Here is a 72,089-nt window from a genome sequence, read left to right on the forward strand (position 1 = left end):
AATCTGCTGGAGAAGGTGAGAATGCAATCACTTGTTCATGTAGAGGGGTTTGACAAAGAAATAGATTACCTTACATCTTCATGTGAGAGAGAAATGAAGGAGGAAGCAATGGCAGAAGATGATATGAGAATTAGAGAAGAGGGAACTCTAAAAATAGCCTCAATTTTTTCAGTGAAATATAAGGTAAGATTATCTCCTGAAAAAGTGGGCTAGGGAGTGCTATGCAAGGTTTGAGAAGTGATGAAAAAGTTTGTAAAAGTTATTGTAGTAAGTGGGATAGTGGGTTAACTAGAAAGGAATAAAAGATTGCCTTACAGGAATGAGGACCCAGTTCAGGTTATATAACATGAATTGATAGTGGTCTCAGTTGACAGGGTTTCATGATTTTTCTCAGCTTTGTTCAGCAGTCCAGGAATAGAAGCAAAGCCACCCAATTGTGGAAGTGATTCAAGGCAGAGACTGTCAGGGAAAGAATGGTAATATGATAGAAACAAAACAGCAGCTTGAAGACAAGCAGATTTTCATATTTTAAACTTATTTTTATTATACTATTGTCCCTTCATTTAAAATTTGAAGTAGCAAAACAAGGAAGATGCCCCCTCTTCCTTCCTCTGAAGTACTTCATAATGAGTATTTAATGCTATGACCTCTGCTAGCCCTCATTGAAATCTATTTATCTTCCAAAATAAAGGATTCCATGTTAATCCTCTCTGTGAAGAGGAAAATGGCCTGATGGGGTTCAACTACTATCATGTGACCAATAATTGGCAAGCTTCAAGGCCTATCCAATTGCATCAGGGAAATCTAGTTCTATCTAATTAAGACTGAATGAGGGGAAGGGGGAGGGAATTCTTGAGTTGTGTAAAAACAGGAAGAAATAATTCCAGGAATATGAAGTAGACATGAAATAAACATAATCTCAAAGTGCAAAACAGAGGCAGTTTTACAAAAATAAATCTCCTGAGTTCACCTATGCCAGCTGGGTTCTCTGGAGCCATATACACTTGCTATCTGTGAAGCTTATTAGGCTATATCCTTTCTCTGGGTTCAGCTTTGTCATTTGTAAATGGTGGCCAGTACACTAGATGACTGCTGACCTTTCTGGTCTCAAAATCTTTTGACTTTATGAATCCTTCCAATTTAGTGTTCTATGATTCTATGAGTTTAAATACAAAGGTGGAGAACATGTGGGGAAAAGGGATGCTTTAATTAGAATTCAATAAAGCCTTTGTAGGGCAATGTTTTGGAGTGACTTGGCCTGTAATTTCCTTCAGAGACATTTCATTGGAAATGACTCCTGACTGTAATAGGTTTAGAAGGAAACATCTTGAGGAAAGAGAAAACAAAGGCACAAGTTCTCCTAGTTTGGAGTTTTTGTTGAGAAACCATCTTTGTAACCATTTGGCATTTGGATGAAGGGTATAATACAAAGCCTAGTTCCACCTTTTGGGGTGGGTTGAGATGGGGGCGTGGGTGTGCGGAGTTAAGCTTTCAACAAAATGACATCCAGGCATTTTTACTCCCATTCCACATAATTTATGGATGTACTGGATGGCTGGTAGAAGAGCTACTCTTCCTTCTGCTACTATGAAAGCTAATTGTGGGGGGAGGGGAGAGGGAGGAGGGAACGGGGTATGGCTCCAGGAACTAGACAATGTCCTACCTTTATGCTCCCAGCTATAATTAGGATTGCAGGTGTTCCCTTCCTTGGCTCAGGCAGGAAAAGAATAAAAAGGGAAGCAGTAAGGGAGTCATTTGCTGGGGCTGAGATATGGAAAGGATTCTCAACAGAAAAATGTTCTTGCTTCGACAAAGACTAAAAACCCAAACTCCATAATTATATGCTTTTACATCATGGATTAAGCCATGTTGACATGTAGAAGAGAAATATTGCTGGACAATTTTGTTTTGTGGCTTGTGTCTCCCAGTTAATTCCCAAGTAAATTTGAGTTTCTTTGTTACCTTTCTTTAGGGGATCAATAAGATCTTGGAAAAGTGAGCAAGGCTGTGTCATAAATATGTATACTTCACCCACATGTCCCAAATCAGAAGAGCCATCATTACAGTAGATAAACCACCCCAAGAGAAAGACTCTTTATAGAGAATCTTTCTTAATGCTAAGGAACGAATAGTAGCAAAATAATAATAGCAACAATAATAAAAAGTTTGTCTCTAGAACAGAGCACATATTTCAAATCCTAGGTTATAAATCAAACAACAAACATCACAAGTGATACATTAGAATAATTTTTACTACAGGTCCTGAATTAGAGAAGATTAACTGTAATTATTTAATATTTATTATGCAGCTGCAACAAACTTGTTCTGCCTATATCATAGGATTTAGAGCTGGAGGGGCCCCTGGAGGTTATCAGTCACAGAAGCCAAAGCTTGAATTTTATAGAAAGGTAACTGAACCCTAGAGAGCCTGTTCAGCATCACGCCAGTAGACTAAGTAAGTAAAACTAACAAAGTTACCAACAGAACTAGGACTAGAAGCTGGATCTCCTGATTGATAATTAAAAATCTCTTCTACCTCTCACAGGAAAACATTTTCTAGCTAAATTTGGACTTAGGAGATGGGGAATGAAGGGCAGGAATTGTTGTGCCACAGTTCCCTTTTATTGTCCTGACTCAGTTTCCCTAATTGTCTAAACTCAGTTTCCCTGAATTGTTCTGCCTCAGTTCCTAATTGTTCTGTTCAATCCTGTAACACTTCCCCTCCCCTAATCATGATGATCCAGATAAAGAGAAAGACTTTCTATCTTAGACATCATCACAATGTTGGGTGCCTTTCCCCACTCTGTCAGAACCAGATTGATAGTCCTGTTCCTGCTCTCAGCATTCTGACTCCGCCCCTGCCTCGGTCTACCTCAGTATCTGAGCCACATGTATATATGTCATTGAGAACTCACATTGCTTGCTGGATTCTTGGAGACGACAGTCTCATTCAGCCCTGGGACCAAACCATGGATCCATTTGGTCCCAGTAAATCTCTCCCTTTCAAATAAAATATTAAAAACTCTCTAATCTCTATCTTGCTTCAGTTTCTCCGGCATTACAGAATTAGCATGGTGTGTTGGGAAGTGAAGTTTTTTGGTCAAAGGGACTGTGTTCAGATCCTGGGCTTGCCTGTTTACTGGTTGTATGACCTCTGGGTCTCAGCTTCAAGGGAGGTAAAGGAGATGATTGCTAAGTCCCTCTCAACTCTAAAGCCAATTCAATTGAACTAGTAATTATTAAGTGCTACTATGTGCAAGACACTTTGTTAAAATGCTTCTGAATATTAAAAATTTGAAAAAACAGTTCCTGCTTTTTTTTTTGGGGGGGGGGACAACTTTAAAAATTTAAATTAATTATTTTTACTGTTATTTATGACAATTCCTAAATACAATGTAAATTGAGGAGGAAGAGAATACTAAGGACAAAAAAGAACAGAAATAATTTTCCTTCTGAGGGAGTATAAAAACAGAGCTTAGAAGGAACCAGGTATTCTAAAATGCAGAGGTGAGGAGAGAACACATTTCTACTAAGGGGATAGTGGTGACCTATGTAAATTCCTGCAAACAGGAGGTGATTTCTAAACTTGGGTGGAAAGCAAGTAGGACATTTTGACTTCAACATGAAGTGCATGAAATGGAATAATATAAATAAGTCTGAAAAGGAAGGCCAAATTAGGAAGGGTTTTACATGTCAAAGCTAGGGGATTGTTGTTTATTCTAGAATCAATAGGGATTTTTTTTGAGCATGAGAGTGAGATCAGTATCTTTAGGAACACTGTCTAAGCAACTCTGGAATATGGATTGGAGATGTGAGAGAATGAGAAACCAATAAAAAAGAAACTTTAGTTGAGAAGAAGTGATGAGAGGTTGTACTAGGGTGGGGGTTATGTGGGAAGAGAGAAGAGGATAGAGATGAGAGATAATGTGTTTGGCAACTGATTGGCTATGTGGGTTGAAGAAGAATGAGGAACTGATTAATGTGATGGATTAATATAATCATAATGATATAATCCTATATTAATTGCAATAATTTACTACCTTTCTTTGTAATATTGTGAAAGCAAATCACTATTTTTTAAGCTCTAGCTGTTTGGTAAGACAGAAGTCCTTTAAAATCAAGAAAAGTAACATAAGAATTTTTAATTCACTGAAGTTTTGCATTTCTCATTTCTCACAGAAATAATTCTTTTTTCACTAATAAAAAGGAGGAGGAGGAAAAAGATGATGATGGTCACGGTGATAAGCACATTTTTTTATAGCACTTTAAGGTTTACAAAGCCCTTTCCTCACAACAACTCTATGACAGAGGTAGGAAAAATATTACCTCAATTTTACAAATGAGGAAACTTGAGACTGACATTTTTCATAAGCAGAAGCCTAGCATAATAGAAAGAACATGTAATTTGGATTCAGAGGACTTGCCTCTCCTGCATCATAATCTCAGGATTTCTACTTACTATGTGACTTTGAGAAAAACTTCCTCTTTTTGCAAAATGAGAGTGTGAAGTTATCTAATCTAACCTTTAAATTCTCTTCCAGCTCTTCTTTCCTTCCTTCCTTCTTTCCTTCCTTTTTTCTTTCCTCTCTCCCTTTCTCCCTCCCTCCCTCCCTTCCTTTCTCCCTTCCTTCTTTCCTCTCACAGCTAGTAAGTATTCCAGTTGCCCCCAAATTTGTAGTTTCTAAAAGCAATGAAGACCAATATTTTCTATCTCATTCTGGACTTAATTATTGTCCATTTGTGCTGTCTTGTCTGTCTGTCTGCCTGTCTGTTTCTGATTCTCTGTGTCTGTCTTTCTGTCTCTCTCTCACTGTTGCCAATTAGCTAATGTTGCATGATACACTAGCAACAATGTTGATAGAGATTGTAATGTAATGCTTTTCTAAAAGCTCCTATTAACGTGTGTTCTCTCACAATTTCTAACCCCTTTCTACCTCAGGACACCCTATAAATTTCCTATACTGCAATGGAACAATTTTCACTGTATTTTCTGTCACTCTATAAATTTCTCAAGCATGTTTGATAAATACTCTCCTTATTTGTTATGAAACTTATCCTGCAGAGCAGGCAGAGATCCTTTTACAAACTGCTGAGGGTTTATCACTTTCTTGAGAGATGTGAAGCTCCCATTACAATAATCTGCTAGGCAGGGGTCACTACAGAAGATGTTAATAAATTCTTAGTCTCTTTAGAAACATCTCCTCTTTTGATGTCTGGACTAGAACTGGGGAAAGAGATGCAATAATCAGTCAATGGAGGAAACTTCATAAGTAACTTAAAAAAACAAAGAAGATCCATCTCTAACTACTGGGATTAAAACAGAGATTAGGGGTCAAGACAAGACTCCCCCAAAATGCAGCTTTATGTGCATACTACACTTTACACGAATGCTACAAGTTATTGTTGCTTATTCTTCATTTGATATTTCAAGAAATAGCTAGTTTTGCAAGCAAAATAAGTCTTTAAATCTGCGATTTTAAAACATGGTTCTGTATAATGTTGTTAACCTTGCAAAGAAATCTGAATGTTCTTTTTTGAATAATAGTAATGTTCACTGGAATTTTCTAACGTTTGAATAGTCACTGTAGGCTATGGTTCTTTTTTTTTTAAATAAATTAAATTTAATTTTTTATTATAGTTTTTTATTGACAAAACATATGCATGGGTAATTTTTCTTTCTTTTTTTTTTAATGATCTACTATGTAATTTATTTTTTTTTGTTTGTTTTTTTAAATTAAATTAAATTAAATTTTATAATAACTTTTTATTGACAGAATCCATGCCAGGGTAATATTTTTACAACATTATCCCTTGCACTTGTTTCTGTTCTGATTTTTCCCCTCCCTCCCTCCACCTCCTCCCCTAGATGTCAAACAGTGCATGGGTAATTTTTCAGCATTGACCCTTGCAAAAACTTCTGTTCCAACTTCCCCCTCCTTCCCTCCACCTCCTCCTCATACATACAGTAGTTCCATACATGTTAAATATATTAAAGTATATATTAAATATATGATTACATATTTATAAGTTGTCTTGCTACACAAGAAAAATTGGATTTAGAAAGAAGGTAAAAATAACCTGGGAAGAAAAACAAAAATGCAAGTGGACAATAACAGAAAGAGTGTAAATGCTATGATGTGGTCCACACTCATTTCCAAATGTTCTTTTGCTGGGTGTAGCTGGTTCAAATTGGAACTGATTTGGATCCTCTCGTTGTTGAAGAGAACTACTTCTGTCAGAATTGATCCTCATATAATATTGTTGTTGATAATGATCTCCTGGTTCTGCTCATTTCATTTAGCATCAGTTCATGTAAGTCTCTCCAAACTTCTCTGTATTCATCCCGCTGGACATTTCTTATAGAACAATATTATTCCATAACATTCATATACCACAATTTCCCAACTATTGTCCAATTGATGAGTATCCATTTAATCTCCATTTTCTAGCCACTACAAAAAGGGCTGCCACAAACATTTTTGCACATACAGGTCCCTTTCCCTTCTTTAATATCTCTTTTAATAATAAGAAGAAGAATAAGAATTTTTTTTATAAACCCAGTAATAACACTGTTGGATCAAAGAGTATGCACAGTTTGACACCTTTTTGAGTATAATTCCAAATTGCTCTCCAGAATGGTTGGATCTGTTCAAAACTCCATGCATCAGTGTCCTAGTTTCCCCACATCCCCTCCAACATTCATCATTATCATTTCCTGTCATCTTAGCCAATCTGAGAGGTGCCTAGTGGTAGCTCAAAGTTGTCTTAATTTGAAATTTCTCTGATCAATAGTGGTTTGGAACCCCTTTTCATATGGGTAGAAATAATTTCAATTTCATCATCTGAAAATTGTCTGTTCATATTCTTTCACCATTATCAATTGGAGAATGGCTTGATTTCTTATAAATTTGAGTCAATTCTCTATGTATTTTGGAAATGAGGCCTTTATCAGAACTTTTAATCTTAATGATGTTTTCCCAGTTTATTGCTTCCCTTCTTATCTTGTCTGCATTAGTTTTTTTGTACAAAAGCTTTTTAACTTGATATAATAAAAATTTTCTATTCTGTGATCAATAATGATCTTTAGTTCTTCTTTGGTCACAAATTCCTTCCTCTTTCATAGGTCTGAGAGGTAAACTATCCTATGTTCTTCTAATTTATTTATAATCTCATTCTTTATGCCTAGATCATGAACACATTTTGATCTTATCTTGGTGTATGGTGTTAAGTGTGAGTCAATGCCTAGTTTCTGTCATACTAATTTCCAATTTTCCCAGAAGTTTTTGTCAAATAGTGCATTTTTATCCCAAAAGTTGGGATAAACTTTTATAATATAGTTTTAGATCTAGTACAGCTAAGCCGCCTTCATTTGATTTTTTTTTTCATTAGTTCCCTTGAAATTCTTGACCTTTTGCTCTTCCAGATAAATTTTGTTGTTATTTTTTTCTAGATCATTAAAATAGTTTGTTGGGAATCTGATTGGTATAGCACTAAATAAATAGATTAGTTTAGGTATTAATGTTACCTTTATTATATTTGCTCAACCTTTCCAAGAGCACTTAATATTTTTCCAATTGGTTAGATCTGTCTTTATTTGTGTGGGAAGTGTTTTGTAATTTTGCTCATATAGTTCCTGATTTTTCCTTGGCAGATAGATTCCCAAATATTTATCGACAGTTATTTTAAATGGAATTTCTTTTTGTATCTCTTGCTGTTGGATTTTGTTAGTATTGTATAAAAATGCTGATGATTTGTGTAGATTTATTTTGTATCCTGCAACTTTGCTAAAGTTGTGGATTATTTCTAATAATTTTTTAGTAGAATATTTAGTAGAGTAGGCAATGAGGAAACCAAATTATCACTGTTTGCAGATGATATGATGGTATAATTAGAGAACCCCAGAGATCTGCAAAGAGTGATATTTTGGTTTCCTCATCACCTACTCTAAGTCCTTTAATCTCTTTTTTCATCTCTTATTGCCAAAGCTAGCATTTCTAACATAATATTGAATAGTAGTGATGATAGTGAGCAATCTTGTTTCATACCTGATTTTATTGGGAATGGTTCCAGTGTATCACCATTACATAAAATGCTTATGGTTTTAAATAGCTGCTACTGACTATTTTAAGGAAAAGCAGGAATTTTCTTTATAACTTCACTGAAAGATAATATATTTAGCTTCCGTTTAAGGATTTCTAGTGACTGGAAGATTACTCTGTCACAAGAATGCCATAGTTCTTCTTCTTCTTCTTCTTCTTCTTCTTCTTCTTCTTCTTCTTCTTCTTCTTCTTCTTCTTCTTCTTCTTCTTCTTCTTCTTTCTTCTTCTTCTTCATACCTCTTTCTTTTATTCACTCAATTTCTTGAGGTCATGATTCTTTTTTTTTTTTTAATAATAGCTTTTTATTTTCAAAATACATGCAAAGATAGTTTTCAATATTCACCCTTGCAAAATCTTGTGTTCCAAATTTTTCTCCCTCCCTTCCTCAACTACCTCCCCAGATAGCAAATAATCTATGTTAACATATGTGCAATTTTTCTATATGCTTTTCCACATTTATCATGGTGCACAAGAAAAATCAGATCAAAAAGGAAAAAAATGAGATAGGAAAAAAAAGCAAACAACAAAAGAGGTGAAAATACTATCCTTTGATCCACATTCAGTTCCAACAATCCTTTTTCTGAATGCAGATACTGTCTCCATCATAAGTCCATTGGAATTGACCTGAATTACTTCATTGTTGAAAAGAGCCATATATATCAAAGTTGATCATTACATAATCTTATTGCTGCTGTGTATAATATTCTCTTGGTTCTAATCATGTCACTTAACATCAGTTCATGTAAGTCTCTCCAAGCCTTTCTGAAATCTTTCTGCTTATTATTTCTTATAGAACAATACTATTCCTTAATACTCATATACTATAATGTATTCAGCCACTCTGCAACTGACAGACATCCACTCAGTTTTCAGTTCCTTGCCAAAAAGGGCTACTATAAACATTTTTGCACATGTGAATTCTCTTTCCTTTGTTATGATCTCTTTAGGATACAAGCCCAGTAGAAACACTGCTGGATCAAAGGGTATGCACAGTTTGATAGCCCTTTGGGCATAGTTCCCAATTGCTCTCCAGAATGATTGGATCAGTTCACAACTTCACCAATAATATATTAATGTCCCAATTTTCCCACATCTCCTACAACATTTAGCCTTATTGGATGAATTTTAATCTGATCATCCACCAAGGAAAAATCAGTTGGATAAAGATATTTGTAAATATCTTTCATAAAAAAAGGCCATCCCATAATTCTTTATTCACATCTTTCTGATGCCTTTATCATTAATATTGGGTTTTGTAGTTGTATGTGTATGTTTTCTCCTTATTAGTAGGTCTTGAAGTCAGGGACCCTGTCTTTAAATTTTCTATCTCTTTTAGTCCCAGAACACTGTTCTGCATAAAGTAGGTGCTTAACAAATATCCACTAAATTGAATTAAATTATGTCTTTCATTATCTAATTATAATTTGGACAAAATAATTTATTACAATGTAGTTTTGGTTCCTTTTAACAATGTAGTGATTCAAAGCAATTTTGATAGATGTGGAATGGAAAATGCTATTCACATCTAGAGAGAGAACTATGAATGTGGATAGAAGCATGTTATTTTCACCTTTTTTTTATTTTGTATCTTGTGGGATTTTTCCTTTTGGTCTGATTTTTCTTACATAACATAACATATTTGGAAACATGTTTTAAAAAACTGCACATATTTAACCTATATCAGGTTGCTTGCTGTCCTGGGGAGATAAGGGAGAGAGGGAGAAAAATTTGGAAGACAAAGTCTTACAAAAATGAATGTTGAAAACTATCTTTATATATATATTTGGAAGAATTTAATACTATTTAAAAAATAAAATGTAGTTTTGGAAGCTGGGTAGTGCAGTGGATGGAGGGCCAAGCCTGGAACCAAAAAGTGCTGAGTTCAAATGTATTCTCAGACATTTACTAGCTCTGTGATGCTGGGCATGCCACTTAACCCTGTTTGCCTCCATTTTCTCATTTGTAAAATGAACTGGAGAAAGAAATGGTAAACTACTCCAGTATCGTTGTTAAGAAAACCTCAAATAAGATTGCAAAGAGTCAGACACGATGAGCAACAACAGCAAAATTTTGTCAAAGGTTCTTTAAAGGGGACAAAATCAAAAGGGAACCTGAGAGAGGGAGTGTGTATCGTGAGAGGGTACAACTTGGGAACAGAGCTCCTTTTAATTCATTTATGGTGCTGATTTTCATTATCCATGGAAAATACTTATCAGTCATTCCTCACACTGATGAAATCATACATTTGATCCAGAAAAAAAGAAAAAGACTTCACTAAGCAGAGCTTAATAAGTTCATATAAAAGTGTAATTGGATATATGTGTTCCCTGTTAGTCTGTAAGCTCCTTGAGGGTAGGGGTGAATTTATTTTTGTCTGCATCTCTAGTTGTGGTGCCTGATCTTTAGTAAGCACTAATTAAATGTTTATTGGTTTGATTCCCAGATTTTGGGGTTTATAGGATTTAGAGTTGGAAGGAAATTAGAGATAATTTAGAGTAGCTGGTTCCTTTTAGAGATAAGAAAATTAAGGCCCAGGAAAGGGATTTGCATTTTGCTTAAGGTTACAGTTGCACCTTTCACATTGTCTCACATTGTATTATCATGACTTCCTCATTAGAAAACTAAACTGAAAAATTATTTGATAACTCCAAGAGAAAATACTGAGAAATGGAATGCATATTTCCCAGTTGAAGCTAATTCAGAAAGAACCAGTCTCCATCATCTCAACTATCTTGACAGGATGCAGTAGCCTTCCTATAAGACAGTATCATGGCTTTATGGCAATGCTTTATATATCCTTTTATTAGCTTGCAAGTTATGTGATTTGGAGACAAATTGGCCCAGTGTGTAGCTGCAGAATGCAGTGCCTATTACTGTAGATCTCAAGCTCACCCTGCATGATGGGTGGTCCCCTTTCTCACAGACGTATACACTAACACAACACACTGGCTACCCCCAGTCTCCCTTGAAGTCTGCGTTGTATAGAGAACATGTTGTTGCCATTTGACACTTAAACAGTCCAGATACCCAGTCCGTAGTTAGTGCCATAATAAACTTTGGAGCATATGTTTTTAGGGCACTATATTCACATTCATCAATCCAGAATGACATGAAAATAGCCACTGATGGGGGGAAATGCATACTTTCAAAGAACAGAACCACACTGCAAGGTGTATACTACATCAGTGAACCCGATGCCCCCATTTATGTGTGTGTATGTGTGTGTATGCGCGCGTGTGTGTGCATCCATGCATGGATAGCTCTCCTTGGCATTGGAGGAATAGCTCAAAATCAAGTGACTTGGAAAATTAACTATGACCTATTTCCAGAGGGCTGAAAGCATGGTTACAGCTTCTGGGCCCAGCACTTTTATATCTGAGTGGGCAGAGAAATTATGTTAGAAAAGATGATTTGTTCTGCCTGTGAAACATGAATATAACAGAGAGATTAGTTACACCAGAAGATACTCTTCCGTGTTCACTAGGGGATCCTACAGGGAACAAGTTTCTATTTGGACCCTAAATGTGGATTTGCAAGCCTAGAGAATAGCTCCTCTACAGAGATACACCTTTGAAATGCAATTTTCTGAGTGTCTAGATGTAAGAAAATAGCCAGAAACATAGATCATGTAAGTTTCAGAACTAAATGACCTTTTTTCTCCCATCAAAGTATGATTTGCCAGTACCCTTAGAAATTAAAACAATTGCAAGAAATAATTAAGAATTTGTTAATTCAAGGCCTTGTATTTGGTACTGGGCATATAGAGACATTCTAGACATAGCCCTTCCTATAAGGAATTTAAAATCTAATGAAGGATTGTTAATAATTTGGCACAATCAAAGGAATTTTGAGGTTATACCTCATACCCAGTAAATTGATAGATTACAAAAAGGGAAAATGACAAATGTTGGAAGGGTTGCAAGTAAATAGGCACATTAATGCACTATTCATGGAGCCTTGAATTGGTCCAGCAATTGGATAGCAATTTGTAATTATGTCTCCAAAATCATTAAAATGTCCATCTTTTTTACTCAAAATTTTCACTACTAGGCCTATATACAAAAGAGATTTAAGAAAGAGGAGAGAGATCTATAAGAACAAGAATATTTACAGCTGTTCTTTTTGTGGTGACAAAGAACTGGAAATTTAAAAAATGACCATTAATTGAGAAATGGCTAAACAAATTTTGGTATGGATATAATCGAATATTATTTTACCATAAGAAATGACAAAAGGAATGCTTTCAGAAAAACCCAGGAAGACTTGAATAACTGAGGCAGAAAAAAGGAAGCAGAACCAGAACAACTTCTGTAAGAATGACAGCTTTGAAAGTCTTAAGAAATGTGTTCTATGTAATGACCAAATGATTCCAGAAGGACAGATAATGAAGCATGCTCCCCATCCCCTCGCAAAGAGATGATAGATGCAAGGTGTAAAATAAGACATATATAAAGTCAATTTAGATTTTTTTTTTTACTTAATTATATGTAGTAAGTTGCTCTCTGGGCTATCATCCAAAATGATACATCTACAAGAAGAAAGAATAAGAAAAAAGGTCATTGAAACATTTTTAAAAATGTACAGAAGAGAACACAGAGAGGACAGTTTTGAAAGTTACATGTTAAATTTATTTTATACTTAAAAAGAAAAACAAGCTATATACTATAGAGATTTGCAATTTCATGTACAATCATCTTTTTCTGTTCTCTTTATTGTGTACTGATTTTGTTTTAAATAAAACAAAAATAAAAAAGAAATCTAATGAGAGTTAAGATAAATAGAATCAGAGGATCTTGGTTCAAATTCTGGGTTCAGATACTACTTGTATGACCTTGAACAAGACCTTGTATTTCTTCTAGGCCTGAGTTTCCATAACTGCAAAATGAGTTACAGGCAAAAAACAGGATCTTGCTAATCTTCGTATTTATTCCTGGGAGGTTAACAGAGGTTACACATTGCAGTTTAATGTTAATTAATTGCTTAATAAATGTTTATTGAATAGGATTAATTTATTTAATACAAATTATTTTTTTGCTAAGTGTAAAGTTGCATGCTAAGATTCTCTAGGGTATACAATGACAAATGTGTCATGATCTCTGTAGTCAAGAAGCTTATGGTCCAGAAAGGGAGATGAAATTAAATCACAAAAAGATTTGATATTGAAACAAATGGTGGAGATATTGTAAAGTAAGTATCCAAAGAGTGCCAAAAGATTTTTCAAAGTTGTTAGGAAGAGATTCCTGTAGTTGAGTAGTTAAAGAAATGTTATGGGGAGGTACTTAAGATAAACATAATTATGTTTCACTTATAGTGTGCAAGAACAGAATTTTACCCACATTATTTTATTTAGACTTCACATACTTCATGTACTACAGATTTTATTACCCCTATTTTATACATGAGAAAACTGAAACTAAAGAGGTTAAATTATTTGCCCAAATTCAGAGCTAATAAGTGTCAGAGAGAGAATCTGAACTCAGGTCTTTTGGGGTCCAAACTATTTGCTAGATCACTGCTGCTTTACTATCAAGAACTTTCTGCAAACCTCCTGTGTACTTTTAGTTGGGGTGACTGAGATAGAATCATATTTAAAAGTTTCTATGAGTCAGTTGAATGAAAAAGGAGTTTTTAATCCCTTATTATTTGTAGTAATTACTACAATTAGTAAAGTACTAAAAATAAATACAAATTTAAAAAGACAGTCTTTATCCTCAAATACCTTACATTCTAATGAGGGAGACAACATCAATTGGAGAATGGTTACTAGGGAAGGAAATTTTGGTCCTGAAAGTTCCAGGGATTGTGAATGGATGGTGTAGATTCCATTCCAACCAGGAACTATGGCAGAATTGATTTGATTATGCTTCTAGAGCTGAAGGAGTTTGGAAGAAGGGAACTTGTGCCACTTCAAAGCCATTACCAAATCTGTGGAAGAAATGGCTAGGAAGTAGAGAGTTGAAAAGATGGTCATGGTTGAGTCCTTTAAATATCTTGTATAGAACTGTTGGACAAATATTAACATTTTATAACTGGAACCATTTCCCCCCCATCCTTATCTTAACTAAATTGCCATCAGATTCATTATAGGTGGGGAGAATATACAATGTCTCATTGATATTAATAAGTTTCCCTTACCAAAATAAGTTAGTTTGATCTCAAAATAAGAAGGAAAGAAAATGATAATGATAACTGGTGAAAAATCAAGAAGTCTTGGGTAGAACAGGGTTCTTCCTGGTATAATCCAAAAAGACCCAAAGAAAGAACCCAAATCAAAGGTTAACCTGTGTGAAGTGCAAACACCTTCAGGCTGGCTCTGCAGAAACCCAAAGTGGGCACCCCTGGGGGGGGCTGGGTTTGACTGAAGCTTCAACCAGAACCATAGAGACTTTCACCTCCAGGAGTGAACTTCTACTGATTAGGAATGCTAGGCCCAGCTGGCCCTATATCAGAAATTACTAGCATACTCCTGAATGCAGAGGCAGTGGAACAGGGATGCTGCTGGCTGCAGGGCATTTGCAGGAGGATGGAGCTCTTGATTTGGGGTTCCAGGTCAGAGGAGAGAGCTGAAGTGAAGCTAGAGGCACTGTCCCCCTCTCTTCCCATTAGAGGTGCTTATACTTCTCATTAAAAACAACAACAACAACAACAACAACAACAACAAACCAGCAAAGAAGAAAAAACTCAAGTATAGAAACTTATTATGAGAATAGAGAAGACCAGGGGTCATCTTCAGAGGAGGACACTGAAGTAAAAAGAGCTTCTTCTACCCCAAAAAGTAATGGCAAATGGCTCCCTGTTCAGAGAGAATTTATAGAAGAACTCAAAATAGAACTTTAAAAATCAAATGCGAGATCATGTAAAAACTAAAAGAAAAAATAAAAATCATCCAAGAAAAACAAGATTATGAAAAAAAAAGTTATCCAACTAGAAAAGACGGTACAGAATCTTAAAGATGAAAATTAAAATTGGGCAAGGGGAAGTCAGTGAAGTTATAAGTGACTAAGAAATAAAGAAACAATATAAAGAATCAAAAAATTGAATAGAATGTGAAACATTTTATAAGAAAAACAACAGATCTGAAGAACAAGTGAAGAAGAGAAAATATAAAACTAATTGGACTATCTGAAAGCTATAACCAAAAAAAAAAAAAAAAAAAAAGAATCTTGACATAATAATGCAAGGAATAATCCAAGAAAATTGTCTTGGAGTGATAGATCATAAGGGAAAAATAGAAGTAGGGGAAAATCCATTGATCACCACCTTAAAGAGATCCTTTGTGGAAAACACATGGGAATATTATTGTCAAATTAGAAACACCTAAATGAAAAAGAAAAATTTGCAAGAAACAAGAAAAAAGCAATTCAAATATGCTGAAGCTTCAATGAGAAATGTACAGTACTTATCAGCAGCCACAATAAAAGACTGCAGGTCCTGGAATCATATATATTGGCAATCAAAAAAACTAGGCCTGTAGCCAAAATGATCATATCCAGCAAAATTATCCATAATATTCAATGAAAAAAATGGATATTTAATGAACTTACAGATTTTCAGGACTTTCTATCAACCAAATCAGAACTCAGTAGAAAATTTGACATATAAGAGCCAATATCCAAGATTAATTTTAAGAAACTTAATGTGGACATGATAATGTGTTTATGTTTTCTACATGGAAGTATATACTATATGTTTAAGACAGACATCAGGAATTGAGTAGCTCAGAGAAAGATTTATATAAATGAGGTATAGAGGAAGAATAAACAGAGATATTAGAGGTGGGGAGGAGGGCTCAGGAGTTCTGAAAATCTACTCACATCAGGAATGGGTTAAATAGTCAATATTACCTATATGCCACGAAAAGTATAGTACCTTCCAAAATCTATAAAGAAATATAAATATAAAGAAAGGGAGTGACAGAGAGAAATGCAAAGGTAAAGGGGGAATGATAAGGGAAGGGTTGGGTGATTGGGTGGGAGTGGTTAAGTAATAGCAAGGCAAGTTAAGCGAATTAAATATAAAACTTAGCAGACATAGGGAAGAAGAGATGTGTATAAACACAAAGATGTAGATCAGGAGTCAAATTTATTAGAGAAAATACAGCTAGTAATCATTGATCTTAGACACAGCAAAGTTTAAAGATTCAATCAAGAGAAATTTACATTATATGTCAGCTATTTAATATTGTTTTAGATTCATGTTTACATAAGAGTAAATGCATGTGTGTGTATATATATCTATGTGAATATATGTAGATATGTATACATGTTGCTCTATATATGTGTGTATACATACATACATGTATGTATATATGTGTGTGTGTGCACGTGGCTGTGTATGAGTGTGTGTATATGTGTATGTATCTATTAAATATATCTGTGCTTAATTATAGCCTGCTTGGGGGAAGTGAGAAGGGGATGAAAGGGGGAAAAAAGTAAAGAAAATACACAATAGAGAACAAAAGAACAACTTACAAGAAAATAATTTACTATAATATATCTTTTCTAGAACTGATAATTCATTCTTATATTTTGAATCCTCCCTGACAATCTGCTATGGCACGTGACAGTGTTTTACGTTGTTGTTGGGTTTTTGTTTGTTTGTTTTATTTTTCTTTTCTGTCTTTCTAGTTTCTACTAAATTATAAAAAAAAAAAAAAAGAAAAAAATTTTTAAAGGAATTGTTACCACCTCTCTATATAACACTTTTAGATTTCCTTTCCCTTTCCCCCCAAATATTTGATCCTCATTATGATCCTGGGATATAAATAATAAGATATTATCTCTGTTTTACAGACAAGGAAACTGAGACAGGCAAAGATTAAGGGATTTGCCCAGCATCACAAAGATAGTGTCTAAGACCAAATTTGTACTTATCTTCCTGATTTTAATGCCAACTCTCTATTCACTGAACCACCTAGCTGTGTCATGAGAATGAGCTATGTTACCTTATTGGTTATTCAAGACTAAGGTTGTTTACTACAATTCACTGTGGTTCAATGGTTTTTTGATGTTAAGATCAACCCCAAACTTTATCCTTGTCAGCAGAGCCAAGTGTCCCTTTGATTACACGAGTCTGTCAATTGGTTTTCCATGACATTGTCAGAGCCATGAATTGTCTTGGCGAGGTCACTGATGATGTTGCCCCTTGAAGCTCAGAAGAAGTTATCCCCAGATCAGGAAATTGATGTATCTGCCTGGGTTCCAGACATTATCTACAAAGCCTCTGCTCTTACCAGATATTGATTTTGAGAAATGTTGATGCTTTAATTCTTACTCCTAAGATTTAAACTTACTCTTAAAGAGTTAAAGCCTATCCAATTAGACTTAAGTACATCTTTTCTATCTTTTATATCAAAAAGAGAACTCTTTCCAGTTGTAAAACTCTCTTCAAATGGCCAGAAACCCAGGCAGCTAAGTGTTCTAAACTCCCATTATTCAATACATCTTTCTTATTTATTCAAAATCATTTGTGAATCTATTTTCTGTTTTTCTATAATAGCTCTTCTTAGGTCTTTCACAATCTTTGCCTCTCTCAATAGCACATTTGATTGTAAGGTTTTTGATGGCAGGGTCAGTTTTCTCTTTTCTCTGCCCACTCAGCTACTCAGTCTGATGGACTGATCAAAGATTTGAGGGAGAACCCTAGCATAGATGTTTACAATCCAAGGCTCAGCCTAGGATAGCTAGTGAGGCAGTACAATTCTCTAGCTGGATCCTCAGTGGAACAGGGATGTGATTTTGTGCTGTGGCAAAACACCAAGTACATGGATCTCAGGATTTTAAGACATATCATTTGAGATCTTAGAGAAGGTGTTGGAACTGCTGCTACCTGAAAGAGAGCAAAGGAAAAGGACAACAATGACTGACAAGGTCTTCCACTATAACTGGAGCCATTCTGACTCTCAGATACTTTCATTCTGGCAAAAAGGTAGCACTTCCTGATTCAAAATTCTTTTTTTTTTCTTTCTTCTCCTTCTGTTATGGAAGCAACCTGCTAATGGCTGCTGGGGATCTAATTCTGACCAGTAGAATCAATCCCTTCATGTGAGAGGATGATAATGAGACAACGAGACAGAGAGGCAGTTGCATTCTCTGACCTCTTCCCTCTTGTTCCTCCTCCTCCTCCTCCTCCTCCTCCTCCTCCTCCTCCTTCTCCTCCTCTTCCTCCTCCTCCTCCTCCTCCTCCTCTTCTTCTTCTTCTTCTTCTTCTTTTTCTTCTTCTTCTTCCTTCTTCTTCTCCTCCTCTGTCTCCTTCTCCTTCTCTTCCTTCTCCACCTACTTTTCTTCCATCTTCTCCTGCTCTTCCTTGTTCTCCTCCTTCTCAGACATGAAATATTTTTGACCAAACAATGTAAATGAATCAGGAACATATGGATTAAATTTCTCTTGAATGGCTCAAAACTTAAGAGGGGGGAACAATTTTGCTTGGGGCAAGATACATTTTTATATATTTTTTTTGACAATCTCTTAATCTTTGAGAATTAATTGGAGATGTGCCCTGACACTCCAGCTTTTGTTAAGTCGTACCTTGTTACTGTGGTGATGACTCATTGTTGAATTGCTGATTATTTTTATCCAGTTAATGAAGATAATCTATAAATTACCACTGACCCAGATTCATTATTTAATAGGACTTAAATTACTCAACCACCCTCCCGCTAAATGACTCCATGGGATTTGTACTTTTCTCTCTGAAATAAAAGGGTTGCATCTGTTTATTTTCAGAGTGTCCTGTGATGTGGAGTTGAACAACAATTTCTCATAAAACCCCTTCCCTCAAACTGGTTTTTTTAAGTTAGAATCCAAGAATTTGGTTTGGAAAAGAAAAAAATTATCTGTGTTTCTTAATGTCATTAATTTCCTTTGCAAACCTATGTATTTTATTTTATTCATTTAATAGTAATAGCTAGCATTTATATACTGCTTTACAATTATCATCTTATTTGATCTTTATAATAATCCTGAGGCAAGAGGGAGGGTCATATTATTACTCCTATTTTACAGTTAAGGAAACTCAATTGCCTAGGATCACACAGCTGATTAAGGATCTGAGACCATATTTGAATTCAGGTCTTCCTGATTCCAGATCCAATGCTCTATCCATTGTGACACCTACTTATATCTGAAAACATTCTCAAGAATGCATATATAGATTTCTCCAGATTCCAAAGGGGTACAGAAAAGATTAAAAAAAAAATCCTTGACTAGCAATAGTTCGTGGGTCACAATTTTGATAAGGACAGCCTTACTTTGTTCATAAAATATTAGGAAGAAAATGTGGATGGGAAAGAAAGCTCTCTAAAAGTCAATTTAAAATAATTATTATAAACGAACTTTCATTTTTGTATGAGGCATTTGTGTATGAGTTTTTCAAACACAGGGAGATCCATAGGACCCTAAGTCGTGGTCTGAATGGGGTTGCAATAAAATAGCAAGAAATCATAAGGTTAATAAGGATCTGCCCCCTCATGGTGAAACTTGAAACTGACAAAACTCTGACCTAGTGGACCCCTCTTGGGGTGATCTATAGCAGTACCCCTTATCCCTTTATTCCTTCCCTATTTATTTATAAATAATAATTCAGAACCTTGAAACAAGCTTACAAATCATTTTAACATAAATGAAAAAAAGACTCTCAGGCCTGGAATAGGTGTTTTTCTGAGTCTCAAATACAAATCATGACTGAAGTATAAAACTTTTTTTTTGGGGGGGGGGGCAGAGATTTTCTAATCATTGTGTTATGAACGCTTTTGGCAATCTTCTACAGCCTTTGGAATCCTTTTCAGAATAAGGTTTTTAAATGCACAAAATAAAGTACACAAGATTATAAAGGAAGTCAATTTTATCGAAATAAAATTATTCCAATTGCCTTGCAAAAAATAAAAAATAAAACAGCTATTTTAAATAGCTATTATAAAATAGCTATTATTTAACTTAAAAAAAGAAATACAATAACTTAAAAATTTTTTAAAGGCTTATAGACAGTAGATTAAAGAAGTATGTTTGAGAGTTTCAATTCAACAAAGGTGTAGTAAATGCTTGATTATGGTATTTCCAAAAGACTTTTAAAATATTCCCATTCAGCATTTGCTGGGTTTGTTATTTTAGAAAGGAGCTGTAAAGAGGACATTTTTTTTTCTGAACAGAAACTTGAACAAATTTCAAAATCTGATTTAGCTTTGCTAAAATCAGGTCCCATAAACACAACTGTTTTTGTTCCCATACCATCATGTCTTAACCCAAAGTCCTATGAAACAGATTTCAAGTTTCTTGAGAAAAAAGAACAAAAGCATTCATTTATTCAGATTTCTAAAATGATGCCTAAATTTCAAACATTTCAATGTTTTTTTCCCCTTTTTAAAATGAAAAACTTTATTAAAAGCTTAACATAGATCACCAAAACAATCAACTTAATTTGTTTAGGGACTACTTACATTTGAATTGGTAAATTTCAATCCACACCATAAGGATTTTCTATTAAATTGGTGGTTCTTAATTTTTTTGTATGTCAAGAACCCTTTTGGCTATTTGGTGAAGTCTATGGACCTATTCTCAGAATGATATTTTTAAATGTACAAAATAAAATATGAAATATTTAAAAGGAAACCTATTATGTTAAGGTAGTTATTGAATGTTTTTTTAAGGTGCATAGAGTCTAGATTAAGAACACTTACTCTAAATCCTCACCAGGTTACCTCATTTGTCTTTCATTTTTTATTCTTTCATTCTTTGATTCATCTCTTACACTGAATGAATCATCTTTAGGATGGGCTCCATTTTCCTGGTTCTGGGTTTTTTTTCTTTATATTATTTCGTAAAAATTTTCCCCCTAGATTTTGCTGTATTTCTCATACTTGTCAATTTCAACTGTATTATAATGATCCACTCATTAATGTATTGCAACTTATTTAACCAGTCCATTCTTGTTAGAAATTAGATTATCACTGGCTTTAAAAAAAAAAATTAGAGGTAATGTTGCTATGAAAATTTTTGAATGGATGGATTTTTCTTTTTGATAATCTCTGTCATTCTGTATTTCCAACAAGGGGACAATTAAAGTTTTTTCCCCATCTTCAATTTTTATTTTTCTAAAATTATAATTTTTAAAAATGAGGAACCACCTTTTAAGATCTGTGTAAAACTTTCAATAATATGGTTAGTAAAAATGCTATTTTCTATTAGAATCTATCATATACCATAACATTTCCTGGTTTTAAAAGGTTAAGAGTAATTCATGTTTCTCATGAGATAGTTTGCATATATGTTTATTTGCACATATACATGAAAAGTACTGATTTTAAAACTGTAATCATAGAATAGGTATATACAATTTTCTTAGCGACAATGCTCTTTGAAAACCTGTATCCTTAATTTTTCAATAAAGATGTTAAACTGACTATAATATAATGATATTGCCAATTATGAAAATATTAGTGCCAATACAGTGGACAAGTAGGAGATAATTCTGGAAGGGAGAAGGGAAATCCACCAACTAAAATCTTAAACAAACTTATACGTTTAATAAATAGACAATAAATCTCTAGGAAGAAAACAAGCAACCAAAACCTTAAGCTATGATAAAATACAGAAACTTGGCAGTTCCTTTGGCAGTTGAGAAAGTATAGTAACTCGCTTCATCCATGCAAAATTATCTGTGTTTACAGCAGGGAAACGTTAGCTATCTTTGAGGAACAGTGGAAGTTTTCATCACTTGAATTTGTCTCCAAAAATCTAATATTAGAAGACATTTCATCTCACTTTATCACATAAGAATTTTTTCATAAATTCTTTAGCTGACTTTTCTAACTAGTACATTTTCTTGAAAAACTCCAGCTGAGGGATTTTTAGAATTTAATACCTTTTAAAAAGGGAGAGACAAAATGATATGGACATACTTTTAAAGAAGAATAAAGATTTTGCAGATTTCTTGTACTTTAAAAATCACATACCTCCTTTTGGGGAGTGCTGGGTTTGGAGGTGTAGAGGTTTGGGGGTGTAGAGGTTTCTCTAATAGCTGGTTTGTTTTCCCCACCCTTCTTTTTGCTCCTGGTCTGAAGTTTGTACAAGCTCAGCCAACTCCTGCCCAGCTTCCCAGATTGAGAGACACACTGAGTTGTAAAAATGGATTTAGCAACTAAAAAGAAGTGGGTGCCTTGGACCCACCCAGACAAGCTCTCTGATCTAAACTGTGATGAGTACTGCCTAGCAGGGATGGTGCCAGATCCAATTAAGCTTTGCCTTTTCTTAATGTGCATCTCGGATAAAATTGATTTATGAGTTTTGTTTAAAGAGAATCATAAAACAATACTCATCTTCCCATGGGTTGTTTGAAAATCCCGTACATTTTTGGAGGCTGTTTAAGACAAGTTTGTGTATGTGGTTTTGTGTGTGTGTGTGTGTGTGTGTGTGTGTGTGTGTGTGTGTGTGCTTAAGTTATTTATTCTTCGTTACCAGCAACAAGCTATTGTGAGCTGCCAACCAGTAACACGGAAAAGTTGACTTGATGTTGCTTGGGAATGTGGCAATGGTTAAAAGGACACTTTCATCATGGAAAACTCTTTTTTTTTCAACATGTCAACATCCCTCAGGGGCTAAAATAAGCAGGAAAATAAGTAGATTTCTTCCAATTTCCTCCTAACACAGGGAAGTCCCAATATTAAGGATTATAGGAATGCCAGGACATCTAGACCGGCTCCTACAGGTAAAATGCATTTCCCGAATAACCGGTTGTTTTCCAACCAAGAAAATGAAGGGGTGGGGAAAAAATAAAACACGAGTATAGATTTATAAAGTAATGTCCTTGCAGGAATAGTATTTAGTTCAAGGTTGACCCCCTGGGGCAGGCTTGTGAATTCTAGAACCTATTAACAGGACTCGACTCAGTACTATCCATATCCTGGCCACCATCATTCCATTTCAGTCAACCAAATAACCATTCCCAAGTGTCTATTCTATGTCAGGCATTATTGGGGATATAAAAGAATAAAATAAACTCTATTCACAAGGAACTTAAATTCTAAGAGTATATAAAGAATAAATACAACAAAATAAAATTTAATGTAATATGGGGAGGGCACTCATGGTTAGGGGAATCAAGAAAGGGTTCATGTGGAAGATAGTACTTGAGCTGTTTCTCAAGTATGAGAGTATATATGAATAACTGTCTGAAGTAAAGCTGAGGAAGGAGTGTTTTCCAAGACATGGTAGATAGTCAATGCAAAAGTCCAGAGACAAGAGAATCATGGATGATGGATGGAGAGGGAGCCTCTTTGGCTGGATCAACATGTAGGAGAGGAAGCAATGCTCAATGAAAATGGAAATCTAGAAGGATTTGTGACTGGCTTTATAAGCTACATTTGATATTTCATCTAGAGGAATTAGATAATCACTGGAGTTGATTGACCAGTCAGATCTGTGCTTAAGAAAAATCACTTTGGCAGTAATGCACCTACTCACATAGCACCTACCTTAGTTACCATCTAATAATTAAGCATATCCATCATTTCTTGGAGCCACATTAATTTCTGATTACATTCATATGTTACAGCTTCTTTAACTATTCCCCAATTGAGAGACTTGGTAACCACTCTAATTATCACTCAAACTTTAATTCCTATAGAAATTCTGAAAGGATTTATATGTTAGTAATTTATAGAAAACAAATCACATTTCTTATTTGATATTTTAAAATGTCTTGTATTTTAAGAGAATCTTATAAAATATTCTCAATATCTTTTTTCCTCAATATTTTTTTTTCATGTCAGGTGTTATTTCCTTAACTGAATCCTCTAGTATATTTCTAACTACATTGCTAAATACCCTAGGCACATTACAATTTATTTACTCATTTTGGTCTCTACTTAACAATATATATGGTAAATAGATTGATACCAATACTCCAGTATTCAAATAATCAAAATTATATAATTGTATAATAGAAAATTATCTGACTTAAAAGGAAGCATAATGGAAAAACTCTCATTGAATTTTTTTTTTTATTTCCTTTAGAAATCCTTGATAAATTCCAGATGGAGAATGTCTCCAGTGCATCCCAGTAAAGAATAAAGAAAACTCCAATAAATCCAAGATAAAGTCTTACTATGTGATTATATACATATGTGTGTGTGTGTAAAGAGAGATCTATCTTTATCTATATAATAGATAGGGATTTGACATAGATATTGATATCAAATCTCTATCTAGATCTTTATATCTCTATTATATATCTATAGACCTATCTCTATTTCTATCTAGATATCTCAATCATATCTATATCTATATCTATCCCATCCTCCTATCTATCTATCTATCTATCTATCTATCTATCTATCTATCTATGGTGGTTCCCTCAATGTAGCTACTTAGTCATATCTTTTTTTTTCTCTTTAGTCTGGCTCAATAATCCCAACCTGTTATCACAGCAAGTAAGTAAGTCTAGGTTCTCTGAGAAAGATCTCTACTGTGTGGATATAACTCAAATATAAGTTTGCCTTCCTATGGCAGAAAGTAGCAGGGAACATAATTACCAATATAGCTATAGAGTCCCCATCAGTAGGGCTTGGCACTTATGTAAAATTGTTCACCATGACATCGTTAACTCATTTTCTTAACAATAAAGCAAAAGTAAAAATAATAGATCATAGCCATTCAATATAAAGCAAATGCAGGATTGATAAATATATCATAGTCTACACATAAACTTTAATCATACATTCCCACTATTGTACACAGTCTCTATGAGGATACATACTTGCAGAAATTTAAAAACAAGAGACACATGAGTGCAAACAATCCATATGTTCAAGAAAATTCAGAATTCTAACTATATCCCTTGATATCCTTCATTTCTTAAGGAACAATCTGTATATCAAAAATCTGATTCTCTAGCAACTGTTCCCCTTCTGGTCTTCATAGCTTTCTTACTCAACAAATCTGCTCCTTTCTTCTTTTCTCTAACTGATGAAGTAATGATAAACTCATTCAAATTATATTCACCATTAAAATGGCACTGAGAAAGTATTACGCTATTGTAAAATGAAAAACAAATACCTTAAAGCAAAGAAATATGAGGCTCCTCAGATTGACTCTCAAGAATAAAGACAAACCCAACTAGTTTCCCACTCAATAAGATGCTATCTGCATCCAGAAAAAGAACTGATAAATAGATATATAGAATAATTCTATACACACACACATACACACACAAACACACAATTATTTTTGTCTAATAGTAGCTATCTCTAGGGTAGGGGAGGAGGAAGAGGAAAAAAAGACATTTGTATGATAACTTTGTTATATATTTAAAAGGAATAGCAAGTTGCACATAATGTTTTGCATCATTTTCAATTTCATGTGCAAATATCCTATTTATTATGTTGTGGAAATGTTGGTTTTATTCCATAAATTAAAAATAAAATAAACTTTCAAATAAAAGAAGAGCTTACAGCAGAACTCCTCAGTTCTCTGGGCAATGCAGGTAGGCCCAACCAATTCTTCACTCAACAAGATGCTATATTATTCAATCACCTTCAAGACTTTTATGATAGCATAGTAGATATATAGTATATCTTTTCCATTTATGTTTCTCCTGATCAAATCAGGGGTGGTAGTAGAGAGCAGCTAGCATGTCTAAGCAATCAATAACTCTCACAGCTAACGCCATTCTATTAGATGATGCTCTTGTATATTTTTTATTGTCTCTTATCTTCTCAACTCCCTCAGCTATACTCTTCTACTCTTCTGCTATTGTTCAGTCATTTCAATTGTGTCCAATTCTTTGTATTCTCTTTTGATGTTTTCTTGGCAAAGATACTGGAATGGTTTGCCATTTCCTTCTCCAGCTCATTTTATAGATGAGGAAACTAAGGCAAATAGGATTAAGTGACTTGCCCAGGATCATACAAGTAGTAAGTGTTTGGGGCCAGATTTGAACTTAGGAAGATGAGTCTTTCTGAGTCCAAGCCCAGCTCCAGCTTCTTCAATATGTTCAATAACTCAAATCTGAATCTTCTAATGTTTATTGCTCATCTTCCAATTATGAGACAAAAGTGAAACAAAGTTCTTATTTAATTGTATTTTAAAAGTCTCCAAACAATTTTTTTGTTTACTCCTTTTAAGATTTTTAACTTCTCAAACTCTAAAAATAATCACATGTCCTGGAAACTCAGTTATTTCTCTCTCCCCAAATAGACCTTCTCATTTCTCTTAGCAGATTGTTTCTTATCATATCCTATATGAAAACTAATTCTTCATATTTAAATTTCATCATTTTTTTAAATCCACAAAGTTTTTTCCCTCTTTTTAACCAAAATATTCACATACCCCAAACAGTCAATACTTTACATGTTATACAAGTTGACTTAATTTTTTAAAATAAAAATGCATTTTCTTCCCCTTTCAAAAACAAAATTACTCATCTCTAAAACATGTAACACTTTACAGTAGTTATATGCTAAAAAAACTTTCTTGTCATCCACTGCACCATTCACCAGAAATTTTTTGTCTTCTGAGGTTATAGTGTTCTATGATTTGTAGTCTTACGGCACTTCTAGTATAATATTTGGTGAAAGGCACTTTTGACTCTCAAAATATTATAAGCCTTCTGAAATTCAGTCAAGCTGAATCTCTATTGAGTTTTGGACTCAACCCATTGTCCATCTTTAGTACTTTCTCCAATCCGGATTATCTCAATAAGTTAATCATTGAACTGCATTTAATAATTGGCAGCAACATTTGTCACTTGGCAAATTGTTAGGCAAATCTCTTTGAGTGGTCATGAAACTCACCAAGGATGGCCTGTAGCATTGATGCCATAGCTTGATGGATTCAGAACAATGTTAGCAAATATTTTTAGTCTTAATCATTAAGTTGTCAACTTTGAACTGGTTTTCTCTTTCTTCTAGGATTGAATTCTTTGGCTTTTGGATCTTTCTTAAATGAAATAAAGTACACAATCCAGGATCAGGATATTTATAATTTGATTTTTGAAAAATAAAATAAAATTTGGTGTTTGATTTTTTTTTTTTTTTTTTTAGTGAGAAAGAGATATTAACCTTATTTCTCCCATTTACTGCAGAAACCATGCTTTCCCAGGGTCAGGGGCATCAGCTGTTGATTCAGAGGTAGAAGATAATAGCTATCTAGCATCTGAAAAAGAAAAGCAGAAATCTGTGCCATGAGGGTAGGTGTAAATTGAATCAATGTATGAATGGATGAATCAATTAATGGATTAATCAATCAACAAACTTTTTTTTTTTTTAGAACTTCCTACATGCCAGACATTGTAATAGGCTCTTGGGTAACAAATATAATGAATGCAACAATCTCTCCTTACATGATGTAAGTTGATGTTCATCTTCTGTGCTTGTGTAGAGAAGCCAATTTATTCTTCTTATTGATGGAGTATACAAAACAAAGACAGAATTGCTTTCTTTAGAAATATCTGTATCTCTATCTGTATTTGGAGATCCATATAAAGTAATATGTACAAGTAATAGAGGAATGTGATATTCCCTTCTCCAGCACAAAAACTTCATTGATTCCTTATTGCCTGTAGGATACAGTCCAAATTCCTTAACTTCCTTAAAGGCAAATGTCTTTCTTATTTAACTGTTGGTTTTTAATATTTACATAATTCCCTTAATTTCTGAACCTAGAATGCCTGGAATCAAATTCCTGCTTAGAGGTAGCTAGGTGATATAGTAGATAGAACTCTGGGCCAGGAATCACATATACCTGAGTTCATATTTGGCCTCAGATACTCATTAGCTATGTGATCTTAGGTAAGTCATTTAATGTTTGCCTCCATTCTTTACTTGTAAAATAGGAATAATAAAAATCCTCAGATTATTGTGAAGACCAAATGAGATAATAACTATAAAGCACTTAGCACAGTGTCTGGTATATAGTAAGAATTATATTAACATTAACTATTATCATTATTATTAGTTATGTAGATAATCCTGGGGAAATCACTGTAAATCTTTATGCTCCACTATCTTTACCTATAAAAGGAGAATTTTTTTAGTATCTACTTCATAGAGTTTTTGTGATATTTAAATAAAATGATGACTGTAAAGAATTCTGAAAAACTTTTAAGTGCTACAAAAATGTCATCCAATCATAGGATAGCATAGAATTCTATGATTTAAAGCTTAAAGTTCACCAAGACTTTAATATAAGGTCATTGGGCAATATGATTTTTAATAGTATTTTTCCTTCAAATATATGCAAAGATAGTTTTCAACATTCATCTTTGCAAAACTTGTGTTTCAAATTTTACTCCCTCTCTTCCAAGACAGCAAGCAACTTGATATAGTTTAAACATGTGCAGTTCTTCAAACCCTATTTCCATATTCATCATGTTGCACACAAAAAAATCAGATCATAAGGGAAAAAAGACATGAGAAAGAAAGAAAAAACAAGCAAACAACAATAATAAAAAGGTAAAAATACTGTGCTCTATATGCAGTCTCCATAGTTCTCTCTCTGCAGATGGCACTTTCCATCACAATCTATTGGAATTACCTTGAATCACCTCACTGGACAATATGATTTTTAAGATCACTAAGATTTGTGACCCTGAGCAAGTTGTCTCTTATCTTTGAACCTGTTTGCTCTCCTGTATGTAGTGAGAAAAGTTAGGCAGTAAGTAAGAAGCTTGCAGTAATTTTTGTAAAATGCTATTTGCCAACTAAATTGGTATAATTATATATTTGGGATGAGTTATAACTCTTAGTCCCAGTTACTGTAGCTTTGGTCCCTCATGGAAGATGATTAACTTTTGATTGTTTAAGAATCAAGCCACACAGACTTTGCTGAGATTCTTCATTTCTTGGCATTGTAGAAGTCCTTGAAAGGATGGTAATTGAAAGGAAGATCCCTTCAAGTCATCTGGGAATTTTCTAGAATTGGGAAAATGAACAAATACCCAAAGTAGCCCCCCCAGTTTCATTCACTGGGTCAACAAATATTTAACAACAAATTTATAAAAGATTAATTGACTCCTGATCCAGTAAATCTTCCTAGTCCATTTAATGAAATTGCAGGATGTCAAACTTGAAGTGATAGATTTGCGCAGATGTTGGGGCGGGGGTGAGAGGGAATTTCTGAATTGGATGAGAAAAAATTTAAATATTTATTTTAATATAATGTTTTCTCTGTAATTCCAAATATTTTATTTTGTGTATTTAAAAATGTTGTTCTGAGAAGGGGTCCACAGAATTGGCCAGACTGCCAAAAGGGGTCTATTACATATAAAAAATTAAGAATCCTTGGTCTCAGCAGATTTCTTAAAGAGGCCAGTCAATAATGATTTTACTTTTTTTGCCTCAAGGAGGAAAAAACCAAAGGCTTTGCTGGAAATGCTCATATGTTTCAATTGTTCAGTTACATATGAAATCCTCATTTTTCTTATTTTTTGTTTTAGGTACCTGGGTCACTGGCTCATACCTGAGGGATGATGTGGGCAAAGGGAGGATAGGGAGAGTGTAGGAATGGGGATTAAAATCTTTTTAGCAGTTTAAGGCAGTTTAATGAATGATTCCCTGCCCCCCCCTCCACTCCCCCATCATTTGGAGGACACAAATGGAAATGGAATCATACCAATAAATGGAGTCTCAATGAAAATGAAGACCTTGGACCTATAGATTCTAAAAGTCTACACTAGAGTTTGTAATATTTTCCCCTTGGCCCTAATTGCTACTTCGAGTTCTCCATCAGTACAAAGTTTTTATGTAATATCTATGGATGAGCAGAGCCCAAAGGCCAGACTTAGAAGACAACATCTTTCCCGGGATTCCTTTCTCCTCTCTAGAAGCTGTAGTCTTTTTATACCAGGAGCCGTGACTAAGAGATACTGAATGGTTCACCTTTCAAAGAAAGGCAAGTTATTACTGGCTCCCCCTCCCCTCCTTCAACTTCTAAGACAAGTTCCTACAAAATGAGATTCTCTTCCAGAACCCCACCCATGTGAGACAGGCTGAGGTGGTGGGAGTGATGGAATTAATAAATCAACAATTAATTATTAAATGCCTACTATGTGCCAGGCACTGTGTGAGGTGCTAAGGAGACAAAGAGATGCAAGCAAGATAGTCTCTGCCTTCAACAAGCTAATAGTTTAAGAAACTGGCCATTTTCCAGTGCTTGCATCATGAGAAAGTCAACATTCTTTTCTCATTGATAGGAGTATTAGTAGTAGTTGACTCTACTTCTTTTCAACTCTGGGTCCCATTCATTATCTATTTGTACTATCTGTCCAATATATACATACTGCTGGACCCACTCAATTTGGTGTCCATCCAAATGCATATTAAAATCTGGACAACACACATTTGTCATCCATTTGGTCTTTTCTGTGTGGATGGACAGGCCAAATCTTGAGTGATTAAAGATCTGATGCATGAGTGTGTACAATATATTTGGGCTTGATGTGATCAATACCATATTATCAGCAGATAGGGATATCAGAAGGACCTCTCCATCCCCAGTGAATCCCTCCTCAACCTGAACTCTGTGCTGCATCTCCTCAATCACACTGAGGAATATCTTTGGTGTTTCCTTGTTTTGATGCTTTGCCTGATGTATATTAACAGAGGGTCATTGAAATGGGTTATTTCTGCTTTTATATCTTCTAAAGAAACTTGAATTATTCTATTATATGATTTTTTTTACCATAAAAGAACCTGTAAAACTTTTTTGTTCAAAGGCCTTTTCATTAATAAGAATAATAGGATCTTATATTTTCTATATCTTCCAATTAATTGTGAGAGTGTAAAGATCTGGCTCACATGGCTAGCAAAAACTTGCTTAGTTGCTGCTAATACCCTTAATGAAGATTCTTTTGATTTGTGGGTAGATGATTCTTATCAAGATTTTGTGTAGGAAAGTAGCCATTTTTGTTGTTGTTGTTGTTATTGACATTGTCTCAAACACCTGGAGGGGTGGGGAAGATTTTAAAAAGATCCAAGACTTCTTCCATATCTTTGATATTTTCCCTCCCTTCAATTACCCTATATGTCAGTCTATCCTTGCCCTAATACTTGATTCATTCCTAGCATGATCTCCACTCTATGTGCTTGATTCAATTTGACTATTTTCCCCATCCTTATTTACTTTAGTGCTGATTCTTTCCCCATCTAGAAAGACAATAGAAATTTTGGTATTAGAGACCAAGTGTTTCAGTCTCTTTGTTGGGGGAAAGAAGGGGGAGGGAGGGAGGAGATTGTTAAAAGGATTTCTCCAAAAATTTTTTTGGTTAAAGTCCTCCTTCCATGTTCAAACTTTAATGACCCTGGGATAATTTTTGCTTAGTTGGCTATCTCATAAAGCTTTCTTTAACTCAGTTTTAGCTTCCACTCTTCTCTCAGCTTTATGACATAACATGCCTTATAATCATCCTTCTTCATAAGATTTTACAGATAAATTTAAATTCTAATTCAATATTTCCTTTGTATCCATGTGTGTTTAGCAAGTATATTAGATGTTTGGTTGCTGGATAAAAGACAGAAGACATTTTAGAAGCTATTTTAATTTCTTTGTCAGTCAATAAGCGTTTATTAAATTTCTTCTATGTTCCACGGATTGTGCTAAGCACTGGGGATACCAAAAAAAAAAAGAAAAGTAAATCTTTTCTCCGAAGGAGTTCAGTCTAATGCAAGGGGACAGCATTTAACCAACTATGAACAAACAAGATTAATATTATTTTATATTCACATATTTTATATATACACAAGATAAATTGGAAATAATCAACAGAAGGAAGGCACCCACATATATAAAATTAAAATTAATCTAGATTAGTTAAATTTGTGAATGAAATTATTATAGTGAGTGTTTCCATTTCCATTGTCTGTTTCCATTTTTGACTTTCAATACAATTTAAATCATTCAGGATTAAATTATTTTGATTGTATGCCATATCTTTTTCAGTTAAAAAATATTTTATCTTATATCAATATGAATATTCAATAAAATACTACATTGTGTGCCATATCTTTTTTCATTATTATTTTTCAAGTTTTTATATATTTTTACCTTCATTCTGATGAGTCAATGATCTGCCTGCATAAACAGCTGACTTAGGGAAATCTCCTGCATGAATTATGAGTCTTTTCCAATTGAGTTTTCACTTTCATTCTTGGAATGAAATTGGTATTATTTGGTTCTCACATAACTAACGTTGATCTTTTCCTGAAGAAACTGTGAATAGAAGAAGCTTGTGGAATCTATACAATCAACAATCTTTGGGGCTCTTATTTCTTTCTCCTGAACTATATTTTCCCCACATTTAGTTTTTCCCACTTGAAATCACTGAGTGTCAAAGTTATGTTTTGATTTAATTTGCAAGGTCTTAAGATCTTTATAAAATTTCTCTACCATTTTGTATTCAGCAATCAGTGTTGGTATGTGAGTTGTAATTTTTTTTTCATATTGATCCTTTTTTTTAAACACAGAGACTCTTTTATTCTTTTATTTTTCAGTTCTAAATTCTTTCCTTCTCCCTTTCCTACCCATTGAGAATTCAGGAAAGATAAATATATTACAAATATGGAATATCATACGAAGTAAATTTCTGTGTTAGCCATGTTTAAAAAGAAACAAAAAATATACAATTTGTACTCTGAGTCCTTTAATTCTCTTCTTGGAGGCAATTAGCATGTTTCATCAGGAGTCCTTTAGTACTGTGTTAAGTCATGTTGATCAGAACTTCTTTCAAAGTTGATTATCTTTACAATATTATTGTTATTGCATAAATCATTATTTAATTCCATTCATGTTCACTTTGTATCAATTTATACAGGTCTTCCCAAGTTTTTCTAAAACTCTCTTGTTCATCATGTCTTGCACGGTAATATTTCCTCACATTCATATGCCATATAGCATGTTCAGCCATTCTGCAGGTGATATATACTCCTTCAGTTTCAAATTCTTTGCCATCACAAAAAAGAGTTGCTATAAATATTTTTGAACATGAGTCCTTTTTCTCCTTCTTTTATGTTTTTGAGTGTAGATCTAGTAATCATTTTGCTGGGTCAAAAGATATGCTTAGTTCAATAGCTTTTTGAGCTTGTTTCAATTTGCGCTCCAGAATGGTTGGAGTAGTGAATAGCTTCACCAATTAGTATTTCTATTTTCCCACATCTCCTCCAGTATTTGTCATTTTCCTTTTGTGTCATAGGAAATATGACAGATGTGAGATGTGCCGCAGGGTTGTTTTAATTTGCCTTTCTCTATTAGTGATTTAGAACATTTTTTTTAAAAATATGGCAATCCATAACCTTCTCCCTCTGATTTTTCCCTCTGAAAACTGCCAGTTCATATCATGTTGATCTTTTTGCAAATATTGATCATTAAAAGAGATAGTTTTATCATCTGAGAGCTCCCTATACCATTTATATTCCAGTTCTAGCTCCTACCCTTGTTGCTGTCAGTAGTACTGTCATACTGGAGGACTAAGTATTTCTTGAAATAATCTTTCTTGGTGCCTTTAGAGCAAAGATTCTTAACTTTTTTATGTGTCATAGACCCCTTTTTGACAGTATGATAAAGCCTATGGATTCCTTATGATAATATGTTTAAGTAATTGAAGAAAATGCTAAATTTCAGTTAGTAATCACTGAAATAAATGTCTTTTGCCCTCCCTCCCCCCATTCAAGTTTACAAATCCTCTAAGATAGCTGGAAGATCCAGGGAGTCTCACTTTAGGTATGTGATAAACACAGTCTAAAGACTCCTTTCTTTGCCTATTCAAGGAATACCTATGAGCCATTTTCTCAAATATCTATACATTTTTCTTATTTCTTCTGACTTTATTTACAACAAGAATATCAATATTGATCTGATTCAGTTCCTCCACCAAAATATACCACTCTGCCAATATACCTAATCATTAGCAGTTGGTTAATAATCTTTGTTTAAAGGTCTAAAAACCATATAATTTTTAGTACCCTCTGCCCACCTAACTATAAAAGGTCATTGCAGAAAGAAAAAGGGGTCTCAGAGGCTGCAAAACCATATTTTATTTATTTTTTATTCTATGGATTGTCACGACGAAAAAATATTGTCATCAGTTGGCCAAACTGTTGGTGACGTGTCTCCTCACAATTAGCTGGTTTGGTCCTGGGAAAAAAAACTTATTCTATTACTGAAGCCATGTTTGAAGTCTTTCCAATGTGGCAAAAGCTACAAGAGCTTGAGCTCAGCTGGCTTAGTCTTTGAGAAACCAATGTCACCTCCAAGTTATGGAAGTTGTATTCTCTTGGTAAGAGCACCACCATCTTTAAACTTTGGTGTTATCTTTAATTCTTCATTCTCCTTTATTTTACCTATAAATTTAGTCACCAAATCTTGTCATTTCTATCTCCATGGCAATTTTCACATCCTTCCCTTTCTTTCTAGCCACAACTATAGTTCAAGTCTCATCACCTTGAATAATGTGATTTTACTAAATTGTAGGTTTGATCTTCATCCAATAATCTCCAGTGGTTCTTCATTGTTAGTCACTGTACTGGGTAACCCCCATCCCTGAAAAACATATCTTTTGCCCTCACTTTCATTTCTTAGAATTTCTGGTTTTCTTCAGGACTGTGCTCAAGTATTACCTTCTATATAAAATCTTTCCTCGTCCTGCCAAATTTTAGTCTTCTTTCTGATGAAATTATTTTGTCTTATCTGATATATGATTGAATTTTCGACTCTTTCCTCATGGATAGAGGAAAAGAGAATTCTAGCTGAGACTCCTGGGATTTATAGCCCATTTATAGCCCATTCTCCATACTCTTAGAAAGATGTGAACTTTCTTGAGTTTTAGAAACAGGCTGAATGGGATAAGAGAGGACTTCACTCATAGAGAGCTTTAAACTAATGTACTAGAGAAGAGAGAAGGAAACAGAGGCATAATGAGAGCTTCTTAGAGTGGGGGCAACAGTAATTTGATGCTTCCTTATCAGTTCCTTACAGTATAAGTCCAAGCCTATGGACTAAGTCCAGTGAGTTGGTTTTAGGAAACAAACGTATATTTAACGGAACAAAGAATTTGGGCTAAACTTGACTAAGATTGTATCCTCCCCCTTGGGAGCTGAGGAACAACTAAATTTTTACTTTCCCAATTGTCTTTCCTCAGTGCCTAATGCTAGCAAGAACTTCTGTAGGATTTGGGGTTTGTTTGCTTTTTTTTTTTTTTTTTTTGCTATTTCTAATATTTGCAAATTGCTCAGCAGAATGCCTGGCACATAATGGTGGGTTGGTTGTTGACCTTCATTTTCAGAGGACAATGATCTTAGAGTCAAGTTAACAGTGTGTCCAACTGTGGCTGATCAGACCAATATGAATTCCAAATGCTCTGTCACAAGTTGGTCATGAATAGTCCCTGTGAATATTTGGGTGGACTCTCTAACTTTGCACATCTCATGTTTCTTCTGAGTTAATTCAATTCTGCTTTGCTCATAGAGCCCAGCACCTTCTCTGATGGGAGCACGCCATGCTGAGTGGTCCTATGCCAGTGTCTCTCATGTCAAAAAATCAATTCTAAGGTTCTTAAGAGATTCCTTGAGAGTGTCCTTGTATCTCTTTTTTGGACTACTTTGTGAATGCTTAGTCTGTGGGAGTTCTCCATAAAATCTATCTATCTACCTATCTATCATCTCTCTCTCCTTCTCTCTCTCTTTCTCTCTCTGTCTCTCTGTCTCTCTCTCTCTCTCTCTCTCTTTCTATTTATTTAATAAGCCCAACGGAATTGTATTCTCTGTAGCAGAGTTGGAATGCTTGGCAGTTTAGTTCGAGAAAGGACTTCAGTGTCTGGCATTTATCCTACCAGGTAATCTTTAGAATTTTCCCAAGACAATCCAAATGCAAGCAGTTATGCAAGAATCTTACCTGCAATGGCTAAGAGAGACAGCCCCCTGTGACTGTCACAGGACAATCTATTCCCTTTACCTTTATATAGCTGGACAATGGAAGCATCCTTGAACTCCTGAGTTCAATATCTGGAAAATTTCAGTCAGCTTTTGTATGAATAGTGCCCCTCACCTTACAAATTTCAGCTAGAATAGAATTAGCATCAAGTGCTTTGCCACAGGAAAGTAGCCTAATAACTACTTCATTTGGAACTTCAGTTAGGAAGTGATTGATTTCAATTTAAGGTAAATGATCAATCGCTTCCACACTGATTGATGATGGTGTGTTGAGAACACTATGGATCATGTCATTACCACTAATCAGTGTGGCAGCATCAGCACTGAGTAATTGAGATGCACCATAGGTCTTTGACCCATAAATAGCCTTCAGTGCATCATAAAAAATGCTTTGCATGATAAAACTGAATTTTATCAGCCTTCTTACTGAGCCAAAAATTTTTTTATCTCTCTAGATTTTGATTGTACTTTACTTTTGATAGAATTGAATACTACCTCTCCTGCTGATAGACCCTGGGAGTTCTTGTTTTTCTTCAAATCGGGCTTGATGTTTGCAAGTGTTCTGATCCAAATGGGTAAATGCAATGCTGTACACCAAATCTACTCTACCATTAAAGTCACCCAGAATTATAAGGTTGTCCTCCTTTGGCACATTGACAATAAGGATCTCCAGATCTTCATAAAATTTTTCTTTGACTTTATTAGGGTTTTTTCATGGTGGGAACACAGGCACTGATGATTGTGGCCTAGCATTTTCCTGCAAGTGGCCATCACATTGTCATGAGTCTCATTCACTCCTTTTGGGAGGCATATGAGCCTGTTTACTAGATTAGTTTTGATTGCAAACCCACACCAGCTTCATGGCATTCCCTTTCACTGCAATCACTCCCAAAAACATGTATCCAGCACCTACTTCAGTAAGGTGGCCTTCATTTGCCAGCCTTGTTTCACTCAGATTTACATATCTGTCTAAAATACTAGTGTTGAACCAAAAAGCTCCACAGGTCATGTGATAAGATAATTTTTTGGTGATGGTTCTTATTAATAATTTTTATTATAAATTTCTAAACAAGCAGAGTCAGAGGGAGGGAGGGAAGAAAGAATGGAAGGAGGGGGAGAGAAAAGAGAGAGACAGAGACAGAGCACATGAGAAAGGCAGAGATCAATCAATAAAGACTGGGGACTGATTGTCCCCAGGTTAAAAAAAAAACCAAGCTATTGTTGTAGGTAGATTCAGGAATCTTAAAAGACGCGAGGTCCCTTAAAATTATGCTTTTGAACAAGGGGCAAAAGTGGAAGGAAAAAAGCACAATCTTGAAAAAAATTGTCTCTTTTCCCTTAGGAAAGAAGGAATATAAAAAGATTAAGTGCCCAACCAATTCTTGCCTTTATAACAGTTGCTAGTTACTTTGCTAGTTAATTTTGTTGATAGAAATGTAAACTGCTTGCTGGTAGTAACTATCTCCCTTTTTAAAGTCTTAGTGTACCTAATGCCTGATACAGTACTTGGCATATCATTATGGGCACTAAGTAAATGATTATGGATTGACTGATTGATTGGTTGGAACATGGAGAGTAGGTGACACTGATTTAAAGAGAACTCAGCAACATTTCTGGCTGAGTCACTGGATTGTGGACATATAATCAAGGAAATAAGAGAAAAGGGATACAGCTCTGAGTTGAGTATTGGTGTCTGGATCAGGGTTATTATTGCCTGATAAACAAGTAAGTACTTCAGTTTTTCTCTATTAGGGAACTAGTGACCTGGATTGCAAAAATTCTCTTCTTGTCTAAATATCAGTTGTGGCTTTCTTTTCACTTTTAGCCAAAAAATTGTTAACAAACTCCACTTTCCAAAGGAATAACTGGATTAAGTTTGTCTGAATTGATGGTGTGGGACCATGTGATCAGATTAACAATTTTTCTTCCCTACCTACTATCCCAAAGTAATAAATCCTGCACTGAATTGTAGTACCATCCTTCACCTCTCATGTGTACCCCCAGGCCATGCTCTGGTTATCTATAAATGTGGCAGATAATGGTTTTTTATGACTGGAAACATTCTTGGGAGTTATAAGAGAACAATAGCTTGAGCTGAAAATGTAATTAAAGTGAATGGATTAGTTTTTTAAAGGATTATCACTGGAACTGGAAAAGAGAGCTTTTAAGAGAAATGGAGCTATATCTGGGTGGAGGGAACCTCACAACTCGTATAAATTAAAATGTAATCCAAATTTACATTTGAGATTGGAGTGTAGATTGATTATAGGGCAGAAAGTGTGAATAATTGTTACAGGCAGCGTACAAATCCTTAGAGACCTAAACTAAATAACATATTTCTTTTTCAAGATAATTCCTTCCTTCTGCTGACTACTCATTTAATTTTGTTTTGTTTTTCTACAAGAAAACATCTATCTGATTCTTCATGAGAGCTTATTGAAGGTTGATTTAATTGGGACACAAAGACGTATGACTGGTCACTGGCAGAGTAGAGGTGGATGGGAATGCTAAGTAAAGTATACAGAAGGGTTTGTATAAAGGATATTGGTATATAAGTACAGCCAGACCTCCCTAATTTGGTCTAATTGTGGGGGACGGCCAGGCTTCTTAGAGACAAGTCTGAATCATTAACGATATAGATTTTTAAATGTAGCTTTATTACCTTCAAATACAAACAGTAACAATGGTGAACAAAGTGTTGCCCAGTAAACTCAATTCAACTCAATGGACTCTTAGCAGATCTGCTTTAATGAAAAGATAAGAATGAGCATCAATTATCATATGAATGATATGCAAATGATGATTCTCAAGTATCTTAGACTCAGAGCTCAAAAGAGCTTTAGAGATCGATCATCTGTACATGAGACTCAAACTAATTTTTTTCTGTCTTGGATTTCTTTGGGCATCTGGCTAACCCTAAGAACCCCTTCTTAGAATAATGCTTTTAAATTCATAAAATGCAATACAGAGGATTACAAAAGAGAGAAATTATATTGAAATAATTATCAAAAAAACATTTTTTTTATCACAGATTAAGAACCACTAGTGTAATCTAATCCTCTCTCTCACCTCATCCCTATTTTATAGAAAGGGAAACTGAGGAAGGTAATGCTTGGCTTGCTCAATTTAAATCTTTAAAAGGCTATGCTGTAGGTAAAGGGGATTACCAAGGAAGCAAAGAAAAGTGGGAAACAACCTACTTACTATATGGCTGCAATCCTTGTCCCTCTGAGGCTTCTTGGCGGCTGTCCCAGATGCTTGCCCTCCCTCTTCTCTCCCTATCAACAGGGTGTGTGTGTGTGTGTGTGTGTGTGTGTGTTAGGGAAGGTTGGCAAGATCCCTCAACATTGCCAAATGCAGCCATTATACTGCTTCTGCCATCAAAAGGATGGAGGAGGAAATGCCTTTTTCCCACTTATCACCCCAATACTTTTTCCCTAGAGAGATGACACCACCTCAGATTTCCATTGGCACTTTCTCCTAGAGAGCACATTAGTTAATCCCTATGTTTTATTTGGAAGGAAATGGATAGCCCAATGCAAATTCTATTGCTTAAACTCCCTTATGCCTGTAGTGCTAAGGAAAGGCTCCCAGAGGCACAAGCAAGGCAAAAGCAGTACCTGGTTCTGAGAAAGTGGAGTCCCTAGCGGGCCATAGGACCAGGAGGTTTCCAAGTGGGTTTCATTGGTGAATAAAGCAAGTACTCCAAGGAGTAATGTTTCTTAGGTCAATTTACCTTGTGATTCACTTAGGGTAGACATAGATTATTTAGACTTCTTTTCTTTTCACTGGGAACACCTTGAACACTCCAAATATGTTTCACAGATCTCTGGCTGCTCTATCTGGGATCAGCTTTTCCTGGAGTTTCCCAGCGTGGAAGGTTTGAGGAATTTGATAAAAACACTTGTATATTGCATCCTTTCTGAGTAGATAAATGCTCGTTTGACCACAAACCTCTTTCACAAGAGATAATGACCACAAACCTCTTTCACAAGAGATAAACCTGGTTTGAAGATTTTTTCTAGTAGACAATAACTCCTTGAGGACAGGAACAGTTTCAGTTTTGTCTTTGGAAGAACAGTTTATCAATCAGATAGTCAAGTATTTCTTAAGTGTTTACTATATGCTATGTACCAAACACTAGGAATATAGTGAAAGATTTTTAAAAAAACCCTATTCTTAAGGAGGATTTATTGTAATTTGGAAGGTGGCATGTAAATAACTAGATAGATAAAAGTAGTGGAGGTAAACTGAAAGGGGAAGGCATTACTAAGTGAATGAGGGGAGCCAAGAAAGGAATATTGCAGAAGACAAGATTTGAGTAGGGTATTGAAGAAAGATGAGGAAACTAAAATGTAGATGGGATGGGATAGCTCATACCAAGTATGAGGGTTAATCAGTGCAAAGACAGGGAGGTAGGAGTAGGTTAGTGCACTTGGATCATAGAGTATATAAGCGGGATTGAGATATAAAAAAGATATCCTTCAATTGAGAAGTGCTGAAAAAAATATGAAAAACAGTTCTCAAAAGAAAAATTGCAAGCTATTAACGATTCTATGAAATAATAATAAAAGAAATATAAATCAACACAATCCATGGGTTTCATTTTTGGATACTATAAATTGGCAAAGATGATAAAAGAAGAGGATAGTCAATTTTGGAGAGATTGTGGGAAGACAGGGACTCTGGTGCATTGTTGGTAGAATTGTTAAATAGTACAACCATTTTGGAAAATTATTTGAAATTATACAAATAAAGAAATAAAAATAGTTCATACTCTTTGACCCAGAGACTTCACTGTTATACTTAGAATCCAAAGAAGTCATTGAAAAGAGAGCAAAATATTTATAGCAGTACTTTTTGGGATAGACAAATATTAGTTCATGTATGCAATAGAATATTACTGTGCTACATGAAATGATGCATATGATGAATATAGAGAAGTAAAGAAAGATCAGCATGAATAGATACAGAGTGAAGTAAGCAGAGCCAAGAAAACAGTAAGTATCTTGTTGCAACTAGCTAAGTATTTTACTTGTCCAAAATCAATTCACCATCAGACTACACAGTAGTTATTCTAAATCTTTTCTCTTTAAGCTCCCCTTGGCACATCTTTTCCCCACCCTCTCAGTTGAGGACCCACCTTAAATTTCACTGAAAAAAAAAACCCAGACTTTGCTGGGAGCTCCTTTTTTTCTTCTCTTCTCTTCTTCACTTTGTTATTCAAACATCATCCTTCACTATTTCCTCCTTTATTCCAGTTTCAGAAGAAGAGGTAACCTTTCTTACCAAGGTCAAATCTTCTACATACACCCTTGGTCCCATTTTATCTTAACTTTTCCAAGAGCAATGCAAACAGAAAGTATGATCACAAAAAAAAGTGAATTTGCAAAATTATAAAGAACAAGCATGACTCAATAGAAAACACATCTGAAGGTACTCTTACTTCAGACCTTTTGTATTGTACATATTTTCAGACTTTTTCAAGCACAGATTGATTATGCTGATTTTTTTCCTCTTATTTTTGTCTTATAAAACTATTATTAATTATATGAGATAGTCCTTTGGAAGGGAAAGGGAGGAATAATGTGGGAAATTATGGTGATAAAAAATGCCATCAATAGATTTTTTTTTTTAAAAAGAAAGACAAGAAAATGCCAGGTTATGGAGAGTTTTAAATGCCAAAGAGAGGACTTAATATTTGATCTTGGAGATAATGAATCATCAGAGTTCACTGAGCAGCAACATGCTGATGGGGAAGAAAACAAAGCATTTTTCTAATGCTTTCTAATATTCTAATGGAAGCTAGATTAGAAGAAAGATATTGAAAGAATTCTTTGTTACAGGATGGTACTCTGGGAGAAGAAAAGGGGAGAAATGTAGGGGAAAATTTAGGTCATATTAAAATAAGATAGAAATAAAACTTTTTTTGAGAGAAGGGTATTGAAATAATCTAGATGAGAGACAACATGGTTTGAATTAGAATTGTGCTTGTGAATGGTGTTGTGTACAAGAGTGTATAAGAATGATGTGTATGAGATAAATAGTAAAAGTAGAAATGACAAAATTTGTTAAAGGAATAGATATATAAAGTGACTTAAGAGTAAGGAATTCTAAGAATAAGAAGTCATTAAATCTGAGATTGCTAGGTTGGGTGATTAGTATGAACATCATTAACAGTAATAGGAAAGTTTGGAAGGGAAGAAGACATGTTCTGCTTGGGATATATTGAGTTAGAGTTGCCTATGCCTTATCTAATTGGAAATACTTAAGAGCCAGTGGAAGATGTGTGGATATATCAGTCTGGGAATTATCAGTGTAAAGATGATATATGAATCCATTGTAATTGACTGAAATCACTAAATTAGATAACATGAAGAGAAAATATAAGAGAACTTAAGACAGCTTTGAGGGGCATTCACAATTAGAAGGTATGATACAGATAAAGAGCTAGCAAAGAAAACTAAAAACAAGAGATCAATCAGATTAATGGATAAGAGAAAGAGAGCTTGACACAAAATCTTAGAGACAAGAAAATATTCAAAATGAGATCAAGTGATAATGCAAATGCTACAGAGGTTGATCAGGATGGGAAAAAGGCAATTTTGGCAATTAAGAGATCACTGGTAATTCTGAAGAAAATAATTTCATTTAAATGATGATGCCAGATTGTAGAGGGTTTCGAAGTGAGAGAAAATAAAGTGAAGATACCAATTATTTTTGGTTTCATATATTGATTTTCTCATAAAGTTTAGCTGAGAAGGGAAGAAGAGATATAGAACAACAATCAGCTGGTATTTATCAGGCACTGTGCTGAGTAATGGTTATAGAAAAGTAAAAAAAAAAAAAATAGTTCCTACTCTCAAGGACTTCAAAATATAATGAAGGAGACAAGGTAAATTATGTGCAAACTATTTTTTTTTAAAGGGGAGATTAAGGCTTGTGTATATATAGCAGGGAGAGATTAAGGATAAGAGAGAAAGCGGGGATGATAGTGGAAGTAATTTGTTCTTGAAAAAGTTAAGATAAAATAAGATCAAGGGTATATACAGAGGATTTGATCTTGGTAAGAAAGGTAAGAAATTGGAGTAAAGAGGAAATAGTGAAGAACGATGTTTGAATGATATAAAGTGAAGAAGAGAGGAGAAGGGGAACTCCTAACAAAGTCTGTTTTGAACTTCAAGGTGGGATCCTCAGCTGAGAGGGTGAGGAAAAGAGGTATCTTAAAGAGAAAAGATTTCGAATAACTACTATGGATAGTCTCATGGTGAATCAATTCTGGACAAATAAAATACTTAGCTAATTGCAACAAGGGCCCAATTGAGATTTGATAACAAATTTGTAGTGGACCCAGTCACGATTTCTTCCAGCTCAGTTCAATAGTAGCACATTCCTAGGGTAAAGGAAGTAGCTCTGTGGGTAATTCAGGTTTGGTTTGTCAATTTGAAAGTCAATAAGAAAAGGGGGCAAAGAATCTATTGTAAAGTTGACAAGATAGAAAAGGGAGTACAATATGACCAGTATCTGGTAAAGAACTGAGGAAAAAAGTAATTTGGTAATGATGAGGAGTGAAGGTGAAAACCAAAATTAGGGGTTGTAAAATGGAAGAAATGATGTGATTTGGACCAAATAAAGAAATTTCAGAGTGAATATAGAAGAAGATATCCAACTCATCCTAACCAAAAAAAAAAAATGGTTAATGGTAAGATCAAGGATATGGCCATTTCTGTGTCCAAATGAGGTGGAACAGAGAAGTAGATCTTGGGAAATCAATTGTTGAAGAATTGAAAGGTTAAAGTATTTGAAAAGATATCAGTAACTATGCTGAAATCTCCCAAGAATAAGAGAAGAGAAAAAAAACTATAAGCTAAACACTGAATGTATTAAGGAAGAAAGGAATATGTCCTAGGAATCAATAGATTAAAAACCCCTGGATTTAGATTTTGTGACAAGTTTAGATAGTTTTTCTTTGTGTATTTATGTTACTGATGCTCAGTACAATGTTTGGCATATATTAAGTGATTAATAAATGTGATATGACTGGTAAAATGTGATCTGATATGTGATATGACAATTCCATTTGGCTGGCCACCTTGTTCAAATACCAAATGTAAACTTTCCAAAAAAAATATTTTATGGAGAACTCACATAAGGCAAATACTCACGAGGTGGTCAAAAAAAAAAAAAGTGATACAAAAATACTCTCAATATCTCTCTTAAGAATTGATTGTATGACATGGGAGATACTGGAACAGGATTGCCCAGCATGGTATACCCTCATCAGAGAAGGTGCTGCCCTCTATGAGTAAAGCAGAATTGAATTAACTTAGAAAAAAAAAATGGGAGATACATCAAGTTAGGGAATTCACCCCAAATATTCGTAGGGACTATTTGTGTCCAACCTGTGGCAGAGCATTTGGAGCTCTGATCATTCATAGTTGGAAACCCTGTAATTTGACTCTAACAAAGTGATGTCATTTTGGTCCACTTCAAGAACAAAGGAAAATTGCCTACCCACCGACAAACCAACCAAAGACTGAGGGGAAAAATGATTAAGATAAAAGGAAGTTTGCTAATTATGGAGCAGGCAGTTTAGAGAGATTGTAGAACAGGCAGACTGATTTGTTTTAGGACATTGGGAGGTGAGAATAAAGATTAAGATGGATAGGTCTGAGGAAAAGGCAAGATGAAGATGAAGAAAGAATAGTATAAATTGGCTGCCAGGAGTTCAGGATCACTAAGATGGTATGAGTATAAAAAGAAGAAAATATGTTCCCTTGACTCTAAGGCTTACATACTATCCATTATTGCACATTGCTTCTCAGGCAGTGATTCTTACAACTTGTAGTTATAGAATCTACAATGTAGAAGCATCGTTGTAAAATCTCCAAATGCCCCCCCCCCAAAAAAAAACCCAGGTATTTCAAGCTAATGAAATACAATATGGTAGGGTACAGAATTTGAAGTAAAAAAACCAATCCAAACCTACCTTTAGATACAAGTGATCATGGCCAAATCACTTAAACTTTTAGAATCTCAGTATTTTTATGTATAAGATGGGTATAATGATTCTTATCCCACTCATCTCACAAATTTATTATGAGAAAAATGCTTTGTTAGCCTCATATTATTATTATTTTATTTATATTATTTTGTTATTTATTTTATTTTATTATATTTATATTTAATCATTCATTATTTACTATTATCATTTTATTTATATTATTATCATCAGCCAAATATTTTAGAAGGTTTTATGTCAAATGAAATTATCAGTTGAATGCCTGACTTACCAGGGAAAATTACTTGGTCAAATAGCAAAAAAATTAATCCATTGAATTATTTTGTCTTCCTGATGTCAAACATCTGGATTGCCTGATTCTTAGTCTCTATACAAAGACAATTCAGACAACACTTGAATCAGAAGCAAACAAAATTTTTCCCTCTGGGATGTGGGTAACCAGATGCAAATTCAATCCTTTGATTAAATCCTTTGTTAAAATCCAGAACACAATTTTTGGATTATTCTGAAGTTCTTTTCTACTCCTTATTACTTATGAATGCTGTCTCCCTCCCTCCCTCCCTGCCTCCCACTTTATTTAGGCCCTCTATTGTTCCCATCTTATGAGTATTTTGGCAAAACACACTATTAATGTGATGGTTCAGAACTCTGCCACTCATATTGTTAAGACTCTCCTATTATTCCCCTGGACTCAATAATCTACTCAGTTTTTACATTGGGATCATCAACTGCCCTGTAAACATTTTGGTACCTTTGGTTCAAGATATTGAGAAATGCTTCTAACTGATGAATCTTGAGTTATCACTGCTTGTGACTAAAGTTGAAGGTTGAAAGGAGAGGGAACACTCATAGATTAGAACTGAAAATGACTTCAGAGGTCAGCTCCTTGAATACCTCATTGAACAGATGGAGAAACTGAGGCCCAAAAAAGTGGTCACAAAGAATGAGAGTCTCGGGTCTTCTGACTCCAAAGTCAGCACTTTTTCCAGTGTACCACACTGCCTCTCGTTTGAGAAAGGTTTAGCCCATAAGAGTGTTGAAGTCCCATTCAGCTCTAAGATCTTATGAAATTAAATGAATTAAATGAAATTTAAAAGAATCATGCATCTGAATTGGGAAAGGAACTCATAGATCATCTAGTTTCATCCCTTCATTTTACAAGGGATTCTTGTAAAACAAGGGAGGTTTCTGAGGTCCAGAAGTTCAAAAATGCCATGCTGCCACTTTTAAGCACTCAGTGACTTGTCTAAGTGAACAAAGGTCATAAGCATCAGAGAAGGAATTTGAACCCAGGGACTCCAGTGTCAATGCTCTTTTCTCTGTACCTTGCTGTCTTCCCTTAAATAAAAAGGGACCTCTGCACTCTGCATTAGCCAACATCTGCCCTGGGGTCTGACACTTGCCTGCACCTAACAATCTATTTCCTGGCTACTTTGAGACCAGATGTTCAGGGCACATGTGAATCTGCTGGGTGACCTATTTTGTTGCTTGGTCTCAAGCATCTCAATTTCATCAGATCCAATCTTCCCCCCTTACCCCATTCAGCTAGAATTCTCTTCTCCAGGACCTTCTGCAGTGGGCAGGATTAGTCTTAAGAAAGGGTTTGTGTTCTGAATTGGGGGAGGTGGAGAAGAGAAAGAGACGCAGATAGAGAGAGAGAGAGAGAGAGAGAGAGAGAGAGAGAGAGAGAGAGAGACAGAGAGAGAGAGACAGAGAGAGAAGAAGAGGAAAAAGAAGGAGGAGGAGGAAGAGAAGGAGGAGGAGTAGGAGGAGAAGAGGAGGAGGAAGAAGAGGAAGAGGAAGAAGAGGAGGAGGAAGAAGAGGAGGAGGAGGAAGAGGAGGAGGGGGAAGAGGAAAGAGAGAGAACAGAGACACAGAGAGAATAACAGAGAGATGAAGAGAGGGAAGAGAGGAGGAAGGAAGAGAAAGAAAGGGGAAGGGAGAGAGAAGAAGGGAGAGAGGAAAGAGAGAGACAGAGACAGATAAAGAGACAGGGGCAGAGAAAGAGAGATTCGGAGGGAGGGAGGGAAGGAGGGAAGAAGGGAAAGAGAGAGAGGGAGGGAAAAAGAGTGGGAGAGAGGGGGAGAGAGAGCAGGACTAACTATTCTAACAAGCCCGTGCTGTGCTAGTGTCTCAGGCCCCTCCCTGGGACATTGTGCAGTTCTAATTGGGCAGCAGCGGGAAGCATGTGTACCTGCTGTGACCGTCTTAGCAAGGGGCCCTTGTGATTAAAAGCAGCCACTGGTCCCTGACTGCCATTCTCCTGTCTCTTAGCCATTTCTCCCAGCCCCTGGGGACTAACTCAGAGTGAGTTAAAGATACTCTTCAGATCACTTACAATGTAGGTAATTCCCTGGACCTCTCTGAGAGATTACTCTCTTCACAATATAAGATCCTTTCCCGGGGAAGCTTCAGATGCAGAGTGCCTGGGATTCGCTTGCAGAATCTATCCCTGGCAGAAAGGAGCATGCTAACAAGATGCAGGCAGCGTGTAGATGCTCAAACAATTAGAAGATAAAGAGATCTTCAGGGATTAACTCAAAAACAGTCCTGGGAGGGAAATCTTTCTCTACTGGGAGATTCTGCTAATTCAACCCAAGATTTTTACTAGAGACTCATCATCAGCATCAATTTTAAAAACAAAATTTTAAAGTGGAGAGATTTAAATAATGCTCCCTAGGATGAGTGCTTCTAAGAGGCAACACAACATTTTAGGAAAAAAGGACTCTAGTCTTGGAATCAGAAGGTTTGGCCCTATCATTTGTCTTTTGAGCTTGAACAAATCATTCAATATTTTTGAGACTCAATTTCCTCCTTTATCAATTGGGATCCTATTTCTTCTAAACAAATGTCCTTAGAGACAACTCAAAGGTCATCTGGTCCAATCATCTCACTTTTACAGATGAAGAAACTAAGACCCCAGAGATGAAAGGACCTGCCTTATAGTCACATACTCAAATCAGATAATGGGAGTAAAACACTTTGTACATAAATACAATCTATCAGCTTTATCGTACTTCAAGGGTCATTATTATGTCATCAGTGGAGCTCCTGCTACCACTGCAGATTGCAACTCTATCTGTGCTGTGGTCCTCAGGGATTTTCTCCATGGTTTTACTTCTATAAATCCCCCCTAACACAGTGCACAATGAGCTGGAGGAATCTCAGTTTTTTCCTAGCACTTTGAGGGTACAGGAGCAACAGTCTATCTTTCTGTTCTCTCTCCTTTTTACTGTAGAAGTCCATTTTCTTTTCCAGACTTACATGTTCTGGTTGATTTTTTTTTAATGTCATTTCTCCCACAAAATGTCTTTTCCCACAGTCAAATTCTATTATGCATATCCCTGTTTGTAAAACTGTTAATCTAAACAATAAGAGTAATAAAAGCAAGAGGCTTCAGGATTTCTAGTTGTAGCAATGAAGCAGCAGCTTCCCTTTCAATTTTATTTTTATCTTTCCTGTTCCTTCCCTCCTTTTTTTTTCTTGCTAGACCAAAAAGGAGGTCTTTGGGGGAAATAAAAGACTGGCTTGTGGAGAACTTGGTGAATGGGGTATGCCTGGATTACTGGATTCACCATGAATGAGCAATATCCTTCCTGCCTCCTTGCTCATACTCCAAACTAAACTTTAAGATGAGATAGACTTTTAAGAGAGGTGAATGTTTTACATTGGCTCTAACCACAAGTGGCTCATTTAGTTCATAGTTAAAATAGCAATAAATTGCCCCCGGGCTGTGCTGTCACAGAAGATCATGTCTGGTGGCCACTGGCCACTAAAGAAATCCTGCATGTGACTGACTGTCCACTGCCTCTGTATTCCAAGTACCTCTAAGGCATGGAGAGGGTCAGACAGATGAGTTTAGTGTTATCTTAGTGATTCCCCTTGACAAACTAAACAACAACAACAATAATAACAAAAGCAAACGTCTTTGCTTTGGGCAACTTAAAAAAATAGAACAGCAGTTCATAGAGGATTGGCCTAATATGCTGGATAAGTATATGCTTTTAGGATCTTACTAAAATGCAAATTGTTCCAAACATAGAAAACTTTGGTTCCAGTTTTGTTATACACAACTATAAGAACAACAACAACGAAAACTAACATTTGTTTCATGTTTTACATTTTGTGAAGAACTTCACAAATATCTCATTTGACCCTCAGAACAATCCTATGAGGTAAGCTGTTATTATTATCCTCATTTTTCCAGGTGAGGAAACTGAGGCAGACAGAAGTTAAATGACTTGCACAGGATCACACAACTAGCCAGTATCTGAGGTCAGATTTGAATTCAGGTCTTCTTGAATTCTGCTCACTGATTTGCAGAGCTTTTTCCCCCAGCAATTCATCAAATAGATAGTAGAAATATTCTTATGATTTTTAAAGATAAAGGGTCAAAGGATCAGAGAGGTGAAATCATTTACCACACTGTCAGTTACTTTATAAGCTTTAGAACTGGGAGACGTACTCAGGTTTCCTGACTCCTGAATTGTTTATGACACAACAGCCTCTCTAAGAAACAAAAAGAAACCAGATGCTTTCTTGAAATAGAGAATATCCACAATTGAGGGAAACAAATCACCAGGATAGAGAGAGCATAATTCTGGTGCTCATTTTGCTTCATGTCACAACCTCCCCTCCTTTTCCAAAATTCTTCTTGTGCCTCAGCCCATTTTGATTAATTGTTTTCTCAGATCCATTCCCGGTGGCTTCTGTCTCATGAATTAACGAGCGTTTATTAAAAGTACCTACTTTATTTGAGGGACTGTGTTAGAAACTAGGAATGCATAAGAAACTAGGAATTGTATGGAGCAAGATTTCCAAGAGTTTACCTTCTTTTTACAATTACTATTGCTAACTGCATTTCCCCTCATTTAATATATGCTCTTTCTCACCCTGCCCATCCTAAAAAAGCATTTTGAAGAGCTTACATTCTATTGGAGGTGTGTCTAGAAGTATATGTATTTGGGGGTGCAGTTGGGGTGGGAATGGGAAGTTAATTGGGAAATCATTTTCTCTCTCCACTTCTTGGCAAAATGGAATCAAAACATCTCTAAGAATTCTTCCAGCTCTGAATGCTATGATCTTTTCATGTTTAGCCATCCAGGTTCTATTCTCACCCTGCATCCCCTAAATGCTTTACCAGAAACCTTCCCTTTTCACCTCCTTCAAACCTCTTATCTAAGTGAATGAGCAGGGAAGTTTTTTTTTAGGAAGAGCCCAAAGAATCCCTGGAATAACAGGAGAAATTCTAGTGGGCATGAAGAGACAAGGAATATTTGTCATACCATGAAATAAATTCTTTTGGTCACATTCCTGAGAAAAGTTAGACCTTTTTCTCCCTGCCCTGCTGCCTACCATATTTGATCGAATAGTTTTTGATTTATTCAGGAATTGTGTCCCTTACCCAGTATCAGCTTTTCTGAGTTTTTTTTTTTTTTTTTTAACTGTTGAGTCATTTTAGTCATATTGGATTCTTCATGACCCGAGTTGGGGGTCTTCTTGACAAAGATACTGGAGTGGTTTGACATTTCCTTCTACATGTTATTTTATAGATGAGGAAACAGCCAAACAAGGTTAAGTGACTTGCCCAGGATCTAATGACTAATAAGTGTCTGAAGCCAAATTTGAACAAAGGAAGATGTCTTCCTGACTTCAGCCCTGGCACTCTCTCCATTTCACCACCTAGCTGCTCTTTGGTAATGTTGATTGATTTTATTATTAGCCAAAGAAAAGTTCAATTAGGAAAGTAAATGGGGATATTTGCATTGTGTATATATTTTTGTCAAAGACAAATAGAAAATACTTAAATTTTTTTGTTCTTAATTAATTATCCATGGATATGTTCCTCCCCATTAATAACAATAATTAAGAGTTAATCATATTTGAAAAAAAACTCTATTTTATCATCTATGAATTAGTGGAAAGTTTTACCTTGTTAGATGCCACTTTAACAGAAAGGTTGCTGTTAACTAACATTGCTTGAATCAAAATTTGATTTAAAGTTACTGCCACAATCAAAAATAATAATGTAAATGGTTTTGCATAGAAAATCCTGAACTTGCAATAAAAAAAAATGAGGTTTGGTTCCAGCTGTCACACTTCCAAAGCTGGACAACTTTGGAGACTTTTGGTTTTAGTCTCCTCATTGACAAGATGAGGAAACTGATATTTATGGTTTTAAGATTCTATGATTTTAGTTTTGAAAGGGATTTTAGAAATAATCTAATTTTTAAACAAAATATAAGCCTGTTGATGGGAGGATAGCTAAACAAATTGCACTACAGTAATCAAATGGATTAGACACAATCAATCTGAAATATTTGGAGATACATGAGAAAACTTAGATGAATTGATGCAGAATGAAATACACACAATTATGAAGCCCCACTTAAGGGATGACAACAATTTAAAGGGAAAGAAAAATATTCAAAAAACTGAATGCTACACAGCTGTGATGACCAAGCATGATCATATAGAAGAGATGAGATGTTACCTTTTTTTTTTTTTTTTTGGCAGAGATGGTGGGACTATGGGTGTAGAACATTGCATATACAGTTGGTAAGTTTTGCTGAACTATTTTTATCTCCTCTTTTTTTTTTTTGAGATTATTTGTTTATTTGTTTTGTGTTATAAGAGGCAGCCATGGGGTACAGTACATAAAACACTGGTCCTAGAATCAGAAAGACCTGAGTTCAAATATAACTTCAAATACTTACTAGCTGTGTGATCCTGGGCAAATCACCTGGTCAGTTTCCTAATTGTAAAAAAGGAGATAATAACAGCATCTACCTCAAAGGATTTTTGAGAGAACCAAATGAGATATTTGTAAATGCTTAGCACAGTCTTTACCATCTAGTTGCTGCTTATGTTCCCCACCTCACCCTGCCCTAAGGAATGGCTTTCTGAGGACAGGGAAGAATATATTTGGAAATTCAAATGATATAAAAACAAAATATATCAATTTACATTTTAAAAACAAACAAGCAAAAATACATAATTTTATTTCCTTTTACAGGTGAAAAAATTTACAGAGAGAAGTAACTTGTTTATTATGATTGCATAGGGAATAAGTCTCTTCTTCCTCAGATTATTGCTATGAGGAAAATACTTTCTTTGTCAACTCTAACACTCTATAAAAAATGAGTTATGATGTGATTTATTATTAAGAAGCGTGAAACCACTAAGAATGTAGGCAGGTACTTTACTACTGTATATCTGCAGGGGCAAGAGTTCCTGATAGGATTGATTCTAAGGATATGTCTGCCTTATGTTGGTATGTACAGCCTGCAGACAGTCTGGGAAACTTGAGTGATAGACTTTAAGTCTTTTCTCATGAACTTGCTAATAAGAGAATTGGTTTTGGAACCAGACTAACTTTTAGAATACATTCTTAATAGTCTGAGAAAATAAGCCACTCAGTTCAAATTTTGTGCTAAAGTAATGTAAAAAAGATGCTGGTAGAAGGGAAAAACTCTGAACAAAGAAATCTCTCTCAATCCCCTTTAAAATAAAAACCACCCATCTGTAAGATAGATTCTTTTCTGTTTAATCAATCCCCTATCTACCCAGAATTTTTTTCCCCACTGTCCCAGCACCTACCACACAGTAGGCCCTTGATAATTATCTGTTGACTTGCATCATTTTGACCTGAATCCAAAGCATGACAGGTTCTCGCTGACTTAGTGAGCAATAGGAAAAGATTCTCTCTCCCAACATTCCTACTTTTTCTGGTTTATCTTAATCTCTTGATTTTGCAAACTGCAAAGCTCATAAATGTCTGCTCTGATTTTTGCAATCTTTTGTTTTGGCTATTTCCAGTTGATGATGGAGACATAGTTTGTCTTTAACGAGGTTAAGAAGCAGAAAGTTGGTATGTACCCCAAATTTTTGGAGAACAGAATTCAGAAGATTAACTGAAAAGTTAGATAGGATTGCATCAATTAAAATTGTGCAAAAAGAAAAAAAAAACCAGTCCAGGTAGCATAGAAAATTCTCAAAAATGAAATTCTGATGATGGAAAGAAAAATAATTTTGATCAGGAGAAAAAGGGGAAATTGTTTAAAGAGACTGATGTGGATACATAGGGAACTCTTTAATCAACTTTGGTTTAAAAAAAAATGTACAAAAAATTAAAGCAAGAGCCGATAAAGGAGAAAAAGCACCAAAATGTGACATAGGCCTATAAAGTGCCCTAAGGCTTACAATAAATTCAGGTTACTGAGAAATATTAAGATGTTATGTATTTCTATACATAGAAAAAAACAGGATTGTAGCTTATACTGGATGCGATGATAATAATGTATAGCATAGAGTTGTTCAAGTGTTATATAATGCTTAATTTCTCTAGCAAGGAGAATGATCTTCAGCGCAAAAAGAAAAAAGAAAAAAGGGTGACAGGAAATTAATGCAAGACATAAGGAAGGGCACCTATCTGCCTCTATCATGTTCTACTACATAATACTCATTTCTGATCTGTTATTACATCTTATGCTGCTATCGTCTCATATCTGCGAATGAGACAGGGATGGTCAATCAGACACTAAGAAAAGCCCAAGAACTTTCCTTTCAGATTACATGGGTTTGAGTACATGTGACTCATCTTAACCTGTGTTTCTACTCCTTTGGGTAGAGGGTAGTGGAAGGGAAAATGGTAATAAGGAGAGATCCACAGCTCTCCTTCAATTTGCTGCACTTAAGAAGAAAAATACAAAGAAAAATATAAAATTTAGAGTGAGGAGGCAACAAAGAGAGAGTGTATATGTAATAAAGGGGCCAGGGTTAGAGGAAGAGAAAGAGGGGAGAAGAGAAGAGAGAAGAGGTCAGGGATGGATGAAGGGGAGAAGAAAGAAGAGGCAGAGAGAGAGCTGATCTATCAGCTTGTTTTAGTACTCCATGAAGAGGAGCCACTCCTACAGTAAGAATCTCATCTGATTTCCTACCTTTGAAGCATCCCTGATCTCTAAAAATAATTTTTTTTCTTCTTTCTGCAAGGTAGTGTGGCACATGCCCATATTACAGAGAAAGGTGCTTGAAAATAAAGAATAACTTCTTGAATCTCATTAAATTTATTAAAAAACTGCTGATGGGCTCTCTTCAGCAATTTCCCATACAAGAAGGACATCTACAAATTGGAAAGCATCCGGAGTATGGCAACTAGGGTGGTAAAGTATCTATTTATGCTATATAAAGATCAACTGAAAGAACCAGAGTTGTTTAACTTGGAGAAGAGAAGACTCTGTGGTGAAATGAAATTACCTTCAAATATTTGAAAGGTGATAACCTTGGAAGAGGAGTCACACATTTCCTTCCTGTACCCAGAAGGCAAAATTAGAAACTATGGACAAAACTTCTAAAAAAGAAGGTTTGTATTTGACAAAAATAAAAACTGTTTAACAATTAGAACTGGCTAAAAGCAAAATAGGATGCTTCAGGAGATGATATCCACTCAGTAGAGATTCTAATTCTTTGAGTAAAGATTATTTTGTTGAGATTTGTTGAGAATGTTACAGATAGCATTCTAGTTTACTTAGAAATTAGATCAACTTTTGAGGTTCCTTTCAAGTCACAGATTCTGTGTGAATCCCTTGTCTTAGGGATCCTAACAAGTTGGATTTTAAATTCATTTGCACAGTCTAGGATCCAAAAGGCTTTTCAATAGTTTATTTTAAAATTTTGTTCTTTAAAGTACATTTTCTCAAACTGACCAAAATCCAGATCAAATTGCTTGAGAATAAGGTCTTTTGTTTAAGCAAAAGGACCTGTAGAATGATGTCAGAGCATTTTAACAAAGAAATAAATCAGATTCACATTTTTTTAAAAAGATGGACGAAATCTGGATGATTTTAAGGGGTACTTCCATTTTGGAATTGTGTTTGGAGTATGGAAAGATGTAATTAACTCTCTAATCTGGTATGCTCCAGCCCTTGCTACTTTACTTACCATGGCAAGTATTTTAGGAGATGCTTTTGGGAAATTCTTTGGAAAAACAGTGGTAAGTGGGAATGGTGGCTCCCAGGGGGAAAAATGATTTAGGAATTTCTCAACGATCTAGTCATAGATCGAAGAGAAGCAGAGGATGTGATGTTGTGAGTTTGAGAGGCTTCTCCCCAAGGCTATGTTCATTAACTTGTAAATGTCTATTAACTCTGTGTTGAGCTCTGTGAGAAGTGCTAAGATCCTTTCCCAGATTCATGGAGTTTATGATATAAGAAAAATTATGTATTGAACCAAAAGACCAAAGGGAGAGATCTGGTTGTTCCTGCAAACAGTAAGGAAAGGAGAATGAACAAGTCACTTCTATAGCCAATAGTAACCAAAAATATAGGTAAGGAGCAGCTAGGTGGTGCAGATAGAGCACCAGTCCTGACTCCAGAAGGACCTGAGTTTAAATTTGATCTCACACACTTAATATTTCCTGGCTGTGTGACCCTGGACAAGTCATTTAACCCAATTGCCTCAGCAAAAAAAGAAAGAAAAAAAAGAATATAGGTAAGCCTATTCCTCTCTAAATCCTCCAAATCTTTCAAATATCAATTTTTTTCATGAAGATTTCTTATACTGCTTTTCCCACAGGGATCTCCTCTTCTAATATTTAACCAATCAATTACTCAACAAATATTTATTATGTGCCTATTATCTGCCAGGCACTATATTTGGTGCTGAGCATATAAACATTAAACAATATTGTTATTTCTCTTGGGATTATCCTCCTAATCTAATTTGGAATTTAGAGAATGAGAAAGGGAATAATGTATGGCAAAGTCTGAAAGATAGATTAAGGCCAGATTGAGATGTAAGGTTTTAAAAGCTAAGCAGAGGTGATAATGAATTCTCTTTGGAAATACCGCATTTGAGTTGTCTCCATTATTCAATTTGGAATATCCAATAAACAGTTGACAATGTGCTATTGGAGCTCAGGAGTGAGACCAGGGCAGGAAAATAGATCTGTGATTCATCTAAACAGAGATTAAAAAACAAACCAGTGGAAGTTAACTGGATTTTTAAGAAAGAGTGTAATAGAAAGAAAGGATTCAGATTAGAATCTGGGGAATTCCCATCATTAGGGGATTGGATGTGGATGATGAAAGGAGACTCAAAAGGAGAGGACAGACAGGCAGGAGAAGAGCTGAGAGAGAAGAGTCATGAACATTTAGAGAGGAAGAAGTATCTCTGAGGAAAGTGGTTCCCACTAACAAATGCAACAGAAAGGTGAAAAAAAGATGAAGAATACAGTCTATCGCTTAGACCTCTAATCTTGTTACCTAATAAATCCAAGTTGTATCAAACCTGGAAGGCACCTTACCTAGACTGTGCAGTTGATAGAATACAGGAGATAGAACCAGGTCAGGAAGACCTATGTTTGAATTCCACCTCAGACTCTCACTAATTGTGTGATCAGGCTGCACTTGGACTTCTCCCTCATGTCCCAGGAATCTCTTCATCACGGAAGATCCCTTAATAACTGGAACTCACAATTCATACCTGGAAAGTACCTTCTCTGCTCCTGAGGATCTCCAGGGGCAAAGGAATCCTCCCAGAAACCTCTATTTAAGGAAATTCCCGACCAACCATCTCTTCATTTTTCACCAAGCTTCCCTCTTCTAGATTTTCCCATCATGTCCCTTCAGGATCTTCTTTATATTCTCCCTCTGCTCCTTTTCAACTTTCTCTTGTGCTTTGTTTTCCCAGTTAGAAGATAAGCTCCATAGGGACAGAAAGTGTCTTCTTTTTACTTGTATTTATATTTCCAGCACTTAGCACAGCTGCTCAAACAAAGTAAGTATTTAATAAATATTCACTAGGGGAAAACAGCATGTCCCTGGATAAGTGAATACAAAATGTAAGGAAAATCAATATAATGAGGACTGGAAGTGCAACCGGGTCTAGTGCATACACAGTGGGAGAGGAGCTGTCAGGAGCACTCTGCACAGGTGCCAGTTTTTATTAAATAAAAACCAAGTAATTTGGAGTGGGAGGTGGTACTAATAACTGGGGAAATTTGAAAAGGCTCCTGGTCAGAAAAGGTACTTGCTTGAGCTGATCCTTGAAGAAAGATAGGAATTCCCAGAAGTGGAAATGGGGAGGGAGAAATTTCTGAGGCAGTCTATGTAAAGGCAAGGAGGAGGGAAATGAAATGTCATACTAAAGAACCACAGTTAAGACTTGACTTCAAATTCTAGCTGTTGCTTACTCCCTCTGTGACCTTAGAAAGTCATTTAGCTTCAGTTTTCCTAACTATATAGTTACACTTGATGATCTCAAAGGTCCTTTTGCTGGGTCTGAACTTTGATCCTTAGAACCTATGTAATACTTGTTGAGTTGGATTGCAGGATTCTTGCTCATGAGCTGGCTTCTTTATTCAATAAGGGCACGGTCCATAGACCCCTTCATATAAAAACTAGTTCAAGCTCCAAATGCTTTTCCCACCATTAATAACCATTTTGCAAATTTCATTTAAAAAGAGATACCATTTAATGAAATATTTCTGTTTAAACACCAGCACATTAGGTTTACAAAAATGTACACATCTTGAATACATTTAAGCAAAAATCAATAAACATTAATAGCATCTTGGAAGAAACTCTTCCCACAGAAAGCCCAATAATCCCTTTTGTAATTGAATAGTACTAGCCAAGTGTTGGAGCAAATCAATGAGGATATTCTGCCATATCTTTTCAAATGGTGTGTGAAATTCAACCATTGGGCTGTGGTAGTCACATACAATTCAAATTTGACTAATTAAATGAATTGTGCAATTTTCTATTTTTTAATAGGAAAGGGGACTGCAAAGCAATTTTGAGAGGGTCGGAGCTGAGAGGGGGAAAAATCATCTGAAGATGGAGAAGTCTTTAACATCAATGTAATTTAAAAAGGATTTTAATTGGAACCTATTAAGAAAGAAGTCTGGTGGTACACAGGACAAGATTAAAAATATTTCATTATTGCAAACATGACATTGGGAAAGAATAATCAAAGAAATCATCTTTCTCTCTCCCCCATTGCTCTCATTCTGAAGTTCCCCTAGCTGAGAATCTGAGCACTAGCAGAAAACAGGATGAATTAAGTAAGAGAGCTGGTAAAGACCATTGAAATTTACTCCTTTATCTCCTCATTTTGCAGATAAGGAAACTGAGGTTCTGAGAGTGAATGACTTGTTCAAAGTTACATGTAAAACTAAAAGCAGAGTCCAGACTATAGAAGCCAGGTCTTTTGATTTCATGTCTATCCACTTCTCTATTACTGATGGTCACTAACCTTCTAAGGATAACCATTTTTACAGCATTTGGCTATCTGTAGTTCTATGTTGAAGGATATAGGTTTCATAGCATTTATTGCTGGAGAGCAATGTCAGCGATCATCTAATCCAAGTCCCGCATTTTTTCAGATGACGACATTGATGCATGAAGAAAAAAAGCAACTTGTCATTTAATGGAATGTCCTAAGACTGGTCCAGGTTTCTATGAATGTAGTTCTTTAGTCAGAAACTGGTGCACTTGAGACATACATTCTACTGAATGGAAATACTTTTTCAGTTCTTCTTGTCCAGACCCATTAAGTGAAAAGTCCAGAAATGGACTACTTCTGGCTTTTTTGGAGTACTCCAACATTTATGCCTTGTTCCAGGAAGCAGGTACTGTTTCTGAGAGGGTTATCTGTCATAAAACATACAATTACAGTACTTTTAGGAACCTTAGAACATGGAAATTTTGAGCAGGAAGGTGTTCAGAATATGGAATACAGAATATTTGAGTTGAAAATTATCTTGATATTTAGAATATAAGATATCAGAGCTGAAGAGAAAATAAATAGAAACATAAAATGTGAAAGTTGGAAAGACCTTAGAACATATTTTATCTATTTACTGGGACCTCTATTGATTTTTTAGTCACTCAGAGTTTGGCTTATCTTTAATGATCTTTGAATTTGCATTTTTTATACATATTGTATATAATATTCTTGTGATTTCACTTAATTCACTCTGCATCACTGGCTATAAATCTTCCCATGATTCATCAAATTCCTCATTTTCATTATTTCTTTCTGCACAAAATATTCTATGACACTCATATATCATAATTTTACTTTTTGGTCATTTTCTAATCAATAATCACTCACTTTCTTTACAATTTTTGTTGCTACATAGATTGTATCTAGGATACACTGTGACATATTTAACTTGTATAGGACTGCTTGCCATCTAGGGGAGGGGGTGAAGGAAGGGAGGGGAAAAGTCGGAACAGAAGTGAGTGCAAGGGATAATGTTGTAAAAAAAAAAAAAATTACCCAGGCATGGACTCTGTCAATAAAAAAGTTATAATTAAAAAAAAAGAAAAGAAAAATTAAGGCTCACAAACAAAAAAACAACCAATTTTTGTTGCTATAAAGAGCATAGTCATAAATATTTCGATATTTATGAAACTTTTGTTATTGTCTTTGATATCCGTGGGGATATGCCTAAAAGTGAATACTTGAGTCAAAGACTATAAACAATGTAGTTACTTTTCTGGCATAATTAAAAATTGTTATACAGAATAGTCAATATTTTCATAATTCCATCAGTAATGTATTATTGCATCTTTCTTCCCAAAGCTCCTCCAACATTGACTATTCCCATTTTCCCATCTTTTTCTAGTTTGTTTAGTGTGAGGCAAAACTTCAGAATTGCTTTAATTTACATTTCTCCTTACTTTTTATGACTTAGAGAACATTTTCCATGCAATTCTTTTCAAAGTAATTCATGTTTTGAACACTTTTCTATATTATTGCAATTATGCACATATTTTATATATCCAATTGATGTAAACATTTTTCTCACCCTATAATTTATTTTTATTCTTTCTTCATTTTAAAAATATTTTTTCAAAAATTTTAAAATGTTACATAAGTAGAATCATCTATATTCTGTTTTATGATTTCCTCTACTTTTGTTTGGTTAATAATTCTCCCTCACCCATATTTTATGAAAGTTACCTCTTTCATTCTTCCATTAAAAAATTGAAATGACTTTTTGTTTAGCTTACAAATACATTTTAAGTTTATTGCAATATATGATGCAAGATATTATTCTAAATTTCTTTTTTGTCAAACTGCATTCCAATTTTCCTAGCAGTTATTATTAAAAAGAGAATTTCCCCCCCAGGGATTTATCTCCTTAGGTTTATGAACATTGGATTATTGTTTTTATATCTCCTCTTTCTTGCTTATTTACTATAACCAGTGATCGACTTTTTTGTTTCTTAACAAATTCCAAATAGTTTTGGTGCCTCTTTTGTAATGCTATGTTCTCTCATTCATACTTTTTCTCATGATTTCCCCAGATCTTTTGTTTTTCCAAATGAACTTTATATAGTTCTATAAATTAGTCCCCTATTTTCATTAGCATAGCAATAAATCTAAATTAGCTTGGGTAATATAATAATTTTTATTACATTGACATGGCCCAAATATGAACTGTGACTCTCTCCACTTATTTAAATCTTTATTTCTTTCTGTAATAAGGAGTTTGGTTGTAGTTATATAAATGTGTGTGTGTTGTGTGTGTGTGTGTGTGTGTGTGTGTGTGTGTGTGTGTGTGTGTGTGTGTTGATAGATTAATTCTCCCAATGGCTTTTCTTTAAATCTAATGATTTTTTTTCTTAAATTGAAAGAGGAACACAGTTGTAGTTTCTTAATTAAGTTTTCCATAGCTGATGAAGAACTCTAGGATTTTGTTTGTGCTAATAATATTTATTGAAATAAGGAATATCAGAGCTTAAGGGGAACTAGGTGGCAATGGGTCAGGAAGAACTAAGCTAAAATACAGTCTCAAGTACTGATGAATTGAATAATTTTGGGCAAGTCACTTTACTATTATTTCAATCACTTTCCTTAGCTATAAAATGAAGAAATAATAGCATTTCCTTTTTAGAATTGCTGTGAGGACAAAATGAAATAATATCTGTAAAGCTTTTAGCATAGTGAGTAGATGCTAAGTAAGTGCTTTGTTATTATTAAGGGATCTTAGAAATCACTTGGTCCAGAGGTTCTTGATTTGAGGATCATGAAATTGGATGTGAAAAATATACATTTTAATTCTCATCAACCTTTAGTGGAAGCTTAGCATTTCCTTGAATTATAAAATTAAACAAAACAAAACATTATTCTAAGAAGAGGTCCTTAGGTTTCACTAGACTGCCAAAGGGGCCTCTCTCTCTGTCTCTGTCTCTCTGTCTCTGCCTCTGTCTTTCTCTTTGTCTTTTGCTCTCTTTTACACACACACACACACACACACACACACACACACACACACACACACCCTGATTTAGTTCAATCCTATTCTTTTGTATCCCAGGAATGTTTCTTTCTTGAAAGTCTGTAGTCAGTTACCAATAGTGAAAATATCTCTTCAACTCACATTCCCTGAACCACCCCCAACTCTAAACTGAATCATTTCGATTTTTTTCTCCCCAAAAAATATGACATTGTATCTGGGGATGTCTTTGCTATCATCACACAAAGACAGACAAAGGTGGTTTTTCTGGCCGCTTTATTGTGAAGAAGGGAACAATAAAGCTTCAGAGGGCTGAGTAGGTCTACTCATGGGTCTCCACAGAGCTTTTCATTCCAAATAATAAATGTCTGAGGCATTCTTCCTTCTCAATGAGATTCTGAGACTGTGGAATCTGATGTGGTTTGTCACTGGTTGTTATATTTAGGGATTGTTGGGAAGTGGGTGAAAATGGTTTCAGTTTTCATGTCAGTTATAGACTTTGTTTAGCCAGACCCAGACCGCTCCTCATCCCCACTCCCTTTTCCTTTCATTGTGGTGTTTGGTTTGCTTTTCTGTAAGTTTGTTTAGCCTGAGCTGCTTTTGCTACTAGGAAGCTTCTCTTTAGTATATAGGTATCTACAGGTATCTAGATAGATAAATAAATGAACAGACAAATGAATAGATAGATGAATGGATGGACAGACAAATGAATAGAGACAGACAGATGGATAGATGAACGGAAAGATGGATGAGCAGACAGACAAATGAATAGATAGATTATGGATGGGCAAAAAGACATATATAGATGGATAGATGAACAGATAGATAGGTAGATAGACAAATGAATAGATATATAGATAGATGAATGAATGAACAGATAGACAAATAGAGACAGACAGATGGATGGATGGAAGGATGGAGGAGCAGACAGATAAATGAATAGAATATGGATGGACATAAAGACTTATAGAGATGAATAAATGAACAGATAGATAGACAAATGAATAGATATATAGATGAATGAATGAAGAGGTAGACAAATTGATAGACAGAGACAGACAGAAAGACAGATAGATGGATAGATGGGTGCATGGATGAATGGATGAGCAGACAGAAGGACAAATGAATAAATAGAGAGATAGATGGATAGATTATGAATGGACAGGCAGAGAGATATATAGATGGATACATGAACAGATAGTCAAACAAATGAACAGATAGATAGATAGATAGACAGATAGATAAATACAGTTTGGAGATCTCCAAGTCCTTCTGCATTTTCCTTTCCCCAGTCATTTGCCAAATCCTTATTCTTTTACATGGAAACAAAATTATTTCATTACCCATGACCTTATAGGTTGCTTTAAATTATTTAAAGAAAAAAAAATCCTAACACTTGAAGTACTTATGTACACCATTTATTCATTCACTCACTAAATATTTAGTATGTGCCTACTATGTAAAAAGTACTACACTAGATACTGGAGAAGATATACAGGTTAGATGAGACATAAAGCTGTGATTTCAGGCAGTCTGCACTCTAGTCAACTAGGCACAAACACAGGTAATTATAATACACTTGAATCTTCATTCCCTAGTCCTATTTGACTTTTTGACCTTTAATATTATCTGCCTCTGAATCTCAAACGTGAGAGTCTCTTTTCTAATTTTTACTTATTAACTTGCATTAAAAACATATTTGCTTAAAAATCCATTACCAAGGGGTAGCTCATTAATGCTGTAGACAGAGCAATGATTCTGAAGTAAGGAGGATCTGAGTTCAAATCCATCCTCAAACATTTGCTAGCAATGTAACCTGGACAAATCACTTTTTTGGATTGTCTCCAAAAAAAAAAAAAAAAAACAAAAGAAAGCTCATTACTGAAGTCTTTTCTTTGGGGTCTCATTGTTGTGTAGGAGTATATATGGGCTCTCAAAGACTGTACTATATGTGAATTTAACCCAACAAAACTCCAACAGGAATCACAGAAGGGCTGGTTTTAAGGTGATTGATTAGTCTCTGACTATAACATCATAACAAGATCTCTGAATAAAACATTTTAAAAATCTCAAAATGTGAAGACAAAGGGCGCCCCTACCCCAATAAAATTATTGAAGGAAAAAATTCTAATTAGGCTTCAGATAACATTCATTTCTATAAATAGGTCATTGTCTAATACTTTTGGTAAACAAAGTTTTAAACTAACTCATTGAGTAATCTTTGGCAAAATTTTTTCCCCTTTGAGGGAACTTGGGGGACACATAGAGTGTTGGTCATGGAGTCAAAAAGACTTAAATTCATAGCTCATCTGACACTTAGTAGCTGGGTGATCTTGGACAAAGCAATCAATTGTTTTGTGCCTCCACAGTGCCTCCGTTTCCTCATCAGCAAAATGAGAAGTTGGACTTGATGACTTTTAAAGTCTCATTTACTTCTAAATCTGTGAGCCTGACCTTATATTTCCCATTTAGAAAGGAGAGAATTGAACTAAAATATCATTAAGGTGTCTTCCAATCATACAATCCCATGATTCCATGATTTTTTTTATATTGTACTATGTGCTAGGTAAAAGTGAAAGGTCTATAGTAAGGGGAACCCTATAAGTAAATTAGTAGCTAGAGTGCTGAAGAGAAATCAGGAAGATTTGGGGTGAAATCCCTAAATGTGTGACATTGGGCAAGTCATTATTTCCATGTCTCAGTTTCCTCAACTGTAAAAAAAGAGGATTGAATTCAATTGTCTCTAATATTCTTTCTAGCTTTAAGTCTATAATCCTGTGATAGAATAAGGTTCAGAAGAGGGAGGGTCATTGGCAATGGATTGAGTCTCCAATTTAAAAAAAAAATTAAATTTTAAATTTGTTTCAGTTTAATTACTAGTATTTATAGAATATTTTAAGTTTTACAAAGCATTCTATATAATTTAGTTCATTAAAGATAAGATAACCCTCTTAAGATAACCCTGTGAAGAAGATGATGATTTTATTATCATTTTACAGTTGAGCAAACTGAGGCTGAATGAGATTAAATACTAGGATTGGAAAGATATGTGATACAGCAAATATACAGTTAAGTAAATGCAGTCATTAATTATAAAAGAAAGTACTAATAACTGAGGGCAGGGGGATGGGAGAAGGTGGGGAAACAGGAAAGACTTCCTGGAGGAAGTGGCTTCTCTGTGGAACCTGCAAGGAAACCAGGGATTCTAAGACATGAAATGAATCAAGAACTTCTTTCAGACAGGGTAGGTGTAGGGGGAGTATTGGTTAAAAATATGGAAGCAAAGAACCCATCTTTCTAACCCATCTTTCTAACTTTCATGGAGGGCAACTGATAGCTTGTTGTGCAATGGCTGGTTGGGTAATATCTCTGGCTAATCTTTTTTTGCACCAGCTATTTAGGAAGAAGTTTTAAAGCTAGATGGAATGCCAGTCACACATACAATCTCACTGTGGAAGTCTTCTCTCCTTTGAATAGTGGAGCTTTAATCTCATCATTATTAGTTACAAGGAAAATGAAAGGTTTCTTCTAAAACTGTCAGTCAAATCATTAATTTTTTTTTGAAAGGTGTGACATCAATACTATATATACACACCTGCCCTTTACCACATCAGAAAGCAACTCTTTCATGTGGAATAATCCAGACCTATAGAATTCCCAGAGATCTTATCAAAGGTCACAATCATCTTCCACCCCACCGATTTATGAAATCCTGGTCTCTGTTATCTTCCTCATTCCATTTGTTCTAAATGTAACTTTATTCTCACTTTGAAAAGGATTCCAGGGAAGGTGATAAATGGTTAGCCTCCTTCTCCCCCTCTCTCACTCCCATGGGTTTCCTTTTGACATAAAGGTGACTCATCAGAAATGTTCTCGCTGTCTCACCACTTTCTGTATCAGATTTGGTGACTGAAGTTTCTGGTAGACAAGCAGAAGATCCATATGACCAATCTCTGTTTTGTACTGTGCAAATTAGTTGGAAATCCTCACAGGGTATATTTAGGAGTGCTTTTCATTCTGTTCAATTCGACTCAAATTTTAAAACATATGAGTATTGTAGCTACTCTGTTCTAGGCACTGAGCTTTTTGATGGAATATTTTTTAAAATGGCTTCTCTTAGGCTTCATTCTTCATTGATGCTGTAACAAAAAGATTTTCCTTCCCTTGAATTTCATAACACCACAACTTATTGGTTCTCTGATTTATCTAACCTGATCTCTTGTCAGGCTCTTAATATATTATCCTCTTCCTAGCCAGTAAGTGAAGGTATCCCCTAAGATTTTGTACTTAGGCTTTTTCTTTTCTCTCTTCATTCCTTTTTGCGCTCATCTCATTTAGTCCTATGTCTCAGTTATCATTTCTGTGTAGATAACTTCCAAATATATAACATTAATTTCTCCATAAGATTCCAGTTCCAATTACCTCCTCTCTACTTCTCAGGCTCCTCCAAGAGTGATTCACTTTCAAGTACTAAACCTGGTCCTTTGCTTCTGGATTGGTCTGCTACTTGACCAAACAACTGCTTGGTCAAAGTTCTATCACTATTTAAAGCCCTCAGGTACAAGGTTAGCTTCTTTGGGTAGCCAATCATACTGTTCTCTTCTTGAATCAGTTAAAGAGGCAGTTCATTCCTGAAAAGGAGATCACAGGGTATAACCCAATTTTGTTTACACATTTAAAAAACTTTATCTCCCCTGTGGATTGCTTGATTGATCATTTAGGACCTAATCCCAGAAAAAGGGCTAACAATCAAGTGTTAAACTAACTGTAAATGATCCAAAATGTGCGAGTGATCTCTTTATAAGGTACAAATTTGTCCTTTGAAATTAAAAAGAAAACAAGCAGAAGATAAAGAATAATAGTCTATAATTTGAGGTGACTTTTTAATAGTTCACTTAGTTGAGGAAACAGGGACTCAGGTCCTTCTGCCCAGTTGAGCAAAGAAAAATGTGAAGTTGGATAAATGAGGAGAAAGCCATGAAATTAGAAGCACAGAAAGAGATGCCTATTACAGAGAATTGATTGGATTGGACTGGGACAAAAACTACATTGCTAAAATCCCCTCATTGTAATTGTTGTAATTCTGTATCTCCTTCCCTTCCTCTTCTCTATGAACTCCTTCATGCAAATCTGAAGAAGACTTTCTCTCTGAATGCAAGAAAGAAATGAAGTCTGTTTTCTTTGTTTTAAATTTTTACTTTGTCTTTATGAATAGTAGTGATTATTAGCATTTTGTTTATTGTGATGTAATATATTGAGAATACAGTTGAAAGCAATTAAAAGAAAATATTCTCAAAGAAATATAGAAAAGATAAAATTTTTGGTAAACAAAAGTTCTGAACTAACTCTTTGAATGATGTTGGGCAAGTTCTTTCCTCTTTAAGACAGGTTGGAGAGAATCACTCACTTTGACTTTAACAAAAAGTTAAAAAGAATTACAGATGCTTGGATACTACATCCAAAGGTAAAGAAGGAGCATTTACATTGTGCACATCTGGGCAAAAATCCCATTAGTAGGATGAGGGCAAATAGAAGTGAGTGAACAACCTAATTACCACATCATCCTTTTAATATTGTTATACCATTCTAGGCTGGTCATTATTGTTGTTATTCACAGACATATAATAAACTTTCCTAATTCTAATGACCTTGGCATAATAATCTCTCCAAATCCATCCTGAAATAATTTGACTCTTCTGTTTCTTAAAATCTTCAACTCCTATGCTCTCCATCTTCATTCCTCTTAAATCTTTCCCTCTTATAATTGGAGAATTTCAGAATTTAGCTGGAGTATTTTTTAAATGAGAATAGGGCTAAAATGTAATCATTCCAGTTTCCTGTCCAAGTTTTCCAATCTCCTCATTCCTCCTAAACCTGCTTTTTCCTTTCATTTTGATCTTCTGTCCTTATATTCTATTCTTTTCTTATCAGATGTATCCCTAAGTTTTGGACCCACTTCTTTTACTGTCCGATAATGATAAGTTAGCTATTTCAATATTGACTTCTCCTTCATCCACAAATCCCTCTTCACTTGATATCTACCATTCCTACCCATGAAACTCTTAACAGTAGACAATTCCCAATGTCCATTTCTGATCTTACTTCCAAGTGTTCATAATGCTGATTAGCTCAACTATAGAATTATTATATGGAACCTCAATTGGGCTCTCATGGTCATTTAGCAATTCTTTTATTTATCTATGATTGCATCCCTATCACATTCTCTTAGTGACTATTTTAAGCCTACTTTTCCCTCAAGTCATCAAGTCTGATCCCTTCTTCCTTGGCATATTACTGATACTGTCATTAGATGATCTCACTTCCTTTTTCTTGAGAATATCCAATATTAGTTTCCTCTACTCCTCTCTTCCCATTCCTCTAAATTTCTATCTCTACTCATTCTCTCATATTTCTCTCTATTTTTCTGGAAAGAAAAACTACAATAATTTCATTTCTTTCGATTCGTTTATGATTTCATTTGATCAATAAGTGTATTTTTGACCCCTCTGACTTTATCTTTTTACAGCAGTATTTAATATTGTTGACTTTCTACTTCTTGATCCTCTGTGACATAACACTTTCATGCTCTTCTTTCTACTTCTCTGACAATTTCTCTTTTTACTTTTTGTTGACTTCTCTTAAACATGGGTATTCTCTGAGGCCCTGCCAAGGGAAAAAATGGTAAATGAGAAAAAAGAGAAGAGGAAAGAAAGGTGAGGAGAAAGGAAAGTTTAGGAAGGGAAAGGAAATAAGAGAAGAGGAGAAGAAATAATATCATCCCTTCTTGTATCTTTAATTATCACCTCTATGCAGATGACTCCCAAATCCATATCTTTACCTCCAGTTTCTCCCCTAAGCCTTGGTCCTGAATTTTCAACAACCTGCCTGATACCTCCATGTGAATGTCCTTTCATCATCATCATCTTCACTCTTATAGTTGATCTTTCTGCAAGTTTTCCCAAATCTGTTGATGGGACCAATATACTAAATCACCCATGCTTAAAACCTAAGTCATCTCTGAATGTGTGGAATGCAGGATCAAGAAGAAGGAAAGAGTCAATTGGCAAAGCTTGTCAATTTTATCTCCTAAATATCTATTGCATCTTCCCACTCCTCTCATAGCAATACCTGCCTACCTCAGATCTCTATCACCATGAACTGGTTTATTAAAATAGTCTCCTAACTGGTCTCTTTATCTTTAGTCATTTTCTTAAAACCACTGTTTCCTCATCTTTTGTATTTTCCCTATTGATTGTGGCCCTCCTCTTCTCAAAAACCTTCAATGGCTCATCTTTTCCTATGGTATAAAGCATTGATTTTTTCTTTTCTTTTTTTAAGAATAAATTTTTTTGTCTTTAGTAAATTTTTAAATTTATTTTTATTTATTTATTTATTTTTGCTGAGGTAGTAATGGTTAAGTGACTTGCCCAGGGTCACACAGCTAGGAAGTGTTAAGTGTCTGAAGTCACATTTGAACTCAGGTCCTCCTGACTTCAGGACTGGTGCTCTAATCACTACATCACTTAGCCACCCCTAAAGTATTGATTTTTTTTCATACTTTTATAGCCCCCTACAATCTGCTACAACTTATCTTATCAGCGTTATTCCACTATATTCCCCTTCATTTGTTTCATAGACAAAAGGTCAGACCACCTTTTCCATGAATCCTTCCCTGAATGGCTTGTAATCTTTTTTTTCCTGTTTCTCATTGTACTTCATCTGGCCTCCCCTTTGCAATTTTTTTTTTTTAATATAAAGTCTTGAACTCTAGTTATTTGTGTATGTGCTTTATCTGTCCTGCTAGAATGGAAATTCCTAAGGAGAGGAATTGTATCTTCCTTTTCACTTAATAGACATCCCTCCCCCACCCCTACCCCCACACTCACACACAAACATTTGATACCTAGGTTTAAATTCCAATTTCTGTGTAATGAAGAAATTGTTTAATCCTTCTAAGTCTTAGTTTTATAGTCTGTAAAATGGAGGGAAATATCTCTGTACAACCTATCCCACAGAGTTTTTGTGAGGAAAAATGTTTGTAAAGTTGTTGCTTTTGTTGTTTGATAATGTCTGACTTCATGATTCCACTTGGGATTCTCTTGGCAAAGATAATGGAGTGGTTTGCCATTTTCTTCTCTAAATCATTTTACAAATGAGAAAACGGAGACAAATTAGGTTAAATGACTTGCCCAGGGCCACACAGTTAGTATTTGAGGCCAGATTTAAACTCAGGAAGATGTCTTCCTGATTCCTGCACTGGCAATCTATATATTACAACACTTAGTAGATCTTTTATACAAAAAGCATTGTAGCAAAGTGGAAAAGTGGTGGTTTTCAAGCCAGGTGCTTTAAAATCCTGACACTGTCACTTATGAAAATTTGATCAATCTCTTTGAAGCTCAGCTTATTCATCTATAAAATGAGAAAGTAAAACTAAGTTTTTTTTTTAAAAATACATGTTTTATTCCAATCAAGAAAAATTTATTTTCTCTTCCTCAAAACTCCATCACATATTGGAAACAAATCAAAACAAAACACCTGTAACAAATATATGTGGTTGAGCAAGGCAAAGACCCACATTGGTTATATCCTAAATGAATTTCTTTTTGGTTCTGCCCCCTAAGTCCATCACCTCTCTATCAGGACATCAGAAGCATGATTTATTATCCCTCTTCTGGACTTGTGGTTGTTCTTTGTATTGGTCAGAATTCTATGTGTTAACACTGTTGTTGTTATTTCACAAATTTCTCTCCTGGTTTTCCTTACTTTATACTGCATCATTTCATACAAGTTTTCCACCATCCCTTTCATTATTTCTTATGGCACTATAACAGAATTCCACTCCCTTATATATGATAATTTGTTCAATGTGGTGCCCATTGACCCAAGTTTGAAATTGAATGAGCTAAAATTAATATTTGCATTTCCTCTGGGATCTTGCACTTTCTAATTCCATTCAACATTTACTGCCACTGTTTCTTGTCTGGTTTCAAACATCAGATTAAATCAGGGCAAGAAGAAAAATGGGTGGTAAGGAGGAGGAGGAAGTTAGCGCTTATTCTTAGCAAAATGGTTCTTCTTTTGAAGATAAAGTCAAATTCTTTTCAAAGGATAATCTACCAAATGGAAGGGATTTCTGAAAATATGTGAAGCCTTCTAGAGCATCAATACTATCAGCATATAGGTGTAGACTTCCATTTAAAAATCTCAATTATGAATTTCATGTGGTCTGCTTTGTCAGGTAGCAATAGGACCAAAACAAATGTCTTTTCCAATAGAGTTCTTCCCACAAAGAAGCCAGATTGACTTGGCTAGTGAGCTTGACCAGTAGTTCTAAGCAGTGAACACCTTTGATTGGTTAGTTGTTGTCCATTGTTCTCAGAATGGACCAAAATGACATCATGTTAGACTAGAGTTACAGTGTGTCTGACTGTGGCTGATCAGACCAATACAAGCTCCATATGCTCTGCCACAAATAATCCCTAAGAACATTTGGGGTGGCTTCTCTAACTTTGCTCATCTCCCATTTCTTCTAAGCTAGTTCAATTCTGCTTTGTTCATAGAGCACAGCACCTTCACTGATGAGAGCACTCCATACTGGGCAGTCCTATGCCAGTGTCTCCCATGTCCTACAATCAATTCTAAAGTTCTTAAGAGAGACCTTGAGAGTGTCCTTGTATTGCTTTTACTGACCACCTTGTGAGCACTTGCCCTGTGTGATCCATAAAATAATCTTTTTGGCAAGCAATGATTTAGCATTCAAACAATATGACCAGTCCAAGGTAGTTGTGCTCTCTGCAGCAGAGTTGGAATGCTTGAGAGCTAGGTGACATAATGGCTAGCATATTGGTCCTGGAGTCAGGAAGATTTATCTCTCTGAGTTCAAATCTGGCTACAAACACTTAAAAGCTGTGTGACCCTAGGCAAGTCATTTAACTCTGTTTGAAAACCCTTCCATAACCAATATAGAGAATGATAGCATCCAGAGCAGGAAAGGGACCTCAGAGATCATTGAGTCTAAGCCCTTCATTGGCAAAGCAAGAAATCAAGTTCCAGAGAAATTTAATGACATCTCAGATCACTGACCAATGAGTCTTGAGGTCATAGGGAAATAAGTCATTATGGCTAGAAAGAAAAGCTCAAAGAACATCTAGTTTCTTTCCCTCAGATGAAAAACGAAGCCTAGAGAGGTAGGTATGACTCGATGAAGGTTGCACAACTAGTTAGTAAAAGATTCAGGATTGAGAGCCATATCTTAAAACTCCAAATTTCCACTTTGCAAGATTTGTGGCTATTCCTATAGAGAAAGACTAAGAGGAAAAGAAAAAGAAATTCCTTGAAATGAAAATAGCAATTTGGAAAAGGTAGGAGAAAAAACAAAAGTCCCCACGGTGCAATGTTCCTCTGTGCTTAAAGCTGTACCAAGAAGTTGGGCTACCGTTTTACAATTCTTGCATTGACATATTTTATTACTAATTGCTTCTTCAAACCTCATCAATGATCTTTTGCACTTTCTGCAAAGAAATGTTGAAAGCTTTTAATGAACAAATTAATTATGTATAGTCTGTAATGCAAATTAGACTAATTAATTGTAGCATTGATACTCTCTCCTAGCACAAAATATGAGAACTGATGTTATACATATTTATAAGATATAGTACATTTTGACAGATGCCTACAGATTGTGATGAAGAGGTGGTCAAGGTGTTTGAAAGTGGCACCTAGTTTATGACAGATAAACATGGTTGCATTTCATGCTAAGTTTAGTACAGTTCCCAACAAGAGCAATGGCTACATCTAATACATGGA

This window comes from Antechinus flavipes, chromosome 2 (assembly GCF_016432865.1).
Source record: "Antechinus flavipes isolate AdamAnt ecotype Samford, QLD, Australia chromosome 2, AdamAnt_v2, whole genome shotgun sequence".
NCBI lineage: Eukaryota > Metazoa > Chordata > Mammalia > Dasyuromorphia > Dasyuridae > Antechinus > Antechinus flavipes.